This window comes from Oncorhynchus tshawytscha, linkage group LG03, assembly GCF_018296145.1.
Source record: "Oncorhynchus tshawytscha isolate Ot180627B linkage group LG03, Otsh_v2.0, whole genome shotgun sequence".
In the NCBI taxonomy this organism is placed as follows: domain Eukaryota; kingdom Metazoa; phylum Chordata; class Actinopteri; order Salmoniformes; family Salmonidae; genus Oncorhynchus; species Oncorhynchus tshawytscha.
Window position 1 is genome coordinate 16,383,190 of NC_056431.1, and position 72,089 is coordinate 16,455,278.

Below are 72,089 nucleotides of genomic sequence, written 5' to 3' on the forward strand. Positions count from 1 at the left end.
CTTAAACTTGCGGTGCTCCACCCCCTTCCAAACCCCCCCACTGCTCCACCAACCACAAGGATGCCCGCACCGGAACATTCCAGGCTGGCAGATAGCAGGTTGACTGGCATGTCAGAATATGGGGTACGGGTAAGTACAACACAACAAACAAACAGCATAACTCATAACACACAGCTGTCTGTGCGGGTCGCTACAATACGAAATGCTCTGAGACCATGTTGCAACATCTTTTCACATCACACCAGATCTTCCTGTCAGATTTGGGATTTGAACCCGACTCTCTACCCTATTGGCTACCTTTTGAGTGTTGTTGATTGTCAGCAAGCATAGCCTACCATCAGAGACACATTTGGCTACCTACCCAAATAAAAGGTGTTTGTTGGAAGTAACAAACTTTGTTCATGCTTGCGTTCAATCAACATTTTAGTATTAGAGATTGAGAGAACATTTTCTGTTAACACGTGTATGTTGGGTATAATGATTGGTTGACTCATTTTGGGGGACAAGATCTAGATGGATCTAACCCCTGAACCACGCCTATACATGCGATAGAGCTACTCTTCTTCGTTACTTTACCATGAGGTGTCCACGCGGTCTTTCTGTGTGCTGATTGGCAAGGAGGGGCACAAACAATATTTTTTTTTACCAATGAGAGCGCTGTACATGCAGCAGTTCAGACTGTGCATTCACCGACAGCATGCACAGTCCCGAAACGGGATAGTGAGTGTGCAGCGGGCGAGACTGGGTTGTGATGTCTATGGCATCCATATAAAACCAAAGCGGAGACTTGCTGTTTACAGTCAGCTCCCAATTGTACGGTTGATGACAATAAGTAGCTAACATTGTGACAGTATAGTTATTTGGATAGCAATCAAGACGTTGGACATTTGTTCATCGATAGGCTTAACTAGCTAATAATAGTGGTCGGCTATTTTCCATTTATATTTTCTTACTCACTGGCACACTAAACGAATATTAAAATGGTAATCATTACAAAGAAATTGAACATATTTGAGATCGTTTTCCATGATCCTACGAAGGCTTTCTACTCCAGTGGTGACAAGGTAGCCGGGAATATTGTGGTTGAGGTGTCCGAGGTGACCAAGGTGTCCTCTATGAGAGTGTTTGGAATTGGATGCGCAAAAGTAGAGTACGCGAAAGGAAAGCACAGATGCCGTGAAGACATTGAATATCTGAAATACGAAGATACCGTTTATCTGGACCAACAGACTAGAGGTAATATTATAAACTAAAATATAAACACAAGTAAATGTCTTTGTATCGAATGTGAATATAGACATTCACTGCAGTCGGCAGACTACACCCTGTGTCATTCAGGATTTATGCACTGCCACTAGTTGGCTACTGAATTCTGCGAGTTCAGTACTCAAAGATGGAGCATGAGAAATTCTGCTTTATAGACTCGCTATATGTTTTATTTGCATACGTTTATGTTTATGGGTGATCAAATGCACCAGTGGTGATTTTTATTGGCCCATTAGCACTATAAATGGACCAATGGTGGGTGCCCTGTGGTCTACAGTGAATTGCACAAATAGCCTAAAATATATGAACCTATTCATAGTTTAATGAATGGACCATAATGTATTTCTCTCATCCTCAGATTCCAATGGCTTGGTAACTCTCAGACCAGGGAACAGATATGAGTACATGTTTGGCTTCGAGCTGCCACATGCTGGGTAAGCATCAAGGACTGTAAAAACCTTGTTGTTTGTTACCTATAAAGGCATAGCATTATGTAATAATGACAGCATCCCACAATAAATATTCCTCCTGCTTTTGTCACAGGCAACTGGTGTCGTCTTACAAGGGGAAGTTTGGCTGTGTCCAGTATTATGTCAGGGCAGTGATGGAGAGGCCTTCCCAGCCTGCCTTGCAGTGCGAGAAACACTTTGAGGTGGAGGAGCCCTTGGACGTCAACACCCCTGACCTCCTGGTACATAACAGCTCATCACATCATCATAATTATCACCACAAGGAATATATGCCACTTGATAGTTATTACATTATACACCTTGTTCTCCTGAATGAGCCATGTAATGATGATGCAGGGCTTAATGCATGGCGGCAGGTAGCCTAGTGATTAGAGCGCAGGTAGCCTAGTGATTAGAGCGTTGGGCCATTAACTAAAATGTTGCTAGATTGAATCCCCCGAACTGACCAGGTAGAACTCTGTCGTTCTGCCCCTGAACAAGGCAGTTAACCCACTGTTCATAGGTCGTCATTGTAAATAAGAATTTGTTCTTAACTGACTTGCCTTGTTAAATAAAGGTTACATATTGTATAACTTTGCCATAACTAGCTATACATGAGAGATTTTGAGGTCTGGGTGGTTGGTGTTAGGCATGATGGTTGACTTGGAATCAACATACTTGGTGATTTATGTTTAACTCATGTTAATGTTTCTCATTGTTTCTCATCCAGGCTCCAGCTGCAGGTACGAAGGAGAAGAAGCTCACCTGCGTGTTCATCCCAGATGGACATGTGTCCATCAGTGCCAAGATCAACCGCAAGGGCTTCTGCGAGGGCGAGGACATCTGCATCAATGCCAAGTTTGAAAACACCTGCTCACGCATCGTGGTGCCCAAGGCAGCCATCATGGTCAAGCACACCTACCAGGCCAATGGCCGGACCAAGGTCCTAGGGCAAAAGCTGTCAGTCGTGAGGGGCAACCATATCATCTCGGGCATGTGTGACATTTGGCAGGGCAAGACCATCCGAGTGCCCAGGCTCAAGCCTTCACTCCTGGGGTGCGACATCATTCACGTGGAGTATGCCCTTAGGGTGAGTCACAAACTTGAGACAACTTGTTGCTTGATTTAATACCATAAACCTGACATTGAAAATGATTGAAAGGACTTGTGACCTAGGAATGACTTATATATATATCTATCCATCAGATCTATGTCCACATTCCCGGCAGTGACAAGGTGGTCCTAGAGTTGCCCCTGGTCATTGGGAACATCCCCTTCAATGGCTTTGGCAGCCGCACCAACAGCATGAGCAGTCAGGCAGAGTCCCTGAACACCCCCTCCAGTAGCTTTGGGTCACTGCGCCTCCCGTCACAACCCCCCAGCTACAGCAACATCTCCCGCGACTGCTGTATCGACTCTGCCCTCACACCGCTGCTGGTGGACTATGACGCAGATGAGGAGGAAGGACTGTTCATGCACGCCCCCGAGCTTTGGTACCCTCCTCCCCCTGCCTACTCCGAGGTAAGGAGATGGAGAATAGAAGATGGAGATTTAACAGATATAGTCAGTTACTAGTGAAAAGTGAAGCAGATAGCACTGAATTTGCACCGTTGCAAATGTAGTCTTAATTATTTTCTTTCCAACTGTTTCTCTTTCTTTCCAACTTTCTCTCAGGTCGACGAGGATCTCAAACAGCAAGGGCCATGTTCTTCAGGTCTGCTGAACCACGAGTAAGAGTTGCAATGAATCCCCGTTGTAGTCTAAGCATTGTCAGGGAACGGACTGGTGACTGGTTAAAGAGCAGCACTGCTGTGAAGCAGAAAGAGTGGGGGACCCTAGCTCTGAAGATTCTTTCAAGAAACAGAACTGAGATGTGGACTTGAGAGTCAAGTTTAAGTGAAATTATTCAGGCTGAATGAATATGGATTGTAGATGTTGGTGTCCACGGTCACTATCGCCATTGCAGTCTTCAGAAACTGATTGTTCCTATGTCTGTCTGTAACCCTCTTGCCATTCCACAGTAGTTCTGTACTTCAGTGTGTTCGAGCATTTTGACAGTTGCCATATTCTCTCAGAGGAATGAAACAATGTTAGAATTCACATCCATACATTGAGTGTGCACAGCTATCATTTTAGGTCAGACAGATACGATGCTATGACCATGCAAAAGTAATGAAGGGATAGAAAGTGTTTTAATGTTACATTCTATTCCACTTTATATTAATATAAATGGCTCTGTAATTAGATAATGAAAAATGACATATTTTTTTATTCATAATAGTCTTCCAGATTATACTAGGTCATTTTACATGAATTTTAACTCAGTGGTTTATGATAGAAGAGAGTGACTTCATGGTAACGACCAATCTTGTCGAATGGGAATGTCTAAATGAGAGATCTACATTATGTATTGAATTTGGGTATGTGAAAATGCGAGAAGTATTTTATATGAGGAGAACCTATGGGTTGGTTTTCTATGCAAAGAAAAAATATATATTACATTCTGAAGTGTTTCCCCCTCTCTTTGCCTTTATTATATTAGCTTCCTTTCAAGGAATGACAAATATTTGTCTGTTCTGTTTCTATTCCAGCAAGGTTGTCAATGCATTTGAACAGTAAGTAACCCTTGTCCAAGCCTGAACAGCAGGAGCCTATCTCTTGTTTCTGTTGCATGAGGCAGCTTGATGTAGAACTACATATTGGAGAGGACGCTAGTCTGTTAACAGGGCCTTACGCCAAATCCATCTCCTTAATGCTGAGTGCCAAGCAGGGAGGCATCAGGTCACATTTTTGGCGTCTTTAGTAAGACTCAAACCCCCAACCTTCCAATGTCAGGGTGGACACTAACCACGCTCACCCTGTCACTGCATTTTACCAATGGCCCTTCATAAATTACCTCTCAGCAGAGCGGCTGCATATTGACACTGTCATTGAAGCAATAGGGAGCGTAGAGCAACACTTTACTAATTAAGTCACTTATTCATCCTTACTAAACAGTAACTCATGGAACATTATATAATTATGGAGCTGACAGCAGACGACGGAATCAGATGATACTAACATGCCTGCTGTGAATGATCTTTTATAGTAGGTTAGGTGAACCACAGTTCATCAGCAGAATGAAATGTTGAGATGTTATTGTTGTAGTTCACTGACCATGAACTGTAACTCATGACCAAATTACAGACATTGATACCAATGAAATGTCATAAATTCAAACTGCTCAGCTGTTTTTCACATGGAAAACAAACATGGCTTTATTATTATTGACTACATAGAAAAACGTTCAAATGAGCGAACCCTTTTTATTCCCATAAAGTTGTTCACACAGTTTCTGTAAATATCAAAGAGCAAGAGAATATAAATTAGGCTTATTCAAATGCCCCAGAAAATATAAAGGAAGAAAAAGTGCACTACATGACCAAGGTACAGTGGGGCAAAAAAGTATTTAGTCAGCCACCAATTGTGCAAGTTCTCCCACTTAAAAAGATGAGAGAGGCCTGTAATTTTCATCATAGGTACACTTCAACTATGACAGAAAAAATTAGAAAAATTAATCCAGAAAATCACATTGTAGGATTTTTTATGAATTTATTTGCAAATTATGGTGGAAAATAAGTATTTGGTCACTTACAAACAAGCAAGATTTCTAGCTCTCACAGACCTGTAACTTCTTCTTTAAGACCTGCACCAGGCTGGGAAGACTGAATCTGCAATAGGTAAGCAGCTTGGTTTGAAGAAATCAACTGTGGGAGCAATTATTAGGAAATGGAAGACATACAAGACCACTGATAATCTCCCTCGATCTGGGGCTCCACGCAAGATCTCACCCCGTGGGGTCAAAATGATCACAAGAAAGGTGAGCAAAAATCCCAGAACCACACTGGGGGACCTAGTGAATGACCTGCAGAGAGCTGGGACCAAAGTAACAAAGCCTACCATCAGTAACACACTACGCCGCCAGGGACTCAAATCCTGCAGTGCCAGACGTGTCCCCCTGCTTAAGCCAGTACATGTCCAGGCCCGTCTGAAGTTTGCAATAGAGCATTTGGATGATCCAGAAGAAGATTGGGAGAATGTCATATGGTCAGATGAAACCAAAATATAACTTTTTGGTAAAAACTCAACTCGTCGTGTTTGGAGGTCAAAGAATGCTCAGTTGCATCCAAAGAACACCATACCTACTGTGAAGCATGGGGTGAAACATCATGCTTTGGGGCTGTTTTTCTGCAAAGGGACCAGGACGACTGATCCGTGTAAAGGAAAGAATGAATGGTGCCATGTATCATGAGATTTTGAGTGAAAACCTCCGTCCATCAGCAAAGGCATTGAAGATGAAACGTGGCTGGGTCCTTCAGCATGACAATGATCCCAAACACACCGCCCGGGCAACGAAGGAGTGGCTTCGTAAGAAGCATTTCAAGGTCCTGGAGTGGCCTAGCCAGTCTCCAGATCTCAACCCCATAGAAAATCTTTGGAGGGAGTTGAAAGTCCGTGTTGCCCAGCAACAGCCCCAAAACATCACTGCTCTAGAGGAGATCTGCATGGAGGAATGGGCCAAAATACCAGCAACAGTGTGTGAAAATCTTGTGAAGACTTACAGAAAGCATTTGACCTCTGTCATTGCCAACAAAGGGTATATAAAAAAGTATTGAGATAAACTTTTGTTATTGACCAAATACTTATTTTCCACCATAATTTGCAAATAAATTCATAAAAAATCCTACAGTGTGATTTTCTGGATTTTTTTTTTCATTTTGTCTGTCATAGTTGAAGTGTACCTATGATGAAAATTACAGGCCTCTCTCATCTTTTTAAGTGGGAGAACTTCCACAATTGGTGGCTGACTAAATACTTTTTTGCCCCACTGTATATGGACACCTGCTTGTCGAACATTTCATTCCAAAATCATGGGCATTAATATGGAGTTGGTCCCTCTTTTAATGCTATAACAGCCTCCACTCTTCTGGGAAGGCTTTCCACTAGATGTGGGAACATTACTGCAGTGACTTACATCCATTCAGCCACAGGGGCATTAGTGAGGTCGAGCACTGATGTTGGGCGATTAGGCCTGGTCGGCATTCCAATTCATCCAAAAGGTGTTCGATGGAGTTGAGGTCAGGGCTCTGTGCAGGCCAGTCAAGTTCTTCCACACCGATCTCGACAAACCATTTCTGTATGGACGTGGCTTTGTGTACGGGGGCATTGTCATGCTGAAACAGGAAAGGGCCTTCCCCAAACTGTTGCCACAAAGTTGTAAGCACAGAATCATCTAGAATGTCATTGTATGCTGTAGCATTAAGAATTCCCTTCACTGGAACAAAGGGGCCTGGCCGAACCATGAAAAACAGACCCACACCATCATTCTTCTTCCACCAAACTTTACAGTGGGCACTATGCATTGAGGCAGGTAGCATTCTCCCGGCATCCACCAAACCCAGATTTGTCCTTTGGACTGCCAGATGGTGAAGCGTGAATCATTTCTCCAGAGAACGCGTTTCCACTGCTCCAGAGTCCAATGACGGCGAGCTTTATACCACTCCAGCCGACACTTGGCATTGCGCATGGTGATCTTAGACTTGTGTGCGGCTGTTCGGCCATGGAAACCCATTTCATGAGGCTCCCGACGAACAGCTCTTGTGCTGACGTTGCTTCCAGAAGCAGTTTGGAACTTGGTAGTGAGTGTTGCAACCGAGGACAGATGACTTTTACACTCTGCACTTCAGCACTCGACGGTCCTGTTCTGTGAGCTTGTGTGGCTTACCACTTCACGGCTGAGCCGTTGTTGCTCCTAGACGTTTCCACTTGACATTAACAGCACTTACAGTTGACTAGGGCAGTTCTATCAGGTCAGAAATTTGACAAACTGACTTGTTGGAAAGGTGGCATCCTATGACGGTGCCACATTGAAAGTCACAGAGCTCTTCCGTAAGGCCATTCTACTGCCAATGTTTGTCTATGGAGATTACATGGCTGTGTGCTTGATTTTATACACCTATCAGCAACGGGTGTGGCTGAAATAGACAAATCCACTAATTTTAAGGAGTGTCCACATACTTTTGTATATATAGTGTTTGAAAATAAAGATCTCAAGAAGAATTAGGGGAAAGGTTAATCAGCATACACTATATATAAAGGAGAGTGATGGAAATGAACAGATAGGCTGACCAAAATAACCCAGTGCATCAATCTGTCTCTCTCACGCTCTTTCTCTCTCTCTCTCACACACACACACACACACGCACACGCGCACATGCACACGCACACACACACACACACACAAAGAGTTTCTGATTAGCTGGAAACAATTTGGGACCAACCCTATGTGAGTTGACTATATGTGGCACCGAAGATCCAGTGTTACCCTAACTGGGCAGGACAAACGTGACAACCAGACAGGCTCTGTACACTATAAGCCAAGGTTATGACAAGCAGGGAAAACATATGGATACATATGGGTCATCTAGAAACAACACTCAGTTGGCCTAAAATAAGATAAGATATAGTTTTTAGTCCACATGAGGTGGACATTTGTCTTTTGCTTTAATCCAACCCTCACCCCGATACAAACAAACACAAACACACACACACACACACAAACACACACACACACACACAAACAAACACACACACACACACACACACACACACACACACACACACACACACACACACACACACACACACACACACACACACACACACACACACACACACACACACACACACACACACACACACACACACACACACACTATGTTGGAGAGGCTGGAGCAGAAGATAGCCGCAGTGCAGTTCCCAATGAGCAGTTTAGGGGGTTAAGTTCCTTGCTCAAGGGAATATCAGCAGTAGGTTGCCGGCTCACTCCCCCCTCCCATCGAGGTTACCGCTGCTCCCATTACATACAGGATTGTAAAGTGGCACTCTCTATGCATGTGTTAGCCTACAGAGCAGAGGGCTGGGGTGGTGGTTAATGACAACCACACCAAGTTGGGTAGCCGGCAGCAAGCCACTAGAAACCCTATGCTGTTGTTTACTCACTTCTACAGCTGTTCGCAAAGAGCAACCCCTCTCAAAAAAGCCTCTCTCTCGCTCTCTCTTTCCTAGTTGCCCTGCTAGCTGTCTGTTGAGGACCCACCAACTCAATGCTATCCCAAAGGATCTTGCCAAGTAAGTCGTTGTCACTACACCCCATCTACCTCTAGAGTATGGCTGATGCCCACCTAAACCCTACCCAACTAGGAATCTCAAGGCATGATTTGGCACAAGCCACCTTTTGACCAAACATAGAACTACATTATTTTTGTTAACCTGTATGCATCAAAACAATTATATTACACACAGAGAGACACACACAAGCACTCAAAAATAACCCAATATTTGATATCCCTAGAACTGTTAGTATGTGTTGTAGTACAATGACACACTTTTCATATCAACGAGTATATCCCACTGTGATAACATTATAAGCTGACACCTCTCGATATAGCACAAGCATAGAAGATCAAACTTAGTTGGGGTCTAATAATATCGCGCTAAACTTTCATTCCCTGGTGAAAAAGTCCTCTGGGGTCCGTTGGACATTGTGTTTCAACAATGTGTGTTTTCATATAACCAGCTTTGAACTTTCCTGGAGATTGTGACTGAGGTCTCCCATCGCGTACATGTTGCTGAACACGTCGCGTACCACTGCTGAATCATAGCTGTACTGTGCAACACAATGAGAATCAGTTGCTCTGACAGAGAGAGTTTGTTGAAACACTTTCATTTATGTCCTTTTAATCTCACATATACAGTATATTGTATCATTGTCCTTCAGTACTGTTGCAGTCTATATGGCCTGTAATCAACCGTATTTTAAGTGGGATTGACTTATTCACTCACACTTCACACTTAGCATCTGCCCTATATGATTTAAAGGTTTTTGACTTGTTACAGTTATAGGACAGTGTGCATGCATTCTATCGTACTTCTGTTTCAGCTACTGTTATAAAGAAGGTAACGCATACACCCATCTATGCTCCTCACCTAAATGTGCTGGCCTAAAAGGGTAACCCATAGGTAACCCACCCCAAGATGTCCCAATAGCTATCTTGAAAGCAAATCCTGCAGCAAAGGAAATTAAGATAAGAAAGAGATGGTCAACAAACCCGCTAAATATGGGCTAATTGCTACAACTTCTTCCAAAGGTTAAACATGAACTTCGGGGGAAAAAGAAAAGGCTCTTCAAAGGCCAACCATTTCATTCAGGGTCCCTTTGTGAGAGTTGGGTTGATTTTGCTTTGACCTGACTTTGCCTTCGTACAATGCCCCTCACCCTCTTTTCAAGCACACGATTTACCCCTCACCCATGATATCACCTTTCTGTAATAATGAGCCATCCTCACTACCCTATTGGCCAATAATGCCAGTCATGTAGTCTGTGGTTGGTGGATGTCTAATTTACATGAATTCAGTGTGTGTTGATGATGACATGCCACGTGATTTAGAGATCAGGGCTTTTACTATTTTTTTATCGCTTTGGTACTATTTTCACAAGTATGTGGTAAAATTTCACAACTCTTAGTTGCATCCCGGAATCGCCTCTTCTCTGTTAACGTTGAGACTGGTGTTTTGCGGGTACTATTTAATGAAGCTGCCAGTTGAGGACATGTGAGGCGTCTGTTTGAGACACTAATGTACTTGTCCTCTTGCTCAGTTGTGCACTGCAGCCTCCCACTCCTCTTTCTATTCTGGTTAGAGACCGTTTGCGCTGTTCTGTGAAGGAAGTAGTACACAGTGTTGTACGAGAACTTCAGTTTCTTGGCAATTTCTCACATGGAATAGCCATCAATTCTCAGAACAAGAATAGACTGACGAGTTTCAGAAGAAAGGTCTTTGTTTCTGGCCGTTATGAGCCTGTAATCGATGCTCCAGATACTCAACTAGTCTAAAGAAGGACCGTTTTATTGGTTCTTTAATCAGAACAACAGTTTTCAGCTGTGCTAACATAATTGCAAGAGGGTTTTCTAATGATCAATTAGCCTTTTAAAATGATAAACTTGGCTTAGCTAACACAGCGTGCCATTGGAACACAGGAGTGATGGTTGCTGATAATGGTTCTCTGTACACCTACAGTATGTAGATATTCCATTCAAAATCAGACGTTTCCAGCTACAATAGTCATTTACAACATTAACAATATCTACACTGTATTTCTGATCAATTTACATTGTAGAATAATAGTGAAGACATCAAAACTATGAAATAACACACATGGAATCATGTAATAACCCAAAAAGTGTTAAACAAATCAAATTGTATTTTAGATTTTAGATTCTTCGAAGTAGCCACCCTTTGCCTTGACAGTTTTGCACAATAGTACAAATAATATTAAAAATAAAGAAAAAGCCTTGAATGAGTAGGTGTGTCCAAACTTTTGACTGGTACTGTATACTGTATATATGCATTTTCACATACATTACTGTAATAATGTACCTGGTCGCTTTTTTAGCATTCATTTTGATAAGAGCAAGATAGGTATGTACCATTAGCAAATATTACATAGCCCCTGGTTTCTCTTAGAAAATTTGACATCTGAGTAATTTAGCAGAATGGACAGTGAAACAACCACTTACCACAATCATTACAAGTCACAACATAATCAATGGAGCTATATACTGTAGATGAATAAAAGATACTGTCAACTATAATAGATTTGTAATATCACTTATAATGAAGTGATGCAATCCTCCCTGAATGACATATTACCGAATTGCAAAGCACATCTGTATTTGGTTGTTGATACATTACATTGTTCAGCTATGACATAATCCTCATTTAGTCATTTAGGACAAAAGGTTATACGAAGGTTGTTTCTCATAGCCATCCAGTTAGCGACTGATTGATGTAGTTGTTTGTTTAAAGTCACTAATATCTTGGGCTGGTAACATTTGAGAGTGACTATCTACCTATCCATGTTGGGGGTTGCCGACTATCCTGCACCAACCAGTCCTTCCTGAGCCCAGATTTACTCAGCTTGAATTCAACACCAGAGGAAAAACATGTCGTATGATGAATGGTGGTACATCAGAATGGCTATGACCTATGTGATATTTGTGAACAGCACTGAAAGATTTCATAATTCTGAGTTTAGTAAAGCAATAACTACAATGCAGTAATAGTGATATCAAGGATACAAAGCTACTCAACTGGGGATAAACACCCCCCACCCCCTCCTGTCTTCAAGTTGGCACACTTTTCATTTTCACCCATGAACTGAACATGCACTCATCTCATGTTTTCAGGAATATTACAACCACTCACAGCCAATATTCTTCAAAAGTTGACCTCTAATGCCATTGGATGTGGCATAGTGAGTGTTCATGAGTACAGTCACTAGGACGTGTTCATTTTTGTGTGGGTGAGGGTGTATTCCCTACATCCTGGCTACTCTTCACACTGTTGCTGCATGCTGTACACATTTGGCAGTGACAGATGGCAGTGACCCTGTCGATGTTGCATACTCCTTTTATAACATCATTTTATGAGACAAAGTTTATAACTAACTCACCCCCTCCCCCCTGAAATTACAGCACTTTGCAAGAAACTACATTTGAATAATACAATCTCAGTCAAAACAGGATATCAAGAATGGCACACACAACACACACATACCGAGGACATCAGGGAAGCCTTGAAGTCTGGAATAAACACTGAATTGTGAGTGCCAAAACCAGAAACAATAGCAGACATGCATGGTCAGGATAGACCCAATTCAAGATGTGCTCAGTCTACGTACGATGTTGTTACTTGACTATGTGAACATTTAATGCAATTTACACCACAACATGATGTCCTCATAAAGTTAGTCTAGTTTAATTCACAATAAAACCTAATTGTTAAACATACTCTTCAGCTTACCCTGTTGTACATGGTCTTTCTATTATCCTGATAATGTCAACAGGGTTATTATATCAACAGCAGTTGTACTGATAGTGGTGAAATGATATTGGGCAGTTGGTAAGTCAGAGATATCAGGAAATAGTGGAGTGTTTGTCCTTTGTTGAGAAGTGACTGTCTGGAAAACCCAAACGGTGAAAACAATACTTATACTGACCTTATATGAGTGTTTTGTTTTTTCGATTCTGTGACCTTGAGTGTATGAGAACATTCAAATAGCTCAAATCAACCTCATAAGAACCACCACAGGCTGACAGGGTTTGCCGTGACGTACCAACCTGTGGGTATTGGCTACAAATACTGCCATAGCTTGCCAGGGTCCACTCTAAATGTATTGTAGTTGATCATCAGATGCCTGTGAATTTTCTTTATTTCTTGACAAGGACAATCTCACTCTACTCAAGCAAGCAAGAACTGCATGCTGATGAGATTGAATAACCGCACCTATCATTCAAATGTTATGAGCGGAATACTTTATTTGTCACTATCATTCTGTACCAATGTTGTGTTGTAATTACTAAGCTACAGCATTTGGGGCAGAGTCATGACCCCAAGCAGTGAAACTGAGACACTCAGTATATATGCCATATTTAACAGGTCAGTGAAGTCCCAATGTACTAGTCATGAGCTCATATAACACAGTTTGTGCCACGGAACTGTGGCTCTAGCGTCTGTCTCATATGGGCAACACATTCTTTACACGGCACATTCACCATCACCACTAAGCATTTAAAGAATATGTTGAATGTACAATAGACAAGTGGGGTGTTTGATAATAGCACCGGAGGAGATGGCTGGCATTTTACGGTCCGCTATCCAATTGTGCTATTGTGTGTGTTTTTCTTGTGTTATTTGTAACTTATTTTGTACATAATGTTTCTGCCACCGTGTGTAATGATGTAAAAGAGCTTCTAGATATCAGGAAAGTGATTACTCACCCCGTACCGGAAGAAGATGTTTTGTTTAACGAGTAGGACGCAAAGGATTTACTTCAGACACCCGACAAGGCCCTCATCCCCGTCATTCGGCAGGAGAAAGAGACAGAGATATCGGGGACGTAGGTCTGGGTGCCTTGTAAGGATCCGACTGCGAGTGGGTAATCTGCCTTTACCATCGGTCCTATTAGCCAATGTACAATCATTGGATAATAAAATAGACAAACTACAAGCAGGTACAGTACTGTGCAAAAGTTTTAGGCCAATGTGAAAAAATGCTGTAAAGTAAGAATGCTTTAAAAATAAAATAGACATGTTAATAGATTATATTCATCAATGAATGAAATGCAAAGTGAGTGAACAGAAGAAATATCTAAATCAAATCCATATTTGTTGTGACCACCCATTGCTTTCAAAACAGCATAAATGATTCTAGGTATATTTGCACAAAGTCAGGGATTTTGTAGGTATATAGTCAGGTGTATGATTAAACAATTATACCAAACAGGTGCTAATAATCATCAATTCAATATATAGGTTGAAACACAATCATTAACTGAAACGGAAACAGCTTAGTGGGAGGAAAGAAATTGAGTGAGGAACAGCCAAACTCAGCTCCCAAGGTTGCTGAAGACAGTTTACTGTCAAAAGTCATGCACCATGGCAAGACTGAGCACAGCAACAAGACACAAGGTTGTTATACTGCATCAGCAAGGTCTCTCCCAGACAGAAATGTCAAGGCAGACAGGGGTTTCCAGATGTGCTGTCCAAGTTCTTTTGAAGAAGCACAAAGAAACGGGCAACGTTGAGGACCGTAGTGGTCGGCCAAGGAAATTTACTGCAGCAGATGAGAGACACATCATGCTTACTTCCCTTCGCAATCGGAAGTCCAGCAGTGCCATCAGCTCAGAATTAGCAGAAAGCAGTGGGACCCTGGTACACCCATCTATTGTCCGGAGAAGTCTGGTCAGAAGTTGCCTTCATGGAAGACTTGCGCCCAAAAAGCCATACCTCCGACGTGAAACAAGGCCAAGCGACTCAACTATGTACGAAAACACAGGATCTAGGGTGCAGAAAAATGACAGCAGGTGCTCTGGACTGATGAGTCAAAATTAGAAATATTTGGCTGTAGCAGAAGGCAGTTTGTTCACCGAAGGGCTGGAGAGCGGTACACGATTGAGCGTCTGCAGGCAACAGTGAACCATAGTGAAGGTTCCTTGCAAGTTTGGGGCTGCATTTCAGCAAATGGAGTTGTGGTGATGGTATGGCCCCCACATCTGATCTCAACATCATTGCGCCTGTCTGGGATTACATGAAGCGAGAGAAGCAACTGAGGCTTCCTAAATCCACAGATGAACTGTGGTTAGTTCTCCAAGATGTTTGGGCCAACCTACCTGCCGAGTTCCTTCAAAAACCGAGTTGTGGCTGAACAACGACATGAATAACATACAGCTGGCGGGTTTTACCATTTTTGGGCAGGATAGAACAGCTGCCTCTGGTAAAACAAGGGGTGGCGGTCTATGTATATTTATAAACAACAGCTGGTGCACGAAATCTAAGGAAGTCTCAAGGTTTTGCTCTCCTGAGATAGAGTATCTCATGATAAGCTGTAGACCACACTGTTTACCACCACAAACTGATGCTGGAACTAAGACCACACTCAATGAGCTGCATACGGCCATAAGCTGTGAGACCCCTAATACAACGCTACAGGGAGACAGGACGGACAGCTGATCGTCCTCACAGTGGCAGACCACGTGTAACAACACCTGTACAGGATCGGTACATCCAAACATCACACCTGCGGGACAGGTACAGGATGGCAACAACAACTGCCCGAGTTACACCAGGAACACACAATCCCTCCATCATTACTTAGACTGTCCGCAATAGGCTGAGAGAGACTGGACAGAGGGCTTGTAGGCCTGTTGTAAGGCAGGTCCTCACCAGACATCACCGGCAACAACGTCGCCTATGGGCACAAACCCACCGTCGCTGGACTAGACAGGACTGGCAAAAAGTGCTCTTCACTGATGAGTCGTAGTTTTGTCTCACCAGGGGTGATGGTCGGATTCGCGTTTATCGTCAAGGCCTGTACTCTGGAGCGGGATCGATTTGGAGGTGGAGGGTCCGTCATGGTCTGGGGCGGTGTGTCACAGCATCATCGGACTGAGCTTGTTGTCATTGCAGGTAATCTCAACGCTGTGCGTTACGGGGAAGACATCCTCCTCCGTCATGTGGTACCCTTCCTGCAGGCTCATCCTGACATGACCCTCCAGCATGACAATGCCACCAGCCATACTGCTCGTTCTGTGAGTGATTTCCTGCAATGGTTCTGCCATGGCCAGCAAAGAGCCCGCATTTCAATCCCATTGAGCACGCCTGGGATCTGTTGGATCGGAGGGTGAGGACTGGGGCCATTCCTCACAGAAATGTCTCAGAACTTGCAGGTTCCTTGGTGGAAGAGTGGGGTAAAATCTCACAGCAAGAACTGGCAAATCTGGTGCAGTCCATGAGGAGATGCACTGCAGTACTTAATGATTTTGACCCCCCATTTGTTCAAGGACACAATATTCCATTTCTGTTAGTCACATTTGTGGAACTTGTTCAGTTTATGTCTCAGTTGTTGAATCTTATGTTCATGCAAATATTTACACATGTTAAGTTTGCTGAAAATAAATGCAGTTGACAGTGAGAGGACGTTTCTTTTTTATCTGAGTTTATGTTAAATGGACTAGGCATCACCTATCATCTAGTTTGACTTGACTCATGATGATACTATGGTCAGGTAAAAAAATCTGAGAATGATTGAGTAAAATCCAGGAAGAGCCACAGAGAACCTTTGAAATGGCTTCTGGAAAGTCCTGATAAGTGTCTAAAAGTCAAGGGTACTGTCAACCACCCCAGATGCATTTATACTGTAACCTTTTTATCCCCCCTCTTCCCTGGACTCTCCTTCTCATCAGCTCTGGTTTCAGCCCATGTTCAGTGGCAGTGAGTAATCTGCCACAGTACTTAGCCTCAGCTCGGTTTCTTGGAATGAAATGCGCAGACTATCTATTCCAGGCAGACCTCTCAGAAATAAGTAGCTTTGACAACAGGGTTTTCTGTAACCATCATTTGGGAGGTTTTACTTCACACTCCTCCTGCACTCCATTTCTGTTGACCTACTTGGAACTTGTTTTTTGTAACGGTCCTCAAATCGCCCTCCCTCAGGCGTTAGTGATGTAAACCCATTCAAGCCATAACTTGATCTGAACACCCCTGTCTGAATGGCATTGTGCTGTCACAATAGCGCTTTCATCAGAAGCATCCTTCAGCCTTCACATCAAAGCAACAGTCCTTTCTCAGAACCCACTCCTATGGCAGAGTGATCGCACAGTTGCTGCCGAGTGCTGACTCCTTAAGCCCAGTCAAGTAGGTTACAACATGTCCCAAACTCCTTTGAGGAAGCAGTCTGCAGGACAAAGGCCTCTTTGAGTAGGGTATCATGACTGTCATTTACCAAGTAGCTCCTGTCAGATTTCAAGAACGTGAATCATAAAAGCATGCTAAAGGCCAAATGGCACGACCCAAATTACATATCCTTTGCTCAGATGGGAATAAACCAACACAACTCTCAATTATATTTAATTGGATAGACAGCTTGTCTCAGTCACAATCATATGGATTTGTGCTTCGGAGAAGCATAGTGAAGCAAGTTCATGACGGTCCAAAGCTTAAATAGTGCAGTAACCAATCTGAAAACAGACATTTGACTTTTAGAAAGCGGAGCACAGTACACAGAATCATAGTGTGTGTGTGTGTGAGAGAGATTTACTGCACAGGGACAACAACGTGCTTCAGGCTTCTCTACAGCAGGGAGACTCCATACTAAGTATTTACACAACAAAAAGTCACATATGCCATCATCAGAAGCACAACATTTCTATGCCCCCCAAGAAACGATGTACAACCCAACTAACAGTAGCACAGCAAAGAAGTATCTACCCCAAACTCCAAGTATAGCGACCCAGACCAACAAAGTTTAAAATAGACTTACAAGCAGATGCTAAGTTATACACTCACCGGACAGTTTATTAGGTTGACCACCCCGTTCATGAAAATGGATCGCTCCTACAGACAGTGAGTTAAGTGGCCGTGGCCTGTCATATAAAACAGGCATCGAGGCATTCAGTTACTGTTCGATTGAACGTTAGAAAGGGCAAAAAGACTTACCTATGTGACTTTCAACGTGGAATGATCGTCGGTGGCAGGCGCGCCGAACCCAGTATCTATGAAAACGGCCACTCTCCTGGGCTTTTCACGCACGACAGTGTCTAGGGTTTACCGAGAATGTTACGACAAACAAAAAAACATCCAGTCAGCAGCAGTGCTGTGGGTGAAAACAGCTTGTTGATGAGAGAGGTCGGAGGAGAATCATACAAGCTAACAGGCAGGCCAGACAAATAACGGCACAGTACAACAGTGGTGTGCAGAACGGCATCTCGGAACTCACAACTCATCGATCCTCGTCATGGACGGGCTATTGCAGCAGACGACCACACCGGGTTCCACAGCTAAAAACAAGAAGCGGTTCCAGTGGGCACGCGATCACCAACACTGGACAATTGAAGAGTGGTAAAACATCTGCTGGAACTTGACAGCGAGTTCAGTTTACTTGAGTGGCCTGCACAGTCCCCATTGTCAATCCAATAGAGCATCTTTGGGACGAGATGGAACGGACTTGTTGCCAGCATGAATGTACCGCAGTCCAAACTGTAGCAACTGTGTGATGCCATTGCATCAGAATGGACCAAGATCCCTGTAGAACGTTTCCAACACCTTGTAGAATTCCCCAAAGAATTCAGTCTGTTTTGGAGGTGAAGAGGGGTCCGACCCAGTACTAGATGGGTGTACCTAATAAACAGTGAGTATATAACTACAGTACCGCTTACAGTAAGGATAGCTGTAGCTATAAAGTGAAACCCTTAGAAACTGCTGGATCAGTGCAAACCTTAGCAGTGTGTGTGTGTGTGTGTCCTCTTCACTTCCACGTCTTCTAAATGACTTGTATTGAATTAATAAACTGCACCATTTTTTGAGCATTTACAGCCTACTGCTTCTACCTTTTAGTGCATCACCCTGCACAGTGATACATGAAAATGTGTCTGAACAAATCAGATTAGCAAGGTGCTCTCTTGAAGCAGACACTGCTGCATTAATTTGTCTGTGTTTCCAAGTCTGCTGACATGAAATCCAAAGCTTTCTCATACCATAACAATCCATCACATGCATCTGCCTCTGCCCACCTGCCATTCCTGAATAAAAGAACACTGCATATCTGTTGGAACACCAAGGTGGGGGAATGTACAGTATATTTTGTGTACTATAAGTATATATATCAAAACTCAGGAGAGAATGTGCTCACTGTACATATACAAGCTTTGATTCTTGTCAGTTTTGATTACCGGTCAGCAAATAGCATTCAGAAAATAGAAAATTAAGGTCAGAAAATATCAGTTGTTATGTAAATATGTGTATTGACTGAGCATGGCATATTGCTGATAACTTTGTGTGTGCTGCTTCAACTTTCAGCACTACGCCACCTATTGGTGTGAAATAAGTATTATCATGCGGCATCTGGTGAACCAGTACAGCTTCTAGTTGGAAAACAGTTTGTGCAGCATAGAAAATAAAACTGCCTGGTTTACAAATTAGCTGCCATTTATTCTTTCAGAATTTCAAGTTAAGTAAAATCCTCTTTCATAACAAACAACATTGGGATATTACATGGATATAAAAGTTTTACAAAGCACAACTTTTTAAAACTACATATAAACTACATTAAACAACATAACATTAAAATAGGTGTTAAACACCTTCATTTTATATCTTCAAAGTTCTTTAACATTTCTATAATTGGATAAAAACCTAAGAAATTATACAATAATTGGTGAAACGGAGAAAAGATGTCTGCTTATGAAGAATGACGTACTTCTCTCTCCATAACACCACCACACTTAAGAGCCATTTAAAACTATTGCAGGTTTGAACTGTGCAATCTGCTTCTTCTGCGGAAATTATTTTTTAAGCCAGGAACTGACTGAATCCTGGGTTATTTTGAAGATTCATGTGTCGAGTTAAGATAATTTCAGGCCATGTATACAAGATGGACCTAAGAACAACAGCACATTCTCTCAGCTTTGGAGTGTCTCTCAGTTCTGGAGTGTCACATATATTTTCCCAGGACTCTTGGGTCCTGGGCATGCTCAATTCTCTGTCGTTGTTGTTTTTCAAAGTATCAGTAAACGGCCTCATCCATGTTGTCATCACTGTCCCCTCCGAACTCCTCTCCATTGTCAAAGTACGACATGATATAGTCGGTCTCCTGAGGGAACACAATCAAGAGTGGGAAAAAAATGCTACGTATGAGCTCATTCCGACCTTGTGAAATGTGTTTGCAACGCTGACTTTCTGTTAAATCAGGCATTAGTGTCACTGGAAAATGTATCAGGGAAATTGTCTTTAGTAAGTATATTCTCTCACTGAGGTTGTGGGGGGCATTGGACCATATTAAAAAAGTAAGAAAGAGCTTGGATATATAACAGCTTTGCATCCGTCCCTCTCCTTGCTCTAACCTGGGACCATCTGAACGAAGCGACAACGGTCACCCAGGAAGCATCGTTACCTGTCACTACGGAGCAATGGAAACAACTACTTCAGGTCTCAGAGTGGGTGACGTCACTGATTGAACGCTACTAGCGCACAACGCTTACTAGTGAGCCATTTAACATTGGCTACAGATGCTTACCTCTTCAAACTCTTCTTCATCATATTCCTCCTCCCCATCTTGCTGCTCTTCCTCCTGCTTCTTCTTCTCCCCTTCCTCTTCATCTGAGGTCACTTCCTCCTCTAATGTCTAAAATATGACACAAATTAATACAAAATAAACTAAAAGAAAAGGAACACTGATAGTAAAATAACACACCAGGCTTACATTACGTTTGAGGTTTAACAGCAAGAAACATTTCCCTTCATCTAGTGTGCTGAGATTGAGTTGTGTTACATGCCTATAGATGTGGTGAAGAGGTCAATAGAATCCAGACTTTGGAGTTAATGTCTGATGTACTGGCTGAGTACCTACTATTCCCACCTCTAGATTATGGATGATCTCCTCTTTGTCCACCCGGGTCTTTTTTCTGGGTTTGGGGTCCACAGTTGTCTCCACACTAAGAGAGGTGTCTGTAACAGACAAAAAGGGACACAAAGCCAATCATTAGTGAAAACCAACTCCCTCTATCTATTTCCCCCTCCTCTCCTTTCATTTAAAAGGCCATTCAACCAAAAGCTATATTTATCCCATAATAGAAAAGGGCAGATCATTTATGTATAAGTCAGGCAGTATTGTCATTGTCAGTAAGCAGCAGTGACTTTATCTTATCCTTCTGTTCAAAAGATGGGCAAATTGATGCATTCATGTCTCTAGGGAGACACAAGCAGTCAGACACAGTGTTCTTCAGAAGACACCTCTGTCTTCAGTACTCCGCCCAGCCAGTAGGAAGGAGAAAAATCATGTGGGAGCAATATGCTATGAAAGAGACTGGTGATTCGCCAGCAACGTACATGTCAACAAGTCCTGCAGTAAGTAAACTAAACAGAACTCCAAAACGAATGGATTTATTTTAAAAAATGTATTACAATAGTCTTCTGTGATTACATGGTGGGTGGGTTTTCATAGTGAATTACTCACAAAAATGTCCAGTCAGTCAATGTGAGGTATAAAACAACACTGTATCATCCACTTACTCTCTTTTAGGGCCTTCTTGACACAAATTCGAAGCTCTTTTGGTAGCCTTTTCCAGTCTGTGGATAAAAAAAATAAATAATAATAAAATCAATCAGTAGACACACAGGTGCTACAATACTGTTTTTACGCAGCAATTACCTTGTCAAAATGATGGAATGTTGGTTCACATCCTGTTTTCCCAATCAGCCTCTATTCAGCAGACTAATTGTGAGTGACAGCTCAATTTCTCCCATTTGACACACTTTGGGTCACCAGACAGTTTCAATCAGGACCATTCACACTCCATTGTGGCTGACATCTCTGGGGTGGCGTAGCGAGTGATTTCATATTGCTTCAGGATTAGATCCTTGATTCTATTAATCCCTGTTTAACAGTGTTATGCTGGTAATCAGATCGTACAATGCACTCCTTCCAATACATGTTCTGTAGTTTCTATCACCTTTCAGTTACATTTTTTGAACAGGAGGTATGATGCAGCTGACCCACCTGGATTCCACTCAATGGTGTTGTCTGACGGCTCACTGTTCTGATATTTATCAGAATACCGCTCCACATCTGGAAGTCAGACAAGAAGCTCATTCATTTCTTAAACATGGTACAAAAACAAACATGTTTTTGAATAGAAAGCCTCTGTATTATCACATCTGCCTCGTTTGCTGCTCCCAAATGTTCTTATCGAAGCATAATTGAATGCTTGATTGAATAATTGAACAATATTTCCACCCCTGATTTAGGTAATGTCAGCCAAACCTTGTATCACCTAAAACTTTGTATCATTTTAATAAAATAACACCATTGGGAGCTGCTGACAGTGACAAGACATTGACTGTCTAATTTGTGCTACGTTTGGATGTCTGTAATTACTATTTTCATCGCTAACACACAGAAATGGTGTGTTCCCAGGCTTAGGCACCTTTCTTGGAGACGGCTGGACGGACATAAAATGGTAGGTTCTTCATGTTTCCCCTGAACTCCTGCTTCAGTGCCAACATGTACTCTGCTTCCTCTCCCATCACCAAAGGGACAGGCTTGTGTTCCACGGGCTACATGTGCACAAAAAACATCATACATATTAGTCCTTAAAACAACAACAAAAGGCTTCTTTGCTCCCAACCAAACACATACCTTACGGCCTCAATACATTTAAACATACAAATGTGTAGGCCCTGGATGTTGCTTAGACAAATAGAAAAATCTGGGAAAAAGACTGTGAATAGCCTCTAAACAAAGCCAATATTTGACAACAATGAGATGCATCCAAAATGAAGAGAGACAGTTACAGGGTCAGTCACATCGCCCCATACTCACAGGGAACAGAGGTGTAGGCTGGAGAATTGAAGGGGGCAGGTTCTCCCCTTTCCCAATCCCGACTGCCTCGATACTGAAGCTCATGTACCCCTTTCCGCGACCTCGGCTGTGGCCCAGGCCAGCCATGGAGTGAGCACACAGTGGGGGGGTTCACAGGTAAATCTGTCAAGGGAGGAAGAATGCAATGGGCAATGAGTAATAGCACTTCTATTTTCCCAAACTATTTGTGTAAAGCTATATAAGCTTACTTTTACTCCTGGCCCATATATGATCACCTATATGATTGCTGTTCACTGTAATTTGACAATAACCCTAACCCTATTAGCTCTAGGTAACGAGCAGTGAATAACAAAGGTCATCTAGCCAGGGCTAAACAAGAACGGGTATAGCTACAACACAACAAGAGGACAAAAACGTTGTGAAGGGGAGCAATGGCTAACGCGTTAGGGAAAGAGGATACCTAGTCAGTTGCACAACTGAATGCATTCAACTGAAATGTGTCTTCCACATTTAACCCAACCTCCCTGAATCAGAGAGGTGTGAGGGGAGTTAAAGAGACAATCTGTGATTGCTACATCCATTTCAGACGGTTAAATTAGTGATATACATTACCGTTCAAAGGTTTGGGGTCACTTAGAAATGTCCTTGTTTTTGAAAGAAATGCAATACTTACATAGGTGTACAGAGGCCCATTATCAGCAACTATCACTCATGTGTTCCAATGGCACGTTGTGTTAGCTAATCCAAGTTTATCATTTTAAAAGGCCAATTGATCATTAGAAAACCCTTTTGCAATTATGTTAGCACAGCTAAAAACTGTAGTTCTGATTAAATAAGCAACACAACTGGCCTTCCTTAGACTAGTTGAGTATTTGTAGCATCAGCATTTGTGGGTTCGATTACAGGCTCAAAATGCCCAGAAACAAAGTACTTTCTTCTGAAACTCATCAGTCTATTCTTGTTCTGCGAAAAATTGCCAAGAAACTGAAGATCTCGCACAACGCTGTGTACTACTCCCTTCACAGAACAGCACAAACTGTCCCTAACCCGAATAGAAAGAGGATTGGGAGGCCCTGGTGCACAACTGAGCAAGAGGACAAGTACATTAGAGTGTCTAGTTTGAGAAACAGACGCCTCACAAGTCCTCAACAGGCAGCTTCATTAAATAGTACCCGCAAAACACCAGTCTCAATGTCAACAGTGCAGAGGCAACTCCAGGATGCTGGCCTTCTAGGCAGAGTTCCTCTGTCCAGTGTCTGTGTTCTTTTGCCCATCTTAATCTTAAATTTTTATTGGCCAGTCTGAGATATAGCTTTTTCTTTGCAACTCTGCCTAGAAGGCCAGCATCCCGGAGTTGCCTCTTCACTGTTGATGAATGTTATTTTAATGGACAAAAAAATTTGCTTTTCTTTTAAAAAAAACAGGGACATTTCTAAGTGACCCCAAACTTTTGAACGGTAGTGTATACCCACTGATTCTTGAAGAATGTAACTTATAAATGCCTCTTGAGCTAAGGTCAACTGTCATACCCTATCACAATCCAAATGATACACTTTTTTACTCCATTGTTTGTAAACAATGTAATAGTTGTCTACAGAGTGGAACTGTGGGCTGTCAACTACAGCCTATTCCTCTCTTCGGATTTGGAGGATACATCTTGTTATTTGAATATTTTTTTTTTATATATTTGATGAAGGGTGTTGACCTCAACCACCTATATTCAATGGAGCGTGAGATGCTATGCTAGCTTCATGAATATGCATAGACCATCTCGAATTTCAACAGGGATGTGCATCACACTTTTATCAGTACAAAACTTCTATTAGATTAAACAAGCCTCACGTATCAAAATATCAATTCATATTTATCTTGACTAAATTCAATATCTCATTTCCGCCCATTCAAAAACTCCTCACCTGCTTAATAATTAAGGATATGCTTAAGTGGACAGATTTTGAGCAGAAATAGGGCTCTCTGGTAACCAGGCTACCATCCTCCAGCTGCGTACCAAATCAACGCCAGGTGTTGCAGGAAGGCCAAGAAGATCATCAGGGACCCCGTAGCCACGCCATGTTCTCCTCGCTTCAATCACTCAGACTCGGGCAGTACAGGAGCATCATGGCAAGAACTGGATGACTGGCCAATAGTTTCTACCCTCAGGCTGCTGAATAGCCACTACTAGTCAGCTACCTGCTATTTCACCACTAGTCAGCTATATATTTCTATTAATATTTTTGTTTTTTAATTTCAATTTTATTGTTGTTTTTTTCACTTAGTCCTGCATGTTGGAGCTCAGAGCCTAAGATTTCCACTGTACCCTGCAATCACACCTGCAACCCTGTACATGTGACTATTAAACATCTCTGGATGGCGGGGACTCCGCTTTGTTGTTGTTTGAATCGCAGATTGCCCCTTTAACAGCTACCAGCAAGTTACCTATCTAGTTGTGTGCGGCTTACAAAGACTTGTTCCATCTTCTAGTGACGTCAGTGATATTAACTTGCTTGCACAGTAGCTACATGAGAGCTGTAGCTAGTAAGAACTTGCTAGAAAACGACTAGCGCCTAACGTTACATTAGCTAGATAACGACGTTAGCTAGAGCTGTCAGATTTCATGACAAAATATCGTTCACCCAGACAACGTGCTTACTAACTAACCATATCAACTTATTCATGACCTCCCACCTTCTGAGCCATAGCTAGCTACTAATCTTCAAATATAAAATAAAATTTTAAAACATGATCAAGCTAGCTGGTTTACAAATCCGCGGGCGACGTTATTGTTTACCAAACACTACGTTGTTTACATCTTACAGAACTCTGGCGACTTGGGGTCGACTACCCTGCGCTACACTGCCCCCTGCTGTATTGGAGTTGAACACATTCCAGAACCTCGAAAAAGAGATGCAGTATCTCCCCGAAAATTATGGTCACATACTTTTGTTTGCCATCTGAGAGATCAATATCGTGTGTGTGTGTGTGTGTGTGTGTGTGTGTGTGTGTGTGTGTGTGTGTGTGTGTGTGTGTGTGTGTGTGTGTGTGTGTGTGTGTGTGTGTGTGTGTGTGTGTGTGTGTGTGTGTGTGTGTGTGTGTGTGTGTGTGTGTGTGTGCTGTACTATACTTTCATTTCGATGAGATGAATGTCATGGCTAAATTTCCTGGCTAAAATGTTATAATCCAATTAACATTATGGTTTGAGCCGCCAAGTAGGAACCTCCAAGGGGAGTGAGTGTGATACAACATAAAGTAGCCACATTTGTTCCCTGGTATGGGAGCTGGTTTGGCATGCATTAGCTCAAAATACTTAATTTTGCTGACATTGTAAAGGTGGTTTATCTTGGTCTGCCTAGTGGTGTTTATTATTAATCATTGTTCTTGTTTCTATCTATTTAAGGAGGACAAATAAGCGTTTGACCAAGTCACGCTAAGCCAACTACAATCTCAAAGCACTTGGTGATGTTTCCCCTCCCATTTGGGGGATCAGTGGATAGGAGCACCATCACTCTGATAGAACCTTACAGCTTTCTGTGTGTGTGTGTGTGTGTGTGTGTGTGTGTGTGTGTGTGTGTGTGTGTGTGTGTGTGTGTGTGTGTGTGTGTGTGTGTGTGTGTGTGTGTGTGTGTCTGTCTGTCTGTCTGTCTGTCTGTCTGTCTGTCTGTCTGTCTGTCTGTCTGTCTGTCTGTCTGTCTGTCTGTCTGTCTGTCTGTCTGTCTGTCTGTCTGTCTGTCTGTCTGTCTGTCTGTCTGTATCTGTGTGCCTGCGTGCATGCAGCGTGTGTCTGTGAATTTGCCTGCAAGGATGTGTGCGTGCCTGCCTCTGTGAGTGTGTCACCGTGGGAACGTTTCTGTAGGAATCCAGCAAATCAGTTGCCATAGCAACTGTGTTCCATAATAGCAACAGTCGCTGAATAACTATTTTATGCACTCAGGGAGTACACATATTTCTTCTTCTCCATCTTTAATAATGCAAGCTTCTTATTTATTTTGAGCTTTAAAGATGTCCTACCCTTGTCTTTTTCAGATAAACCTTAATGTGTGTTTCAGTTTAATATACTATTTATAACACCAACTTGGTGTTTGCATTGACTTTGCATTGAAACAATATCTAATCTATATAGCAGGTCACTAATTATGGGCTACCACCAAGGATAGGTTGGCCACTTCCTTCCTCTGCAAATGTGCAATGACTGAACTCTTATGACCTTATTAAAGAACCAGGAACTCATATGGCAACAAGATGGGGCCCTGGTGCAGATTAGTTTTAGCTGTGATCACAAGTGGAAATAATAGATGTGCTTACTGCAGAGGTGCAAAATCCCTTACTACAGAAGTGTGAAAAGACATTGAGTTCTACAGAATTAGTCTATATAAATCTAAATTAAATCACATTTTATTGGTCACATACATATATTTAACAGATGTTATTGCGGGTGTAGCGAAATCTATGCCAACCAAGCCATTGAGCCTTGTATAAATTCTTTATTTTCCCTTGATGTTACAGGAATAGTGTCAGAAGCACAAAACAGACAATATTGAGTCCATACTTACAGCTCAATCAGGTTTAACTATAGTCTATCCTTTGTTGATATTTCTTATAACAGGCTGTGTGGAAACTTGTAGGCCTATCAAGACACCAACGACATTGTATAGGCTACTGTTTGAGTGAACAACAGTCATATCGTTCCTGCACATGATGTCTATATACAGCAGCTCTCCCTCTCTCGTGTTTCTTTACCTGTCTGTCAAGCGCAGGGATCATCATAGCGCATCGTTTGGGCGCAACATATCCACCGCGTTCCTATTCACTCCCACCACGCGACCCACTCCCCACCCCTGCTGCGACGCTCGGCGTCTTCTAAACTAGTGGTCGCGGGAGAGATACGGGGGAAGAGGGGGAGGGGGAGAGAGGCTCGACGTTAACACAATATCTGAGGGATATTACAGAGACTAAAGTCTGGCTTTTATATCAGAAAAAACATATGCCAAATGGATCTGAATTAAACGCGTTTCATCCATGGTAAGGATTTATGTTTCCTCCTTAAATCGTGTTTGCAGCGCATGGTGATAGAAGGCTACATTTGCATATTGTAGATTACATAAATATTTGTTTCCATTAAATAATTTCCTATGAGTGGTTAATGCAATGACCAAATGGCTTGACAAAGCAATATCGACATTAACTGAGAACAGTGTTTAGGTAGTCCATGTGAAAAAAATAAACAAGTTGAATTTGATGAAAGACCAACAATTTTTTTTAAATGCAATTTAACTGAACTTATTCAGATTTTCCAGTTCATTGTTTCTTACCATATTTGAGTAAGAGGTAAGAGATGCTCTATAGCCTAAAATCCCGCAAAGCAACGAACACGATTCGTTTGGCAGTTGTAATCAGATGTGTTGAGCCTCACTATATGCAAAGACTAATCAATAAACTGCTACAAAAAGCAAATAGATTCAGCTGATTCAGAATGGCTGTCACTATTTTTTCCATATTATAAGCAGCACATTTCTTGCCTGAGAGGCAACCCCTGTAACCTAAATCATGAACCAATCTGCATTGTCATGAAATTCTGTCACTTGGCTTATTGTGGTCCTATAAGATCAGATGCAGCCGTATGATGGAATGTGGCAAAAAGAGAAGCAGACCTTCATGTTATGTGTGTGAGAAAGGCAATAGATGCAGCGATGTAACTTAGGTCGTATTTTATTATCTCTGCTGTACTAATGCATAGGCTAGGCTACATTCAGTGTGGAGAAACATGTTTTATATCAACCGACTGTTGAAAGGGCTGTTTCTTTTTACTGGCGCAGTTACTGTTTTTGGCCAATTGCCTGGAATAGTATAACTTCCCTGCTGGTTTAATATTAGAAGCAATACGTCAGAAAACCAATTGACGTAGTGATTGGTCACCGAAACAGGTTTTGAATTAGATTTTCTTGGAGCCGATATGATAACATAGGATGCTGTCTCGGTTTCATTCAATATTACCAACAACATCACTAACTTGAATTCAACAACATCACTAAGCATGAATTCCTTTACATTACTTTTCTCAGTTCTAGGAAGGTTGGCGTCCGGCAGAACGACCGAATCAGCACCATGGACAGCGACCGTAGTTTGGAAAGGATTTAAGTCAGTTTCATGCAACATTTCACCGAAGAGTTTCGCTGAATCTTTTGCTATTAGGCTTGTATGATATTGTAGAATTGTATACATATACACTTGATTAAGGTTCTTGGAAACAATAATATGAAACGTTTGGAAACGATGTTTGCTTTTATTACGAATTTACATTCTATGCAGAAACTTCCCTTGTAATTCATGTTCCACAGAATAATCATTATACTGCTGAATTATATATATATCTTTAAATGTATTTCACATAGAGATATTGATTAATAGCATATGTACTGTAGTAATTACATGTATAGCTACAGAACTATGGGGTTTGAAAATGTTACAGAGAGCACTGCAGTATCTATTCAGAAACAGTAGGTTCACTAAGGGACAAGGGCATGAGACAACTATGACACGATGATGGCTTCTTACAGGCGTCCTATGAAGGAAAGGTTAGGTGTAGGTCACATTCACCCCCACAAACCTGGAATTATGAATAATCTGTCTAGAGGGCCAATTGAGGGCACTGCCAGTGCTGTATGCCATCGCATCCATGTTTCTAACAGGAAGTGTGGCACATTCTGACATGCACAACTCACCCGAGATGGGATACCAGAATGGCAGATCAGGGGGTACAATGGTGCCAATTATAATAATGGGTGTTGGGGTGATGTCAGTTCTTGACACGGTGCAGATGCACACCAGGGGACAGACATGTCATAGGAGGAATATTCTATTCTACTCTAGAGTAATCAGTCCTGACAGTCTCCGCCATGAGACTGTGTGTCTTCTGAGAGCAGATGGAAATGCATGACTAGCTGATAATGAGTCAGTGAGCTGATAGTGAAGGAGAGAAAGAAAGAGAGAGAAAGAGAGCGAGAAAGAGAGCGAGAGAGACAGAGAAAGAGAAAGAGAGAGAATGAGAGAGAGTGTGTGAGAAAGAGGTCTGAGGATGAACAACAAGCTCTGGGATGGGGTGGGGGGGGTTTTAATAATGTTGCCCACCTACATGTACAAACACACACACACACACACACACACACAGATTGATGTACATATACTCACCCATAAGCTTTTACACACTAACTAAGACACGCATACAGTGCCTTCGGAAAGTATTCAGACCCCTGGACTTTTTCCACATTTTGTTATGTTACAGCCTTATTCTAAAATGGATGGAAAAACAACATTTTCAGCAATCTACACACAGTACCCCATAATTACAAAGTGAAAACAGGTTGTTAGAAATCTGAAATACCTTATTTACATAAGTATTCAGACCCTTTGCTATGAGACTCGAAGTTGAGCTCAGGTGCATCCTGTTTCCATTGATCATCCTTGAGATGTTTCTACAACCTTGATTGGACATGATTTGGAAAGGAAAACATCTGTTCATATAAGGTCCCACAGTTGACAGTGCATGTCAGATAAGAAACCAAGGCATGAGGTCGAAGGAATTGTCCGGAAAAGCTCAGAGACAGGATTGTGTCGAGGCACAAATCTGGGGAAGGGTACGAAAACATTTCTGCAGCATTGAAGGTCCCCAAGAACACAGCGTCCTCCATCATTCTTAAATGGAAGAAGTTGGCCGCCCATCCAAACTGAGCAATCGGAGGAGAAAGGCCTTGGTCAGGGAGGTGACCAAGAACCTGATGGTCACTCTGACAGTGCTCTAGAGTTCCCCTGTGGAGATGGGAGAACCTTCAAGAAGGACAAACATCTCTGCTGCACTCCACCATTCAGGCCTTTATGGTAGAGTGGCCAGACGGAAGCCACTCTTCAGTAAAAGGCACATGACAGCCTACTTGGAGTTTGCCAAAAGGCACTTGAAGACTGCCAGACCATGAGAAACAAGATTCTCTTGTCTGCTGAAACCAAGATTGAACTCTTTGGCCTGAATGCCAAGCGTCACACCTGGAGGAAACCTAGCACCATCCCTACGGGGAAGCATGGTGGTGGCAGCATCATGCTATGGGGTTGTTTTTCAGCGGCAGGCACTGGGAGACTAGTCAGGATCAAGGGAATGATGAACAGAGCGAAGTGCAGAGAGAGATCCTTGATGGAAACCTGCTCCAGAGCGCTCAGGACCTCAGACTGGGGCGAAGGTTCACTTCCCAACAGGACAACGACCCTAAGCACACATCCAAGACAACGCAGGAGTGGCTTCGGGGCAAGTCTTTGAATGTCCTTGAGTGGCACCGCCAGAGCCCGGACTTGAACACAATCAAACATCTCTGGAGAGACTTGGAAATAGCTGTGCAGCGACGCTCCCCATCCAACCTAACAGAAATTGAGAGAATCTGCAGAGAAGAATGTGAGAAACTCCCCAAATACAGGTGTGGCAAGCTTGTAGCGTCATACCCAAGAAGAATCAATGCTGTAATCACTGCCAAAGGTGATTCAACAAAGTACTGAGTAAAGGGTCTGAATACTTATGTAAATTGTTTTTGCTTTGTCATTATGGAGTATTGCATGTAGATTGATGAGGGGGAAAAACAATTTAATACATTTTAGAATAAGGCTGTAACATGACAAAACGTGGAAAAAGTCAAATGGTCTGAATACTTTCCAAAAGCACGGCATGCAGTCAGATGCACACTCTGTTTTAGAAACCCAGACAGAACCAGCCTTGAGAAGTTACATTTGCTCCAGAGTCACACAGATAAATGTGTGTAAACCAAACAACAGAGAGGATATAAACTGAAGGTCAGAGAGGAAGAGCAATAATGAAGAGACCTGTTGAGAGATGGGGAAAGAAATGGGTAGGAAAGCACAGACTCTGATATATTAGGGACTAAAGACTAGTCCTTGGATAAAAAGGATAGCAATCTACTCAACAGACTGAGTAGCCTAAGCCTATCCCTAAGAGGGATATTAATAAATTATTATTATTATTATAAAAAAATTAATCAACTGCTTATCAATTACCTTTTGCTCTTGTGCTGTGCATGAAAGATGTTGTTTATGACAATAGATTATCAAGATGTAATGCGCAAACAATAGAAGGTTTTAGTGGATTAGTGGATGCGCTATCTACCTAGATTAAGGCAATACGTCAGTTGAAGCTGCAGTGATAGATAGCAGCTAGGATGATAAATGTCATTCTATAGCTGAAACTACCCAGCCAGAAATAGCTTCTACTGCCTGCCTCCCTTATCAGAGTGGGAGTGCGAAGTGAGGAGTCTGGTTGGCAAATTGCGGGTGGATCGATGTCAACCCCCTGTCGCTCCTCTCCTTTCCACAGCCCAGAGCTAGGGGTCAAACTGGGACGCTCGGAGGGGGCGACAATCATGACACCACTGTGTGAGTTGGCGTGTGTGTGTTTGCAGCTGCAGCAGGTCCGACCTGAATATTTTTTTACAACCAAATCTCTATTTTTTATGTTAAAGGCATGTTATAGAAGGGTCCATGCAATTTGTTTGTTTTTTATTTCACATGTTTTAGAGGAATTTACCCCAAACTGCAAATCACTTCCTCACCCTCGTGTATTATGGGAGCCCTGAAAAATGATCAAAACACCCAAATACATCATTTTAGAAACAGCAAAGCTCTCATCATAGTAATGTATGTATTTAGATGTTGTACACCTGAAGTTGTGTCATTCCGAAATGTATCCGCAATGTTATATTCCCTTTTTTGCGACTCAAGCCTTCTCAAGCAGTTCCAATAAATACTGTACCAACATATAGTGTCTTAATAGGGTTTTGGGCGACAACACCATGCTTTCAATATACATTGTATCCCTAATTTACTCAAGTGTTTACTATATTTAGGCAGTTAGGCCTATCTGGAAATGGACTTTGGAGGTATCGTTCGAGTCGCAACAAAATGGAGTAACCCCTAGCCTAACGTTGTGGATGAAGTTCGAAATTACACAATTTCATGTGTAAGACATCTGAAGACCTGCGTCACTAGACTGATCACTTTGCAGTTTCTATATTACGTATTTGGGTGTTTTTGGATGTCTTTTTTCGGGGCCCAAAACTACACATCAAGGATGAGGAAGTGATTTGCTGTTTGGGGTAAGTTTCTCTAAAACGTGAAATCACAAAAAAATTGTCTGGACCCTACCATTTACATATTGTTTTTATATATTTGGTTGTAAAAAATTCAAACTTCTCATTTGACATGCCTAGATAAACACAGTATGACAGGAAAAGAAAACAGAAAATAGCTATCTTTTCAAGACAACTTTTGGTGTGAATCATTGAGAGATCTCAGGGAAGGAATCTGTGTCGGGGACTCGTATGCTGCAACTATATTGGATTAACAGCTCCATGAAACCCGCTGAGCATCGTTATCTGACTGGAGCGCACACGCTGTGCCTGTTTTCCTGGTCCATCTTGGCAGAAATGACTAGTGCCTCTGAGCTGGAGTCCATAGATCTTAAACAAGACAGCTCTCTCTTCCTCGTCTACTGTGGGAAAAAACCTGCCCAGACCCACACAATACACCTGTGGCCAGTTTACCGACAGCGATGGCATTTAGGTTTATGAGTGTTTTAATGATGCAGCCGAATATGTAACATGCGTTCCCCAAAACACCAAGCAGAGTGCGTCGTTGGAGCATGTGTCGATACTGATTGGATCAAAAGAAAGGGAACTCTACTCTCGAGTCAGCTTTCTCTATTAAGCTCTTACCTTAATAACATTAGAATTATTTCACAATACCGACGACGGATCAGCTATTATAAAGATACCACCTATGACTGCAAATATTGAGGCGGCTTATTCTAATGCCTACCCAATAAAAATGCACTAAATCACCAATTTGGCACATCATTGCGCACATGTTAGAGTACACATCATGAAATATATTGAGATACATTACAGATGGTAGCCTACAAGTAACAAAATATGATTCAATTGATTGAACATGACATTTATTAGAAAATCATTGACTACTCCCTTCACAGAACAGCGCAAACTGGCTCTAACCAGAATAGAAAGAGGAGTGGGAGGCCCCGGTGCACAACTGAGCAAGAGGACAAGTACATTAGAGTGTCTAGTTTGAGAAACAGACGCCTTACAAGTCCTCAACTGGCAGCTTCATTAAATAGTGCCCACAAAAAATACCAGTCTCAACGTCAAGAGTGAAGAGGCGACTCTGGGATGCTGGCCTTCTCGGCAGAGTTGTAAAGAAAAAGCCATATCTCAGACTGGGCAATAAAAATAAAATATTAAGATGGAAAAATAACACAGACACTGGACAGAGGAACTCTGCCTAGATGGCCAGCATCCTGGAATTGCCTCTTCACTGTTAACATTGAGACTGGTGTTTTGTGGGTTCGATTCCAAGCTGTATCACATCCAGCTGTGATTGGGAGTCCCATAGGGCGGTGCAGAATTGGCCCAGCATTGTCCAGGTTTGAATGGAGTAGGCTGTCTTTGTAAATAAGAATTTGCTCTTAACTGACTTGCCTACTTAAATAAAGGTTACATTAATAATAAAATAACCCCAAGCCATAATACTCCTGAACAGCTAATCAAATGTCTACCCAAACTATTTGCATTGTCCACCCCCCACCCCCTCTTTTACACTACTGCTATTCTATGTGTATTATCTATGCATAGTCACTTTAACTCTACCTACATGCACATATTACCTCAATTACCTCAACCAACCTGTGACCCCCGCACATTGACTCTGTACCGGTCACAATTCCAGTGGGTCAAAAGTTTACATACACTAAGTTGACTGTGCCTTTAAACAGCTTGGAAAATTCCAGAAAATTATGTCATGGCTTTAGAAGCATCTGATAGGCTAATTGACATGGAGGTGTACCTGTGGATGTATTTCAAGGCCAACCTTCAAACTCAGTGCCTCTTTGCTTGACATCGTGGGAAAATCAAAAGAAATCAGCCAAGACCTCAAGTCTGGTTCATCCTTGGGAGCAATTTCCAAACGCATGAAGGTACCACGTTCATCTGTACAAACAAGTATGCAAGTATAAACACCATGGGACCACACAGCCGTCATACCGCTCAGGAAGGAGATGTGTTCTGTCTCCTAGAGATGAACGTACTTTGGTGTGAAAAGTGCAAATCAATCCCAGAACAACAGCAGGACGTTGTCAAGATGCTGGAGGAAACAGGTACAAAAGTATCTATATCTACAGTAAAACTAGTCCTATATCGGCTGCTCAGCAAGGAAGAAGCCACTGCTCCAAAACCACCATAAAAAAGTCAGACTACGGTTTACAACTGCACATGGGGACAAAGATCGTACTTTTTGGATAAATGTCCTCTGGTCTGATGAAACAAAAATAGAACTGTTTGGCCATAATGACCATCGTTATGTTTGGAGGAAAAAGGGTGAGGCTTGCATGCCGAAGAACACCATCCCAACCGTGAAGCACGGGGATGGCAGCATCATGTTGTGGGGTGCTTTGCTGCACGAGGGACTGGTGCACTTCACAAAATAGATGGCATCATAAGGGAGGAAAATTATGTGGATATATTGAAGCAACATCTCAAGACATCAGTCAGGAAGTGAAAGCTTGGTCGCAAATGGATCTTCCAAATGGACATTGACCCCAAGCATACTTCTAAAGTTGTGGCAAAATGGCTTAAGGACAACAAAGTCAAGATATTGGAGTGGCCATCACAAAGCCCTGACCTCAGTCCTATAGAAAATTTGTGGGCAGAACTGAAAAGGCATGTGCGAGCAAGGAGGCCTACAAACCTGATTCAGTTACGCCAGCTCTGTCAGGAGGAATGGGCCAAAATTCATCCAACTTATTGTGGGAATCTTGTGGAAGGCTACCCAAAATGTTTGACCCAAGTTAATCAATTTAAAGGCATTGCTGCCAAATACTTGAGTGTATGTAAACTTCTGACCCACTGGGATTGTGATGCAATAAATAAAATCTGAAATAAATCATTCTCTCTACTATTATTCTGACATTTCACATTGTTAAAATAAAGTGGTGATCCTAACTGACCTAAGATAGGGAATGTTTACTAGGATTAAATTTCAGGAATTTTGAAAAACTGAGTTTAAATGTATTTGGCTAAGGTTTATGTAAACCTCCGACTTCAACTACATGTTTGTGTAGAGTGCATGTGTTAGCATGTGTTTGTGAATGCTGTGTGTGTGTCTCTGCACAGTCCACACTGTTCCATAAGGTGTAGTTGTATCTGTTTTTTAAATCTGATTTTACTGCTTGACTGAGTTACATGATGTGGAATAGAGTTTAATGTAGTAATGGCTCTATGTAGTACTGCGCATTTCCTGTAGTCTGTTCTGGACTTGGGGACAGTGAAGAGACCCCTGGTGGCATATCTTGTGGGGTATGCATAGGTGTCTGAGCTGTGCGTTAGTTGCTTAAACAGACAGCTCGGTGATTTCAACATGTCAATACCTCTCACAAAGACAAGCAGTGATGCATTCAATCTATCCTCCACCCTGAGCTAGGAGAGATTGACATGATGGCCCTCCGTGTGCATCTAAGGGTCAGCTGTGCTGCTCCGTTCTGGGCCAATTGTAATTTTCCTATGTCCCTCTTTGTGGCACTTGACCATATGACTGGACAGTAGTCCAGGTGCGACAACACTAGGGCCAGTAGTAGATGTTTTGTTGATAGCGATGTCAAGAAAGCGTAGTAGTGCTTTATTATGGACACCTCTTCCCATTTTCGCTACCGTTGCATCAATACGTTTTGACCATGACAGTTTACAATCCATGGGCACACCAAACATTTTAGTCTCCTTAACTTGCTCATTTTCCACATTATTCATTACAAGATTTAGTTGAGGTTTAGGATTTAGTGAATGATTTGTCCTAAATACAATGCTTTTAGGACCAGATTATTTCTTGCCACCCATTCTGAAACTGAGTGCAGCTCTTTGTTAAGCATTGCAGTGATTTCACCTGCTGTGGTAGCTGACATGTTCAATGTTGATTCATCAGCATACATAGACACACAGGCTTTACTCAGTGCCAGTGGCAGGACATTGGTAAAGATCGAAAAAAGTAAAGCTGACAGCTGCTCTGGGGAATGCCTGACTCTACCTGGATTATGTTGGAGAGGCTTCCATTAAAGAACAACACCCTCTGTGTTCTGTTAGACAGGTAACTCTCGATCCACAATATAGCAGGGGATGTAAAGCCATAACACATACTTTTTTCCAGCAGCAGATTTTTATTAACAATTTCTCTCAGCCAATCATCAGTCATTTGTGTAAGTGCCATCCGTATATGTTGAATGCCCTTCCTTTTAAGTGTGCTTAAAGTCCGTCGTTAATTTGTTTACTGTGAAATAATATTGTATCTGGTCAAACACATTTTTTCCCAAAAGGTTTTACTGTGGGTTGGTAACAGACTTACTCTGGTCGGCTGTTTGAGGAAGTAAATGGTGCTTTGCGCTTCTTAGGTAGTGGAATGAATTTTGCTTCCCTCCAGGTCTGAGTGCACATACTTTCCTGCAGGCTTAGATTGAAGAGATGGCAAATAGGAGTGGCAATATAGTCCACTATCATCCTCAGTAATTTTCCATCCAAGTTGTCAGACCCAGGTGGCTTGTCATTGTTGATAGAAAACAAACAAAAAATCACCTCTTCCACACTTTACAGAATTCAAAATTACAATGGTTGCCTTACCTAATTTGGTCAGTTATGTTTGGATGTGTAGGTTCATAATGTGTTGTTGTTATGTCATGCCTAAATTTGAAATGATAAAGTAGTTGGCAATATCAATGGGTTTTGTGACGAATGAGCCATTTGATTCAATGAATGATGGAGCCGAGTTTGCCTTTTTACCCAGAATTTAATTTAAGGTGCTTTTTACTATCAATCTTTATATCATTTATTTTTAGTTCATAGTCCAATTTCATCTTCTTTTTGTTAAGTTTAGTCACATCAATCCTAATTTACAGTACGTTTGCCACTCGGCTGTGCAGCCAGACATTTTGCCATTTCTTTTGCCTCATCCCCCTCAACCAACATTTTTTTTAAATTCCTCATCGATCCACAGGTATTTAACAGTTTTTACAGACATTTTCTTAATGGGTGCATGCTTATTAGTAACAGAAATAAGCAATTTCATAAATTATTTAAGTGCAGCGTAAGGACACATCAGACCAACAAATATTTTTCACATCTCTTCAACATAGGAATCATTGCAAAACCTCTTGTATGATCAGATCACTTATATACTATTTTAAGTCGTCTTTGAAACTATGTTTTTCCTACATATGGCTATTATATTATGATCACCACATCCCATGGGTGTGGATACTGCTTAAGAGTGGATTTCTGCAGCATTAGGAAAGATGTAATCAATACAAGTGGATGATTTAGTTCCTATTTTGTTTGTAAATACTCGGGTAGGTTGACTGATAACCTGAACCAGGTTGCAGGCACTGGTTACAGTTTGAAGCATTTTCTTGAGTGGACGGCCACTCAATATTTAGATTACCCAGAAAATATGCAAACTTGTAGTGTATTTGAGTTTTAAAAAGGCTTCTAAAGTTTGTCATTTCCACTTTGAAATTTCAAACGTGATTTATCCCAAACGAAAAATGAATCAGCCCCCATAAAAATATACATTAATTATAATCTTAATAATAATGAAAATGTCCTGTTGCCGCAGGATTATTTTACTACGGTAGCAAACTGGCTCAAATTAAGATCCCTCATCTGTATGTATAGTATCAAATCAAATCACATATTATTTGTCACATGCTTTGTGAACAAAATGTATGGAGTAACAGTAAAATGCTTACTTATGGGCCCTTCCCAACAATGCAGAAAGAAAGAAAATAGAGAAATAATAGAAAAGGTAAACACATAATAATACAAGTAATAATAGATACACAATAAGTAATGATAACTTGACTATATACAAGGACTACCAGTACCTAGTGGATGTGCAGGGGTACGAGGTAAATGAGGTAGATATGTACATATAATTAGGAATAAAGTGACAGATAGTAAACAGTAGCAGCAGTGTATGTGATAGACTAACTATTCATCAGTATTGTGGCTAGGGGGTAGAAGCTGTTCAGGGTCCTGTTGGTTCCTGACTTGGTGCATCGGTACCGCTTGCTGTGCAGTAGCAGAGAGAACAGTCTATGACCTGGGTGGTTGGAGTCTACAACAATGTTTTATTTAGTATTGTAGAGGAACAATAGATAGAGAAAGGAGAGTCTCTCTCTTTCTGTAATTCTGGAACGCTAAAGATCTATAATGGTGGTCAATCCAGCAACCGTAATAATACTTTACTACATTGTTTCAAAGGCATCAATCCCCTTTATGCAGATCATTGTGGATCGTCATCCACTTTGATGCAGATCATTGTGGATTGTCAAGTTGCCTTCAGCCCCAGTCAACAGATTGGGTCTTTAGCATGGGCAGACTAGTGTCAGACCCACAGATGCCCACGCACGCACACACACATACACACACACATGCACGCACGCACGCATGCACACACACACACACACACACACACACACACACACACACACACACACACACACACACACACACACACACACACACACACACACACACACACACACACACACACACACACACACACACACACACACACACACAAGAGCTGCAGGTGGCAGCCTCGTAGCCACATTCTCAGGATGGAGAGCCTCTCCCTCAGCCCATCTCAACTCCGCACCTGTCAACTGCTTCCCACTCCACCCACGGAGTCCCCTGGCAGCGAGCCAGTAATGACAAAGTAACAACTGTTATTAAACTGCCATTGATTCCCAACAGAATTATTTAGGCAGATAGGCCATAATAAAAAGGGGTGGATGGATGAAATGTAATTGAATATATTGAGCACAGTCTGAATGAAAGAAAGACCGAACCCTAGCCATTGTAAGGACTGACTCCGACTCACTCAAATTAAGCTGTGTTTGTGAATGTTGCACTGTTAAAATTAAGTTCTTTGTAACACCAAAACTAGTGGCAACTGAGCTGCCACCAACTTGAAGGAGACAGAACCTTAACTTTGCAAGAGTATTGAAAGACATCATCCTGAGATGTTTTGAAACAAAGCCCGGTGTGTTGTAACACCACTTAATCAAGTGTTGTGCAACACCTTGCCAGGTGTTTTCCCAACAGAAAATATTGAAAACACTATTTTGTTGTTTCGAGTCCTGTTTAGTGCAGAATAGATACCTTCTCTTTTGGTGCCGTTTCCTCTCTCTAAAACACGTGTCAAACTAATTCTGTGTATTTAAACACTTACATTTGGTTAACACCCTCCAACCACCAGATCTCAGTTTAGGTGCACTACTTTTCATTGTTTCATTACACAATCATGGTGTTTTGAGACATTCTATTTTTACAGTGTGTATTATAATATGCGTGCTTAAGGATGGTTAGTTAGACGTCTCAATATGTGTTGCAACACAGCCAAAGAAAGACTCTGGCTTATAATAATGCTGTAACAGAAGTCATGAGTCTCTCAAGGTATTTCATGTGAGGTTGTTGGTTATATTGCTACTCTCAGGGGGAATGAAGAACAGAAATAAACCAATAATATCTTCGCTCTTCATTCTGGCTCCCCCCACTCCCTTCCCCACAACCACCACTAACTACTTCTCTATTATGCCCAGATGATTACACTCTGTGTTTCGGTTTGTATAGCCACTGTCTGTCCCTGTGCTCGCTGTTCACCTGGATTATGAAATAGAGTTGTTTATTAACATGAACAGGGCATGTTGAATCACCTTGGAATAGAACTACATATCCCAGCTGACATACGGGGGGACGCTCATTCATAGCTAGGCAGCTGTCTATTTCTCTCTACACATGATGCATCTCCTTCTCTCCATCCAAATAGATCACTAGATCCCATAGGGTGGGTCGGGACTCACTGGTGAGCCATAGGCAGCCAGTCCAACCTCCTCTTGGGTCACGGTGAAAGCTGTGGCTGGATTTTTTGTTGTTGTCTATTTGGTGGATAATAATCAATCGTTTGAGATCATTCAAATAGATTACTTAGAGGAAGGTTTGGTAGAATTAATATTCCAAGAACATCATTATGTTGATTTTCAGTCACAGAAAATACAATTTTTAAAAAATTAAATCAGTATTAGTAGTCATGTAAAAGTCTAGACAAGTCAATTCACCTTATCACATCCTGTTGGAATTCAGAATTTAAAAAAAATGTTTGAGTCATTGCCTCATCTTTCTGTATCTCACACTTGCAGATCTTTGGATAATCTCACTTTCAAGCACCAAATTATTAATTAGTTAATGTGTTTTACATATTACCATATTTCTGCAGGGGGAAGTTGCTCGTTTGCTGATGGGAAGGCAAAAAGTCCAAGTCATGCATAGTTAATTCTCTGCAAAGTTAAACTTTATTCAACTCTGCATAGTTATAGTTTAGGAATACCAGGAAAGTTAGTCAAATAAGCCAATCTTAACACAGTGCAGTCAAGGGCCAGTATCATGCATACACCCATCATGGCAGAAATGTTGTCAATCTTAAAGGAGAAAAAGTGCTTTCCTTTTGAAAAAGACTGTCTAAAATGTTTTTGTTACACCAGATGGGTGCTGCATCTTTTTGTCATTTCAACTCATGAGATGGCTATCCAGACACTCCCTGTCTTGCTCTTACAGACACGTGTCATATCAAAAGCTTCAATTGCAGTCACTCTGAGATTGCATTGGTAATGCAGTCTGACTGTTGTACCGCTGCATACTAGACATTAGGTAGATGCGCAGACCAACCAAACTAACCATCTTAACCACCTTTCAGCCTGTCTGTATTGTACTTTTAGTCTTCTATGACAACTCTTTGTTTTTTGTCACAGGTTCACCAGCTCCCTCTTCAGGATGGCCAGTCAGCGCTAAGCTAAATAGTCGGGTGTAGCAGGCTTGACTGGAGGAAGAGGTGCCAGAGGCACCATGGGAGATGGAGGAGCCCTCCATACGGAGGGGAACGCCCTTCTCAAAGCCGTCTTCCAGGGCAAGCTGCGACTGACCCGGCTCCTCCTGGAAGGGGGAGCCTACATCAACGAAGGCAACGAGCGGGGCGAGACCCCCATCTCTGCTGCCTGCCTGGCTGGCTACGAGGACCCCCAGAGCCGCCAGAGGATGGTGCGCTACCTCCTGGAGAAAGGAGCCGATCCCAACATCCCAGACAAGTCTGGGCGGACCGCCCTGATGCATGCCTGTGTCGAGCAGGCGGGCAAAGAGGTGGTGTCCCTGCTCCTAGAGAATGGAGCTGACCCCAGCCTCAAGGACTACACAGGCTTCTCCGCCCTGGTCCATGCCATCAACAGAGGTGACCGAGATACCCTCCAGGTCCTGCTGGACGCCTGTAAGGCAAAGGGCAAGGAGGTGATCATAATCACCACCGACACGTCACCCTCGGGCACCAAGAAGACCAAGCAGTACCTCAACTCCCCCCCATCACCAGGGGTGGTGGACAAGCTCTCGCCCATGGCCTGCATGTCGCCCTCAGAGGTGGCAATCCAGACCTCCAATTCCCCAGCAGCAGAGAAGGCTGAGGAGGAGGACAGTATCTTCAGCTTTGCGTTGACATCAGCTTTACCGCTACCCTCCACTAGAACCCTAGGGGAGAAAAGGCCACCCCCCCGCAAACTCCTGAAGAGGCTCAACTCGGAGCCTTGGGGGCTGGTAGCACCCTCAGTGCTCAGCAGGGTCCCACAGGAGGAGGTTGATGGTGGACTGGAGGAGGAAGGTGGGGGTAGGATCATCACTGAGATGAATGGTCTGTCAATCTCGGGTCCTGGCAGGCCTCTCCTGTCTCGTCGGCACAGCATCGAAACACACGACCCCTGCTCACCCAAACTCATTGACCGATCCTGCTCAGAGGACTGTGCAGCCCTTTGTAGCTCCTCCTGGGCCGACAAGGTCCAACAGCACCAGATCCTGTACCGCAGGAACACCGCGCCTGAGTCTCAGGAAAATACAGGCGGACCAGGGGTGGTGGCTTTACGCGCCCTGGCTCACCCCAAACTTACCCGTATGGAGCACTATGAGTCAGACACACACCTGTGTCCTGAGTCCATCCCTGGATCTCCAGACTCAGGGCGCGTGTCGGTGGAGCGGAGGAAGTACAACGCCTCGCCCCTCTCTCTGCTCACCACCTCCTCCCGGGAGTCCCTTGAGAGCATCCCCAATTCTGTCTCCCCCATCACCATGCGCAGACGGCCCCCCGGCCTCCTGGAGCGCAGAGGCTCAGGCACCCTCCTCTTGGACCACATCTCCCACACCCGCCACGGGTTCTTGCCCCCACTCAATGTCAACCCCCACCGGCCCATCCCAGACATCCGGGCCAATGGCAAGCCCACTTCCCCCATCCACTCTGGTCCCAAGATCCTGGTTCCAGTTGCCCCTGCCTCACCCAAGAGAGGCCCAGACTTCAAGATGAAGAAGAAACTGATGAGGAGGCACTCCATGCAGACGGACCAGATGAAGCAGCTCTCCACCTTCCAGGAGATCCTGACAGAGAAGGTCATTGAGTCCAACGGGGACTGAGACTTAAAAGGACATGTGAGGGCAAGTTGGGGGGTACAGTGGTGGATCTATCTAGTTAGTCCACCATTTTCCTCAACCAGTGCATAAACCAGGACTACTAACATGAATTTGGCTCATTCAGAGTGAGGCCTCAGTCCCATCCTTGTTCTGTGTCAAGTGCAGATAGTTATTTTTATTTTTAGGTGACCTATTTTATTTTGTTGTGTTTCCTTTCTATGCTGTCACATAAAGCTGGTTGATTGAGTAATACGGTTTACAGAAGATGTTCTTCTCATTTCTCCTCAAATTATTTATTAATATACCCATTTGCAGTCAACAGACATAGAAACATATTTCTGTTTTTAGATGTTTACACACTGCAAAATGTGTACCAATGTTTTGCCTATTGTTCCGTGTGCTGAAGACATTTTCATCCCCTCTGAAATCAGTCACCTTATCTATATATGACACTTTAGGTCGAAAGAACAAATCAACAGTAGAGATGCTAGCAACAGCTTACCTTGAATTGTTATTCTGAATGTGCTGTCTTCCCGATTTTCAATTCTTGCATTAGCTGCTTTAAAACGTCAAACTTCAACCCTAAAATACTCTTATGTTGATGGGTTTGTTTCGGGGAGAATGATGCTGCATTCCATGAAATAGTTTTCAAGACATATTGCCTGAAGATTTCACTGTCATTGTATTATTGCTGTTATCTACTTTCACTGTATTTATTTGCCTTCACCTTTTAATCCCCTGATATTTTGTGTTTTAGAGAGCAATTTTGACTATATGGTCGAACCACACGCCTGACTTACCCTGACGACTACAGTGGGATCAACATGTGGGACCCTTTATGAGTATCACACTGTAATAATGTTATTATCAATTGATTTTAAAAACAAAAGTCAATTGAATGGCAATTTCATACAAACTTCCAAAGAAATCCCATGAATGCATGTTTGTTTACATTGGAGTGTGTGAATAAGTAAGATGGCTTTTAGAAGAATTAACCTCAAATAATTGCACATTGGTGCTATGCGTTTCCATATGGAAAGAGCTCCTAGCACATATTAACTGTAAATAATGTAAAGATAAGACAAACCTAATTTGCTTCTGAAATATGTCCATGTGCAATATGCTGTACTGTAATGTCAATGGATTTACTTCATCTATGGTGGACGTGAAGTTGTCTTTACAAATTTACATTGAAAGCAATCTGAAGCCCTTCTTAACATTTACTGTACACTGATTTGCCAAAAGGGAGAGTGTGAGGCTCACAGAACTAACATTTACAGTTACTTACACATTTAGATTGTCACTTTTAAATAATTAAATTTGTATAGGGTGAGATTTAAGAGAAAAAAAGTTTGAAAATGTTTACCAAGCTTACAATGTGACCGCTTGTCCCGCTTCCATTTGAAATATTTGTCTTTAATGAAATAATGTTTATATGCTACAAGGTTTAGTATTGACCTCCTGTTGATTGAACTGTATGTTGGTTACTTGAAGTTTAAGAGAAATACAAACAAAAAAGACATATTTTTGTATGCCTGTTAGGAAATAGAAAAGTCAATTCTTATATGTAATCTATTTTCACGTTTGAACTTGATTGTAATTTGATTGTGGAATAAATATTTGTTAAATGTTCATAAGTGAATTAAAACAACCTTTAGTTGTCATGTCTCTTTAATATGAGATTTGTCATGTCAATTTGATAGAAGAAATGTATTCATAAAATTGATAATACTGTACTTTCAGTATCAAGAATCAACCAATCTCCACTAATTTGGATATTTCTTCAAAAAAATGATGTGGTTCATTTTCTGTTATGGCAAGAATCACAGGGTGCAAAATATTTTCCATACTAGTCTTAGGTATTGGGTATTCAGTACCGGTTTGAGACTATCAGCCAGCATGAATGACTCTGCTGCACATGGCGGGAAGACTAAGTATTTATTTTAGCCAGAAGTGACCTCCACACATCCATCTGTTAAACAAGATGCACTCCAGCACAGGTGGAAGTTGTCTTCTTTGGCAAAGGCCTGGAGGAGGGACTTTAGATAGATGAGATAACGTACACTAACACTGCAATGGATAAAAGGAGTCATTTGGTGAGGTAGACTTCCTCTCCATAAAAGCATAACTTTGGACATGGTTAATAAATTAATACAGTATGTTTTGTGAAAGTGACAAACTTTCTAATACAGTGGGGTTGAAAGTCAATGGATCCCTTGATAAAGATGGGCAAAAAAACAAAATAATAATAATACATACAATATAACTACAACAGTAGTTATATTGTATGCTCAAATAATAGAAAAACGTATTTCCTAATACAATTGCTCAGAGAAAGAAAGCGATTTTGTTTAACATGTAACAACAAAAATCTAAAAAGATAGTGGTCAACATTTTTGGATCCCCTGTTTTGGCCACCTCTGTCTCTGGACAGAGATGGCCAAAAATCCTGTGGTTTGAATTTAAGAGGTTAGTCCATATGTGCAGACAAAGGATATCAAGTATCGGGAAGGATTCTTTATGAAGGAATGGTCTAAGATCCCTCCCAATGTGTTCACCAAGACTTATATGCTAATCTTTATCAAGGGATCCAAATATTTTGGACACCACAGTATATGGCGAGACTAGCCCACATACACATAGATCAGGGATGTGAGTTTGATATAAATAACCATTTTTTGGGGACTTATTCAAACAATATCACTATTTATCCGGTTGCATCTTTAAGGACATGGCCAGATTAAGAAATCATAGTTTATTTGGCGCACATGCTGCCCAAATTGCAGCCTTCCCGACTGTAGGAAACCAGCACCTGGTTGCAGTTGAGTAAATGAGGGGTACAAAGTTGATGTTATGGTGTGGGGTGCATTTTCCTGACATGGTTTAGGTCCACTTGTAGAATCTATGCCAAGGCACATTGTTCTGGCAGCTCGTGGTGGCCCATCGCCCTATTAAGACTTAAGACACTTCATGTTGGTGTTTCCTTAATTTTGGAAGTTACCTGTATGCGCTTGTGATAAAAAAAATGTTTTTTACTATTGATCCTTTGTGGTTAATTATGCTCTCTGGTGTATTTTGAACACTGAGAGTGGGCTCCTTTGGTAGGATTTATTTTATTTTATAAAATACAAAAAATAGTTTATTTTATTTTATTATTCAATTGTGTGACTCAGGGGCCCAGCCCACAATTGACCGGCCACATGTATTAATTATGCAGTTTATTTTATTAATCAGTTACCCAATCCCAACCTCCTCTCCTCCCCCCATCTGATGATTAAGCAGAGCGGCAGCAGGCTGTCTACACTCATTGAGAGTGGGCTCCTGAATCCTCCTGTGGTTTGTGATTGCAGTAAAACATTTTTTAAAAAAAACATGTAATACATATTTAATATACAGTTGCAAGAGAAAAAATGTGAACCCTTTGGGATTACCTGGATTTCTGCATAAATGGTCATAAAATTTGATCTGATCTTCATCTAAGTCACAACAGTAGACAAACAGTCTACTTAATCTAATAACACACAAACAATTACACGTTTTTATGTCTTTATTGAACACACCATGTAAACATTCACAATGCAGGATGGGAAAAGTATGTGAACCCTTGGATTTAATAACTGGTTGACCCTCCTTTGGCGGCAGCAACAACCTCAACCAAACATTTTCTGTAGTTGCGGATCAGACCTGTACAGCGGTCAGGAGGAATTTTAGGCCATTTCTCTTTACAAAACTGTTTCAGTTCAGCAATATTCGTGGGATGTCTGGTGTGAACCGTTCTCGAGGTCATGCCACAGCATCTCAATCAGGTTGAGTTCAGGACTCTGACTTGGCCACTCCAGAAGGTGTATTTTCTTCTGTTGAAGCCATTCTGCTGTTGATTTTACTACTGTGCTTTGAGCTTCAATTGATAGTCTTACATTCTCCTGCAAAATGTCTTGATAAACATTGGAATCTAATTTTCCGTCGATGATAGCAAGCTGTCCAGGCCCTGAGGTAGCAAAACAGCCCAAACCATGATTCTCCCTCCACCATACTTTACAGTTGGGATGAGGTTTTGATGTTGGTGTGCTGTGCCTTTTTTCTCCACACATAGCGTTGTGTGTTCCTTCCAATCAACTCAACTGTAGTTAATCCGTCCACAGAATAGGTGCACTTTTGTGAACTTCAGACGTGCAGCAATGTTTTTTTGGACAGCAGTGGCTTCTTCCGTGGTGTCCTCCCATGAACACCATTCTTGTTACATATCGTAGACTCATCAACAGAGATGTTAGCATGTTTCAGAGATTTAGCTGACACTCTAGGATTCTTTAGCTGACACTCTAGGATTCTTTAGCTGACACTCTAGGATTCTTCTTAACCTCATTGAGCATTCTGCGCTGTGCTCTTACAGTCATCTTTGCAGGACGGCCACTCCTAGGGAGAGTAGCAACAGTGCTGAACTTTCTCCATTTATAGACAGTTTATCTTACCGTGGACTGATGAACATCAAGGCTTTTAGAGATACTTTTGTAACCCTTTCCAGCTTTATGCAAGTCAACAATTCTTAATCTTAGGTCTTCTAAGATCTCTTTTATTCGAGGCATGGTTCACATCAGGCAATGCTTCTTGTGAATAGCAAACTCATATTTTGTGAGTGTTTTTTATATTGCAGGGCAGCTCTAACGAACATATCCAATCTCGTCTCATTGATTGGACTCCAGGTGAGCTGACTCCTGACTCCAATTATCTTTTTGGAGAAGTCATTAGCCTAGGGGTTCACATACTTTTTCCAACCTACACTGTTTGAGTTTGAGTTTATTTTTATTTTTACAGGGACAGTGCACATTAATCAACGTTTCAGTAAAAGTGCCGGTTTTAGCCAGCCGGCTAATTTTCAACCGCAGTCCCTGGGCAGGTTATTAAAAACAATTACAATATAGACAATTGCAACATAGAACAAGCAAGACATAGCAACATAGGACAAGCAAGACATAGCATACAGACAGAGCAACATAGGACAAGCAAGACGTAGCATACAGACAGAGCAACATAGAACAAAAAGCAGCAAGACAAAATTCATAAAAGCAACAAAGTGTTTCCACACCTCACAAGCTACAGACAACAGACAACATGGAGAGCGGCAACACACAGCTAGGGACCATGTTCACAAATCTGATTGACCTTTAGCCATGTCTTCAAGCATTTTGTGAAAGTGTGATATGTGGTGCAGTTATGTGTGTCTGATGGCAGTGTATTCCAGACATGGGAAGCCCTCACAGAGAATGCAGATTTACTAAAGGTGCTTTTCCTTAGGGGAACTATACAGTCACCTCTCATGGCAGACCTTGTGGATCTGCTGCCATATGTCTGGGTTTTCTGTTTAACAAAAATATTGAGTGGAGGGGAGCCAGGCCATTAAGGATCTTGAATACAAGACATGCGTCGGTGTATTGCACAAGATTTTCCCAACTCAAGAGCTCATGCTTTCTAAGGATGTGACAATGATGATGGCTATTGGGCTTCCTATCAAGCACTTTGAGAGCCTGTTTGTAGACAGACTGAATAGGTTTTAATGTTGTACAGCAAGCTTGGGCCCAACTAGTCAAGCAGTATGTTAAGTGGGGAGTATCATAGATTTGAAGTACAGTTTTGCTACCTCTGTAGTCAAACAATTTCGTATAAATCGGAAATTAGCTAGGTTGAATTTGGTTATTTGAATGACCTTTTGACATGCTTTTTAAAAGAGAGGTTGGAATCAAGTATGATGCCAAGGTACTTAAAATCGGATACCACCTGGAGCTTCTCCCCTGACACATAGACATCTGGCTCAGTAGCATCTGTTGCCCTCTTTGTGAAGAACATGCAAACAGTTTTTTCACATTGAGATGCAGACACGAGTCACTGAGCCACTTTGTAACCTGGACCATTATAGTAGTGAGTTCTTGTGCAGCTTGTTGTTTGCTCTTTGCATGCACATATATCACTGTATCATCTGCATACATTTGAACTTCAGACCCAGTACAGACAGAAGGCAGATCATTAATGTACAGGCTGAACAGGAGGGGCCCCAGTATTGACCCTTGGGGCACGCCCACATCATAGCTACGAGTGGGCGACAGCTCATTGCTCACTCTGACACACTGAGTTCTGACTTCAAGGTATGATTTCATCCATCTCAAGGCATCAGGGGAAAAGTTGAACTTGGACAATTTTGTGATGAGAATCTCATGGTTAACAGTATCAAAAGCCTTCCTTAGGTCCAGAAACACAGCCCCAACAGCACCCCCTTTGTCCATCTTGGACTTCGCATTTTCCAGAAGAAAGCAGTTGGCAGTTTCTGTGGAGTGTTTCGCTCTGAAGCCAAACTGCATGGAGTGTAATGTGAAGGTTGCTGTTGTTGAGGTGGGCAATCAGTTGTTCTGCTACACACTTTTCAACAACCTTTGACACCACAGGTAGTATACTAATGGGCCTGTAGTTACTCACGTTAGCAGGGTCGCCTGATTTAAAGATGGCCGTTATTATGGCCAACTTCCATACCCTTGGAAACACACCGAGACCAATAGATGTGTTGGTGACCTTAGTAATGGGGCCAATGAGTGACTCTTTGTAGTTTTTAAGAAAGGTAGAGTCCATCCCAAACACATCTTTGGCTTTAGAGTGTTGTTTAAATGATCTGTGAATGTTTAAATGATCTATTCAATACAGACAAGAAAAATACAATAATATGTGTGTTATTAGTTTAAGCACACTGTGTTTGTCTATTGTTGTGACTTAGAGGAAGATCAGATCACATTTGTTGACCAATTTATGTAGAAATCCAGGTAATTCCAAAGGGTTCACATACTTTTTCTTGCAACTGTATATTTGATATATGTTTTATTATGCAGCCCCTGTAAGCCCCTACATTACTCCCACCCTGTTTAAGGATCTGCTGTTTATATGCCTATATAGCCAACATGAAAATATGTATCCCATCATGGTAGTATAAGTGTTCCCTGGCATTGCAGTGTAACACTCATTTACACTCTACTCCATGCGTTGCCTTTGGGACTGAGAATACTCCCTGCAGCCCTGATGAATAAGTGGTATGATGAAAATCAATTGGGCAGCAATTTGTACTGTGACACCACAGAATGCAATAATATGCCAAAGGAGACAGACGAGGGAATAGGACTTTCCCGTTGGTTATTATTTCTAGATTTGCACTGACAGTGCAAAGCTGCAATGCTTTTTTGAATCATGATTTTTTTCACTGTTACAAACCTCTATGTATGTAAATCAGGGTGACATAAACCGCATTTCTGTTGTTTTTAGTGACATTCAAACAACAAAGACAGAGAAATTGTAGTAATTTAAGTTTTTCCACTGTACAACTGACCATGTGGCATGTGTCCATGGAATGCATTCCTCTCAGGAAAATCCCATTAGGAATTCTATCAGTGTCGAGGCCAGCTCATCCCAGTTTCATTTGAAACCAGACGGTGTGACCCCTGCATTTATTTGATTGTGGTGTGAGCTCCAGGGAGCGACCCTGCTGCTGAATGCTGATACAAATGGGCCGTGTACTGCAGCCAAAGTACATTTACTGCTTTTGTATACAGAAAATACTATAGCAAGCTGAGGCTCCCATAGGGCTGTTCAATAGCTGTGGATCTCACCTAATACGGTTTGTAGTCTATTTGAGTGCACTTCTTGTTGTGTGTCACAGAGCACATACAGAACAGGCCTTTGCCATATTGATATTAAAAACAAAAAACTATCTTTTCAGAAGTAGGCATTGGTCTGAAGCCCCCCAAAATAAAGGACATTTACATGAGCACCACAGTGCATACTTTACCCATGCTCTACCAAGGTTTTCCAGCGCACAGCTTTGATCTACTACAACATCTATGTTGGTTTATTGTACCTACAACAATGTCTATGGCAGGATGCTCAGGATTCAAACACAGGAGGTTGGTGGCACCTTAATTGGGGAGGATGAGCTCGTGGTAATGGCTGGAGCCGAATCAGTGGAATGGTATCAAATACATTGTTTCCAGGTGTGAATGCCATTCCATTTGCTTCGTTCCAGCCATTATTATGAGCCGTCCTAACCACAGCAGCCTGCACTGGATTCAAACTATCACAAACAGCCTAATTCATACTCTTAGAGGAGGTGCTCCCACAATAATGTGATTTGTACCGCATGCAAGGTAATGTATTGTATTCTTCCCACCCCACACTAAGACATTACCGCATTCCAATACTGTTTCAAGCTTTTCTTTTATTATATGAAAGCAAGCTTTTCTTTTATACTTACAACACAATTAGGCTTGATTGAATGAGCTGTTTTGTCTTGTAGTAATATGCCGCCTGCCTGTATTTCCTTAAACTACACACGTCATTGAAAAATCTATATATTTCTGAACATATTTTTTGTTGAGTAGATACCAACATAACGGGAGGTGGTGTTCGACTCAGTCACTCATATACAGTGGCAAGAAAAAGTATGTGAACCCTTTAGAAATACCTGGATTTCTGCATAAATTGGACATAAAATTTGGTCACAACAATAGACAAGCACAGTCTGCTTAAACTAATCACACAAACAATTATACGTTTTCATGTCTTTATTGAACACACTGTGTAAACATTCACAGTGCAGGTTGGAAAAAGTATGTGAACCCTTGGATTTAATAACTGGTTGATCCTACTTTGGCAGCAATAACCTTAATCAAACGTTTTCTGTAGTTGCGGATCAGACCTGCACAACGGTCAGGAGGAATTTTGGACCATTCCTCTTTACAAAACGGTTTCAGTTCAGCAATATTATTGGGATATCTGGTGTGAACTGCTCTCTTGAGATCATGCCACAGCATCTCAATCGGGTTGATGTCAGGACTCTGACTGGGCCACTCCAGAAGGTGTATTTTCTTCTGTTGAAGCCATTCTGTTGTTGATTTACTTCTGTGTTTTGGGTCGTTGTCCTGTTGCATCACCCAACTTCTGTTGAGCTTCAATTGGCGGACAGATAGCTTAACATTCTCCTGCAAAATGTCTTGATAATGTCATAACTCTCCTGTGATGATCTGAAGAATCAGTTTACAGTGGGACCGATCTACAGCGTGCTCTCTCTCGTAGAGGGGGAGAGCGGGAAGTCTGCTATTTTATGGTCAGTCATAAAATTTACTGCCCCTATGCTCTGTAGTGTTCGAGTTGGAATGTAAACTGTGGAACACAGAGAGACCATTGGACATCAAATATTTGGATAATTAAACAATATTTCTATTTTTGAGAATGTGGGAGTGGTCCGTGGACACTTAAGGGACAGTCATGATGAGTGTGTTTCATTTGGTGATCTCATGAAGGACAGGAAACACACATAACGGTATCTCTCAAAGTGTACATTTCCCAGCTGACAGGTTTGGATAAAATTAATGACTAAATATAAAACTATTTGTGAGAAGATGTAATGTGATGTTGGCATTCTAAACAAAATACTTGTTAAGATGTAAAGTTTTAACTAGTCAGTGGCCACGCCCCCATGAGGCCAGACATTATATCAGGCGTCATGGAATCGCCCCCTATTTCCAGAGTATAAAACCCACTTCCTACAAAATGTACATTAAGTCAGAGAATGCCGGGACGAAGTCCCCACGTTGGAATGGCTACAATTCTATAGGCCATTAGACCAGAAAATGTTGAAATGGTTAAGAACTACAACTCTACCAAAGGACAAGACCATACAGCGTGGAGCATTGGATACACAGCTGGAAATGGAAAACTCTGAGACTATCGATTCACTACAGAAGTAAGAAATCCTGGGCCGTCGAACTACCAGTCTGCAGCCAGAAATGTACGAAGCCTAGGACAATAATACCGACAACCGCTGAAACATCTATTCTATGCGACAACCATGGGTACGCCTGATGTATTCATTAGGAACATAACCAGAGACTTCCTGTCGATTTACTCTCCAGTAGACGGACCGGCTATCACAGAGAGAGACAACAAGACATGCACTCCTAAATATGTATATTGCAATTTATTTTTGAATGAACGGTCGATCGTGTAAAGTATTAGCAATTTCTATGAATGTAGTTATCAGCTATGAGTTTCCCACTCTTGAGCAGTCCTCACCCCATTTCCTTTGTCTACTAAGCCGTCATACCAGTTTAACCCACCAGGGACTTATCAATGTATTGTGTTAGTAACCAACATTACTGTTTATTTGTTATGTATTTCTGTGATTATTTAGTTAGTTAGTAAATAAATAATTAAGCCAATTTGTATATCGTTGATTCATCATTTAGGCTAGGGTTTGTGCAGATATCCAAGGATTTGCGGTGTTCAGTAATGAGAACTGATGGGGTAATAATGACACATTAATAGAAGACTAATCGATAAGAGTTGATTCGGGAAATAGAGACTCTATAAACATTTTTGCATGATGCCCCAACTTCCTAGTTAACTAAAGTTGACATGTTTTGTTTAATAATGTAATAATAACTACACAGAATATTGATTTGATAAAATAAGTCTTCACATTTAATGATAGTCCAGACACAACAATAAACTTGGGAATACAGTGCCTTGCGAAAGTATTCGGCCCCCTTGAACTTTGCGACCTTTTGCCACATTTCAGGCTTCAAACATAAAGATTTAAAACTGTATTTTTTTGTGAAGAATCAACAACAAGTGGGACACAATCATGAAGTGGAATGACATTTATTGGATATTTCAAACTTTTTAACAAATCAAAAACTGAAAAATTGGGAGTGCAAAATTATTCAGCCCCTTTACTTTCAGTGCAGCAAACTCTCTCCAGAAGTTCAGTGAGGATCTCTGAATGATCCAATGTTGACCTAATGATGATAAATACAATCCACCTGTGTGTAATCAAGTCTCCGTATAAATGCACCTGCACTGTGATAGTCTCAGAGGTCCGTTAAAAGCGCAGAGAGCATCATGAAGAACAAGGAACACACCAGGCAGGTCCGAGATACTGTTGTGAAGAAGTTTAAAGCCGGATTTGGATACAAAAAGATTTCCCAAGCTTTAAACATCCCAAGGAGCACTGTGCAAGCGATAATATTGAAATGGAAGGAGTATCAGACCACTGCAAATCTACCAAGACCTGGCCGTCCCTCTAAACTTTCAGCTCATACAAGGAGAAGACTGATCAGAGATGCAGCCAAGAGGCCCATGATCACTCTGGATGAACTGCAGAGATCTACAGCTGAGGTGGGAGACTCTGTCCATAGGACAACAATCAGTCGTATATTGCACAAATCTGGCCTTTATGGAAGAGTGGCAAGAAGAAAGCCATTTCTTAAAGATATCCATAAAAAGTGTTGTTTAAAGTTTGCGACAAGCCACCAGGGAGACACACCAAACATGTGGAAGAAGGTGCTCTGGTCAGATGAAACCAAAATTGAACTTTTTGGCAACAATGCAAAACGTTATGTTTGGCGTAAAAGCAACACAGCTCATCACCCTGAACGCACCATCCCCACTGTCAAACATGGTGGTGGCAGCATCACGGTTTGGGCCTGCTTTTCTTCAGCAGGGACAGGGAAGATGGTTAAAATTGATGGGAAGATGGATGGAGCCAAATACAGGACCATTCTGGAAGAAAACCTGATGGAGTCTGCAAAAGACCTGAGACTGGGACGGAGATTTGTCTTCCAACAAGACAATGATCCAAAACATAAAGCAAAATCTACAATGGAATGGTTCAAAAATAAACATATCCAGGTGTTAGAATGGCCAAGTCAAAGTCCAGACCTGAATCCAATCGAGAATCTGTGGAGAGAACTGAAAACTGCTGTTCACAAATGCTCTCCATCCAACCTCACTGAGCTCGAGCTGTTTTGCAAGGAGGAATGGGAAAAAAATTCAGTCTCTCGATGTGCAAAACTGATAGAGACATACCCCAAGCGACTTACAGCTGTAATCACAGCAAAAGGTGGCGCTACAAAGTATTAACTTAAGGGGGCTGAATAATTTTGCACGCCCAATTTTTCAGTTTTTATTTGTTAAAAAAGTTTGAAATATCCAATAAATGTCGTTCCACTTCATGATTGTGTCCCACTTGTTGTTGATTCTTCAGAAAAAAATACAGTTTTATATCTTTATGTTTGAAGCCTGAAATGTGGCAAAAGGTCGCAAAGTTCAAGGGGGCCGAATACTTTCGCAAGGCACTGTATAGAGGTCTATAGAGCTTGTCTGCATTCCTGATTTCTATAACCGTTAGCTTGCCTGTGTAATATTGACATAAGTTCAGAAACACTTGTTTTTCAGACATGTTCCTGTTTTATACATTTCTGTGCTGAATAATGTACAGTTCATTACCTCTGTCAAATTACTATGTAGTTTAAAGTTGAGTTTATTTGTATTCGTTTTTGCAATAAAGATGATGATGCTACAATAATACACATTTACAATATGTCTATGTCTAAAAATGTTCTTGGTAAAACTGTACACAGCTGTCCATAAATGGCGGTATAAATTTGAAAACAGGAGGGAGTAGAGTTTGAGAGCTGGTCTCTCCACCGTTCTCTCTTCCGTAGTATCAAGACGCGCGTACTAGTAGACGTCACACTCCCTGTACCTTGCCACTCAATGATGCCCAATGAACCAAAAGGCTCTTTTAAGAGACACTTAATAAATGAAAAATAAGCAAACACTGTGCGTGTGTGTCGGTGTGTGTGTCAGGAAAGGGAGGGGGATGTTAAAAACTGGTCAAAATATCCCCTCTGATACGCGAACCAAGGACCTTCAAATGCCAGAGCAGTGAGGCTAGCTGTTACACTACAAACCCTGCTATATACAGTGGGGCAAAAAAGTATTTAGTCAGCCACCAATTGTGCAAGTTCTCCCACTTAAAAAGATGAGAGAGGCAAGTAATTTTCATCATAGGTACACTTCAACTATGACAGACAAAATGAGAAAAAGAAATCCAGAAAATCACATTGTAGGATTTTTAATGAATTTATTTGCAAATTATGGTGGAAAATAAGTATTTGATCAATAACAAAAGTTTATCTCAATAATTTGTTATATACCCTTTGTTGGCAATGACAGAGGTCAAACGTTTTCTGTAAGTCTTCACAAGGTTTTCACACACTGTTGCTGGTATTTTGGCCCATTCCTCCATGCAGATCTCCTCTAGAGCAGTGATGTTTTGGGGCTGTTGCTGGGCAACACAGACTTTCAACTCCCTCCAAAGACTTCCTATGTGGTTGAGATCTGGAGACTGGCTAGGCCACTCCAGGACCTTGAAATGCTTCTTACGAAGCCACTCCTTCATTGCCCGGGCGGTGTGTTTGGGATCACTGTCATGCTGAAAGACCCAGCCACGTTTCATCTTCAATGCCCTTGCTGATGGAAGGAGGTTTTCACTCAAAATCTCACGATACATGGCCCCATTCATACTTTCCTTTACACGGATCAGTCGTCCTGGTCCCTTTGCAGAAAAACAGCCCCAAAGCATGATGTTTCCACCCCCATGCTACACAGTAGGTATGGTGTTCTTTAGATGCAACTCAGCATTCTTTGTCCTCCAAACACGACGAGTTTAGTTTTTACCAAAAAGTTATATTTTGGTTTCATCTGACCATATGACATTCTCCCAATCTTCTTCTGGATCATCCAAATGCTCTCTAGCAAACTTCAGACGGGCCTGGACATGTACTGGCTTAAGCAGGGGGACACATCTGGCACTGCAGGATTTGAGTCCCTGGCGGCGTAGTGTGTTACTGATGGTAGGCTTTGTTACTTTGGTCCCAGCTCTCTGCAGGTCATTCACTAGGTCCCCCCGTGTGGTTCTGGGATTTTTGCTCACCGTTCTTGTCATCGTTTTGACCCCACGGGGTGAGATCTTGCGTGGAGCCCCAGATCGAGGGAGATTATCAGGGTCCGTCAATGTCTGGGGCGGTGTGTCACAGCATCATCGGACTGAACTTGTTGTCATTGCAGGCAATCTCAACGCTGTGCGTTACAGGGAAGACATCCTCCTGCCTCATGTGGTACCATTCCTGCAGGCTCCTGACATGGCCCTCCAGCATGACAATGCCACCAGCCATACTGCTCGTTCTGTGTGTGATTTCCTGCAAGACAGGAATGTCAGTGTTCTGCCATGGCCAGCGAAGAGCCCGGATCTCAATCCCATTGAGCACGTCTGGGACCTGTTGGATCGGAGGGTGAGGGCTAGGACCATTCCCCCCAGAAATGTCCAGGAATTTTCAGGTGCCTTGGTGGAAGAGTGGGGTAACATCTCACAGCAAGGACTGGCAAATCTGGTGCAGTCCATGAGGAGGAGATGCACTGCATCACTTAATGCAGCTGATACCAGATACTGACACCAGATACTGACAGCTACTTTTGATTTTGACCCCCCTTTTGTTCAGGGACACATTATTCAATTTCTGTTTGTCACATGTCTGTGGAACTTGTTCATTTTATGTCTCAGTTGTTGAATCTTGTTATGTCCTTACAAATATTTACACATGTTAAGTTTGCTGAAAATAAACGCAGTTGACAGTAAGAGGACGTTTCTTTTTTTGCTGAGTTTATCTACTGCTTGTTAGATTTGCTTTCAATGAGAATGACAGATCTATAACTCACATTTTTGGGGCAGCAGGTAGCCTAGTGGTTAGAGCATTGGGCCAGTTGATAGGTTGCTGGATCGAATCCCCAAGTTGACAAGATAAAAATCTGTCCTTCTACCCCTGAACAAGGCCACTGTTGGCCGTCATTACAAATGAGATTTTGTTCTTAATAACCGACTTTCCTAGTTAAAAAATGTTTTGTGAATTTGCTGAGTCGCCCAAAAAGTTACATATTGCAGCATTAATTGATTGTTTATGCAAAGCTTGAAGTGTAAATCAGAGAAAAGCTTAGTTCTTGGTGAAGAGGGGATGGTGTGGGTGACTGGTGTCTGTTGGGAGTGGGTATTGTGTGTGAAGGTTAGTATGCATGATCTATTGACACAAGGGTGAAGAGTGGATGTAGTACCTTGTCAGAGTGTGTATTCATGGGGACAAAGTAGTAAAATGTTGCCTAATCACTGACTAGTGTATGTCCTACAGACTAATCCTGGTGCTGCTGCTTTAGAAGTACAGATCCTGTAGACCCATTGGATGAAATCTTTAATCCGGGAAAAAACTCAAGCTCAACATCATCTGACTCGGAAGAGGAAAAGACTGCATGGGGCTGGCAAGAGCCGAAATCTATGAGTCGATGAGTCCAAGGTCATTGAGCTCATGAACTTCTGCCAGACCAGCTGCCATTGCACAACACAAGACAAGGTTCACCAGCAGAAGAACATTCTGGATTGTGCCTGGAACATTCAGGCAACACAACATCCACATTCAGTTAGACCAGTGCTTGACTTGGACTGAAGTAGGTGCCGGAAATGTTTTCAGGGAATTCAGTGTTCTGTGCCTAGCTTCTCCGACACCGATAACCATCTCCAAATATAATCTTTCACCAAGCAGTATTGTCTGTAAGAGAATGACAAAACACTATTAGACTTTAATGGCCAATCATTGTGTACTGTCTGTATTCCTACTGTAGCATCATGATGCAGAATATTACAAATCTCACAGACACACAGGTAGACCAATATGAGTCATAAATCCAAAGTCATTTCTTTACTCTTCGTCATCATCATCAAAACATTTATCCATTTTTGCTACTAATAAGATGCACTGAGGCTAGCATTGCTAGCTAGCTTACAATAGCTAGATAATGATAACATTAGGCTACGGGACATTTTGGGTATAGCAAACAAAGCTAGCTAGTTCAACTTGTAGTGGTACTAGCAAGCCCCGATATGGCCGAATCAATCACAAAATTATACTGTACTGAACAACACTGCCTCATGTGAAAAGAGAGCTTATATTACTAGCTAGCTAGTAGCTACCAACAGCAAAACAACGTACTACCCCGCTGGTCTAGGCTGCCGCCGCCATTTGATCTTGGAGGTTCTGAAAAATGTCTCCAGCACACTTCTATCCATATCTGCGTCAAAACTTTGATGGTCTGTATCAGACACACAATCCATGGGGTCTGCAGTGACCATCTCCAGTATGAACCGTCCACAATCTAATTAGTTGCAGCACAGACATTTCTCTTCTGTCGGCGTGGCTGGACAGCACCCACATAGGCACCGCTGGTCAAAGTCTGCCCGTGGCTCCCCATCGCTGCTTGCTGGCCTCGCAATTCTTGTTCTCGCCGTCTCAACTCCTCTTCACTGTATTTCGGCTCAAATTAATAGGGCAGTATGTCCCTATGTTAGTATGTAAAAGAACATTAAAAAAAGCCAGAGAACATGAGTCAACCTAGATATCCTGCAATGTTGTGTCAGATAGGAACATCGTTGAGACAAGTCCAATGGCTCTATTGAACAAGGACAACCATATCTACTCACTGCTAGTGTGATTGTACAATCGGCGTAACACAAAGGCCGTTGCGAAAATTCAAAAATACCTCTATGCTGCATAATTATGTCAGGAACACCCTCTCATCACTTAAAATGATGTAGGGAGATAGTGGCTAGCAGTGAAGTTTCCCTTTAATTGAGGACCCAGGTGAGGAGGGACACAATCTTGTTGGATTGAGGTTCATGTTGTGTGTGTTCTTGCTGCCCATCCTGTACTGATCGTACATGAAGTCATTCCATGAGCACTCCAGGTTCATCAGCTTGTGGTGGCCCTTCAACAGCTCGGCTTGCTCTATCATTAATGGAGTGTCCTGCCACCAACTCAGGCACTGCACAGGAATGTAGGAGAAATATTACAACACAAATACTGTAGTGTCACATCAAATGCAATGCAAACCAACAGTAATAGTTCCCAATCACATGTAATGTTACAGCTGAATATACCTGAAAATATATTCTTCAGGTTCTCCACAGCTGAGGCTAGCTGACTGTGTTCAGTGGCGGTAGGTGCCGTTTTTTTTATGAGCATGGCTTTACTTCTATTACAGAATATTGGATGACTGTTATTCATATTCCATTCACCCAGCTTAATGTAACATCAGTAGGTTTAGGCTACTATATGATACACAACTTTCCCTATACCCATCATAAGGTTGCTACAACCTACGAATTAAAGTTTACAACGTTGGTGCACAGGTCGAGAGAAACATTTGAGTAATCAAGGTTACAGACAGTGACACATTCAATACCGCCTTGCACACTGTTGTCTGCATCTGGTTACTCTAGGGTGTAATCATTAGTCCAAAACGAGAGTTTCTATTGGACAAATTTAGGTAGATCCATCCCTGTTGAGTTCCATTTGCTTCTGTTTAAGAAACAGCTGTCGGTGACCAGGCAAAAAAAACGTTCAAAGTCAAACCATGGAGCTGAAGGGTGGGACTAAAAATAACAAGATAACTCATGTAAAATATACTGTGTCTGTAAAATATAACTTTTGTGAAACAGCACAGTTGAAAAATATTAGTATATTGATGTCATTGTATTCATGTGTATTATTATTTCCAGACCACATCTTGTATGGATAAAAGGACAGTTCATTGAATAATCACCGCTGAGTGACATGGCACAGAATTGCAAACATTGTTCATCTCCAATCAACATCAAATAACCCTAAACTGAGGAACTGTCTCTCTCACCATTTCTCTAATAAGAGCACAATCTCCATAACTTCACCTACTCAATCAGTGCATAAATTCCAGAGGCATCACCCTCGAATACAGTCATAATTACTCTAAGTCTATGGAAGGGGGTGAGAACCATGAGCCTCTTAGGTTTTGTAATGAAGTTAATGTACCCAGAGGAGGACGGAAACTATCTGTTCTCCAGCTACACCATTGTGCTACCCCAGAGAGTGCTGTTGAGGGTACTGTAGACCTTCATTGCAAAACAGTGTGTTCTAATGAATTATTTAGTGATGTGAATATATGTATGCTAAATATATTCACTGAGGAGAATGGTCCTCACTTTCCTCCTCTGAGGAGCCACCGCTGATGTTGCGTCCCAGCATATTTGACGTACTTCAGGTTCTCAATGGTGTTAATGTTTTGCCTCCAGTTATTGCTGACTTCTACCAGAAAGAAAGTTCTGGATGTCCATCACATCCCCCAGGGCATTTTGGAGCTGACGGAGGCCTGACCGGACCCCGCTTAACTGGGAGTGGATTGCAGCCTGGAGAGTGGGGAGACAATTGTAAATGATTTAGATATGGTTTTTAATCAAAGAGCAGTACAGATTCACAGTTTGCAGCAAATGTCAAAGCTAAACAAATCATTTTCTAACTTCAGTCGTGTTTCTACTAAAACTCCAGATCTAACTGGGTGATCAATAAATCATGGGATTAATATCAGTTGCTAGGTCTTCGCAGGTGAATGATTAATTTTCAAATGATTATGCTAGCTATCTATGACTCCATACAGAATCAAGTTAGCTTAAAAATAGCTTGCAAAATAACTTTATCTGACTGATTTCGGGATCTACCATCATCTATCAATGAAGCCTCGTTTTACTCCAACGTGTAGAATTTGAGCTAGGTTTAGCCCACAAATTGTCTGACAACCCTAAAGCCCCTAAAGTTTTCATTACCCATAAGCACTCTGTTACATTGCGCCAGATGTACTGCATTTCAATGGATGTCCACAACAGATTGGAAACACAACGCCCCCTTGCTGTTGACCGCTCCGTTGTTAGATGGACGCTGCATACTTAGATTTAAAAAAAACTTTGCATCGTCTTCAGAGGAAGATGAAAATATGTGGTTTTCGGTGGTGGCTTTATGGGATACCTAGCAATTTATAAACAATAACCCATTCCTATAAGCGAGTACAATTTTAATAGTAATGTTAAATAATACACATTGACTGTTAAGCCAATTAATTTATATGACTGTTGCCTCCCGTTTAAGTTTATTGTGATGGTAAATGACGCTTGTTTTTGATGATAATTATTAGGTGGAGGTCACTAGCTTCAACCTAGCCTAGCTTTTAGCTAGCTGCTCTGCAGTGCAATCTAGCTTGACTCGCTATAAAGTTAGAGAAACAAGTTGAATAAAAAAATAAACATGTATTATTATAACCAGAACCAATATATTTATCCTGTCTTGAACGAAAAGGTAATATTTTACAATCTCCCAAAATAAATGTGATCTTTGACAAGAGAGAAGCTCTCCTCCATCTTGTGTTACAAACACTACACTTGTCCATTCAGTAGCGGGGCAAGAATTCATGAAGATGAAATAACAGTTCACGATGTAAATGGGGCATCATGCCAACACCTGTCAAAAATCCGGTATAGTAGCCTGTTTGAAAGACTAGACGTAGCATAGTAAACGTATATCCGGAACACTCAAATTAATATGATATACTTTTGGTATGGTTACATAAGACAGAAGGTTACTCAAGGTAAAAACCGAAGAAGGGTGGTTGGTCCAGTTGGATGGGTGGGCGTATAACGGTACATAGGAACATCTAGCAACCCCTAGCCTAGCTAACATTAACCACCCAGCTAACATTAGCCACAACAAATTGGCATTCGTAACATATCATACGTTTAACAAATTCGTAACATTTTATACGAATGACAATTTGTAAAATATTGAACGAATTGCAATTCGTAATATATCATACAAAATGGATGATGGACATCCTCAAATTCATACATACCATACAAAATGTAACATATCATAAGTATCCTGGATTTACATTTTACTATGTTATGTCTACCCCAGAGACCGGGTTGACAAGAGGCTAGCAGTGGGCTGTGTACCTCCAATCAAGTTGATTTGCAAATTGCACGACTATAATATAGTCAGTGTTAAAAGACCAAAGCCCTTATTGCAAGGAATAAGACCCTCTGACACGACCTTTACACTGGCGAAAAATCAACAAAATCCCTTTCACACCCCAGCTGTCAAGGTTCTTATATATACAAGTGAATGCTATTTATTGTGTAGTGGCCCCAATTTGATGTGTGCTAAACAGTACTGTCCTCTAGTGCACATTTATATGAAGTACATGGATGACAAACCTGCCACTATAGAGTTGAGGGTGGGCAACATGTATTATATAGGCCATTACTGTCCTGATTCTCAACGTAATGCCAACCATATAAACTTGTGAACAATTGGATATTTGTGCGTAGTCTGTTTCGCTTCAGAGTAGATTGTTTGATGACGATATAAGCCACTGTAGCCAAAAGCATCAAGCTTGTTCAAACACTTTCATTCAGTTGTTGGATATGGTATTTGACGTTGCTGTAAAATTAACTTGGTGAAGTGAATGAATGTTCCAGTTACTGACCAGATATAGGCCAAAAAACAACAATACAAACAGTATATTTCAGTTTCTTACTTCCTTCTTACTCAATTCAGAATGTTGCCTATATTTGTTGCCTATATTTGTTTTGCTATACCACACCTTAATTATACCACACCTTTATTGTGCCACACCTTTATTATACAACATATTTATTATACCACACCTTTATTAAGCCACACCTTTATTATATCACACCCAATGTGTGACGGTACACAGTTGGGATATGGGTCGGGTTGTACTCACAGTTGGGAGATGGGTTGGGTTGTACTCACAGTTGGGATATGGGTTGGGAGGGACTCACAGTTGGGATATGTGTTGGGTTGTACTCGTAGTTGGGAGATGGGTTGGGTTGTGCTCACAGTTGGAATATGGGTTGGGCTGTACTCACAGTTGGGATATGGGTTGGGCTGTACTCACAGTTGGGATATGGGTTGGGCTGTGCTCACAGTTGGGATATGGGTTGGGCTGTACTCACAGTTGGGATATGTTACATCATATGAACCTTGATACACATGCGTTTTGAGATACATTTTTCCATCTCATGCATTTGCCCATATAAGAAACTGATCACACAGTTGTTCATGTAAACCACAAGAGGAGATAAGACGAGACACAATAGTCTTGGGGGAATAAAATGGTAGAGAATGAATGAAGGACCGGAATGTACAGGTCACTCTGCCAAACCATGTCAGTTGGTTCCATCCATTACTAGCCTGCTGTTTTAAAGGCACAGTGCAGTCAAAAACGTGATTTCCTATGTTTTATATACACTCAGTGGCCAGTTTATTAGGTACAACCATCTAGTACTGGGTCGGACCCCCTGTAGCCATGAAGGGATACACCTGGTCAGCAACAATGTTCAGATACGCTGTGGTGTTGAAACGTTGCTCAATTGGTATCAAGGGACCTAACGTGTGCCAGGAAAACATTCCCCACACCATTACACCACCACCACCAGCCTGTACCGTTGACACCAGGCAGGATGGACTCATGCTGCTTAGGCCAAATCCTGACTCTACCATCAGCATGACCCAACTGGAACCGGGATTCGTCGGACCAGGCAATGTTTTTACACTCCTCAGTTGTCCAGTGTCCGTGATTACATGCCCACTGCAGCCGCTTCTTGTTGTTTTCAGCTGATAGGAGTGGAACCTGGTGTGGTCTACTGCAATAACACATCAGTGTCAAAGACCGACGAGTTGTGCTTTCCGAGGTGCCACTCAGCACACCACTGTTGTACGGAACTGTTATTTGCTTGTTTGTGGCCTGACTGTTAGCTTGCATGATTTTTGCCATTCAAATTCACCTCTCATCAACACAAGCTGTTTTCACCCACAGGACGAATTTTCTACAGATATTTTTTGTTTGTCCTTCCATTCTCGGTAAAGACACGGTCGTATGTAAAAAGCCCAGGAGGCCGGGACGTTTTTGGCACGACGATCAATCCACACTCAAATGCTTAGTTCACTTATTTTGCACTTTCTAGAGTTCAATCGAACAGTAACTGAATGCCTCGATGCCTGCATTCATGATAATGCCCTTTTAGTGTAAGAGCTGTTTGAAACAACTGCCTGAAAAATCAGACAGTTTTGGTGGGATTGAGTTTTGGCCTGCCTGGTGACATTACCAGACGGTAAATTAGTTAAAAGACCAATAAGAAAGACATTTCCAGTCCTTCTGCCAATAACTGATAGTTTTTAGTTTTCCCTTCCCCACTCAGACCACTACCAGACAGTCCTAGCAACATTTTTGCTTCAGAAATGGCTCTTTGCTAAGAACCATTTTTGAACATTTTAATTGAAAACAATCACAGTAAGGTACTTAATTGTTACCCAGAAATGATTTGATATTGAGATAAAAAAAATATATAAATTAAATACTGTGGCTTGTATCTCTTGTTTGTTAACATCTCTATTGTAGCATGTACAGTGTATTCGGAAAGTATTCAGACCCCTTGACTTTTTCCACATTCTGTCACATTACAGCCTTATTCTAAAATTGATTAAATTAAAATTGTCCTCATCAATCTACACACAGTACCCCACAATGACAAAGCAAAAACAGGTTTTTCTAAGATTTTTGCTAATTTATAAAAAATAAAAAACTGAAATACCTTATTTCCATAAGTATTCAGACACTTTCCTATGAGACTCGAAATTGAGCTCAGGTGCATCCTGTTTCCATTGATCATCCTTGAGATGTTTCTAAAACTTGATTGGGGTCCATCTGTGGTAAATTCAATTGATTGGACATGATTTAGAAAAGGCACACACCTGTCTATATAAGGTCCCACAGTTGACAGTGCATGTCAGAGAAAATCCAAGCCATGAGGTCAAAGGAATTGGCTGTAGAGCTCTGAGACAGGATTGAGTCGAGGCACAGATCTAGGGAAGGGTACTAAAACATTTCTGCAGCATTGAAGGTCTCCAAAAACCCAGTGGCTTCCATCATTCTTAAATCGAAGAGGTTTGGAACCATCAAGACTCTTCCTAGACCTGGCCGCCCATCAAACTGAGCAATCGGGGGAGAAGGGACTTAGTCAGGGAGGTGGCAGAGTTCCTCTGTGGAGATGGGAGAACTTTCCAGAAGGACAACCATGTCTGCAGCACTCCACCGATCAGGCCTTTATGGTAGAGTGGCCAGACGGAAGCCACTCCTCAGTAAAAGGCACATGACAGCCCACATGACTCTCAGACCATGAGAAACAAGATTCTCTGGTCTGATGAAACCAAGATTGAACTATTTGGCCTGAATGCCAACCATCACGTCTGAAGGAAACCTGGCACCATCCCTACAGTGAAGCATGGTAATGGCAGCATCATGTTGTGGGGATGTTTTTCAGCAGCAGGGACTGGGGGGACTAGTCAAGATCGAGGGAAAGATGAACGGAGCAAAGTACAGAGAGCTCCTTGATGAAAAGCGCTCTGGAGCAGGTTAGGACCTCAGACTGGGGCAAGGGTTCACCTTCCAACAGGACAATGACTCTAAGCACACAGCCAAGACAATGCAGGAGAGGCTCCGGGACAAGTCTCAATGTTCTTGAGTGGCCCAGCCAGAGCCCGGACATGAACCTGATCGAACGTCTCTGGAGAGACCTGAAAATAGCTGTGCAGCGACGCTCCCCATACAACCTGACAGAGTTTGAGGATCTGCAGAGAAGAATGGTGTGCCAAGCTTGTAGCCAAATACAGGTGTGCCAAGCTTGTAGCATCATACCCAAGAAGACTCAAGTCTGTAATTGCTGCCAAAGGTGCTTCAGAAAAGTACTGAGTAAAGGGTCTGAATACTTACACTACCGTTCAAAAGTTTGGAGTCACATAGAAATGTCCTTGTTTTCCATGAAAACATACATGACATGAGTTGCAAAATGAATAGGAAATATAGTCAAGATGTTGACAAGGTTATAAATAATTATTTCTTATTGAAATTACAATTGTGTCCTTCAAACTTTGCTTTCGTCAAATAATCCTCCTTTTGCAGCAATTACAGCCTTGCCGACCTTTGGCATTCTAGTTGTCAATTTGCTGAGGTAATCTGAAGAGATTTCACCCCATGCTTAATGAAGCACCTCCCACAAGCTGGATTGGCTTGATGGGCACCTCTTAAGTACCATACGGTCAAGCTGCTCCCACAACAGCTCAATAGGGTTGAGATCCGGTGACTGTGCTGTCCACTCCATTATAGAACAGAATACCAGCTGACCGCTTCTTCCCTAAATAGTTATTGCATAGTCTGGAGCTGTGCTTAGGGTCATTGTCCTGTTGTAGGAGGAAATTGGCTCCAATTAAGCGCTGTCCACAGGGTATGGCATGACTTTGCAAAATGGAGTGATAGAATTCCTTCTTAAAGATCCCTTTTACCCTGAACAAATCTCCCACTTTACCACCATCAAAGCACCCCCAGACCATCACATTGCCTCCACCAGACTTGACAGATGGCGTCAAGCACTCCTTCAGCATCTTTTAATTTTTTTCTGCTTCTCACGAATGTTCTTCTTTGTCATCCGAACACCTCAAACCTTTCCAATCTTCCTCTCTCCAGTGTTTGTGTTTTTTTGCCCATCTTAATCTTTTTTTTTATTGGCCAGTCTGAGATTTTTCTTTGCAAATGTGCCTAGAAGGCCAGCCTCCCGGATTCGCCTCTTTACTGTTGACGTTGAAACTGGTATTTGGCGGGTAGTATTTAATGAAGCTGTCAGTTGAGGACTTGTGAGGCATCTGTTTCTCAAACTAGATGCTAATGTACTTGTCCTCTTGCTCAGTTGTGCACCGGAGCCTCCCACTCCTCTTTCTATTCTGACTATAGACAGTTTGCGCTGTTCTGTGAAGGGAGTAGTACACAACGTTGTACGAAATCTTCAGTTTCTTGGCAATTTCTAACATGGAATCGACTTTATTTCTCAGAACAATAGACTGACGAGTTTCAGAAGAAAGTACTTTGTTTCTGGCCATTATGAGCCTGTAATCGAACCCACAAATGCTGATGCTCCAGATACTCAACTAGTCTAAAAACAAAAGCCTGTTTTTATTGCTTCTTTAATCAGTACAGCAGTTTTCAGCTGTGCTAACATAATTGCAAAAGGGTTTTCTAATGATCAATTAGCCTTTTAAAATGATAAACTTGGATTAGCTAACACAACGTGCCATTGGAACACAGGAGTGATGTATGGGCCTCTGTACGCATATGTAGATTTTCCATAAATAATCTGCCGTTTCCAGCTACAATACATTCACAACATTAATAATGTCTACACTGTATTTCTGATCAATTTTATGTTATTTTAATGGACAATTTTTTTTGCTTTTCTTTCATTAACAAGGACATTTCTAAGTGACCCCAAACTTTTGAACGATGGTGTACGTAATATTTCAATTTAATATTTTTTATTTATTTGCAAAAATGTCTAAAAACCTCTTTTTGCTTTATCAGGTATTGTGGTAGATTGATGAGGGGAAAAAACAATTTAATACATTGTAGAATAAGTCTGTAATGTAACAAAATGTGGAAAAAAGTCAAGGGGTCTGAATACTTTCCAAAAGCACTGTATGTCATAGTCAAAGTAATAAATCTCCTATGATGTCCTGTGTTGTTTCTGCAGACGGAACTACCCAAAGGGTCCAGTGGGAGCAGGTATGGGTACTGGGGTTCAACAGAACCACCTGCCCCTGCAATACACTGCAGTCATCCCCTGAAAAATGGACCTCCGTAAATTATTTTTCTTGTTGAAATTATTTTACTATCTATGTTTCCGTTGAAAGCCGGGGCAATTGGCTAGCACATCACTGTGACCACACAATTATATTGATAGTGTCTAGCTTATCTAATTATGTTAACTAGAAATATGGTTAATAATATCATAGCATTATTTTTAAATGTATTTGTAATTGATTTATATGTGTTCTATAACTGTCAGAATTGTCTGAAAATATTACATTTATCAAAGAAAAGGAACCAGTTTAGTCATGTTAGTTTTGTCAATGATTGTTATAAGACTAAATACTTTGTTGAAAGTTGATTTGGCATCACTTTTTAGAATTGAATATTAAAACACAACCCAAACGAATGTGGTTGAATGTCCTGAAAAGGATCCTTACTTCAAATGTCCACACAATAACATTTCCAGAGGAAATACTCAGGTGTTCTAGAGTCACTGAAGGGGCTGAAAACATTGTTATAAGGAGAGATCTTTGATGCAATTTCTCTTTAGGTTGAGAGGTGGATGGAATATATAGCAGCCTGTCCTGGAGAGTTTTATGATATAATTTGGGTTTCTTGTTTACAAACAAGTGATGTAGATCATGTCGACCATAATGACGGGATGTGACTAGAAGGAGCACAGCTATGACCCGTAGGGACATTTTAATAGCAGGTTAGGAGAGCAAAAACCCTAACCCTTTTCCTAACCTTAACTTAAGTCTCCCAACCTGCCACAATCATTTTCCTAACCTGCTACGAAAGTCTCTTCTGGTCATAGCTATACTCCTTTTCGTCAGAACCATAATGACCCTGACACACAGGCAAGGGGAGGTGTGTCTGTGTCACATACGACCACAGCACAAAAAAACACTTTATTCCACTTATTTATTGAAATATCTGTGTGTGTATTCTTTCAGATGTTTTATGTTTCCATTACATAAAAGGTCCACATAGACCATATCATCATTTGACCACATCAAATACTTGAAAACATCGCTTAAACTTTATTGACAGAATATGATGCAAGCCATTGGAGTCATATTGTGACAGTATTGCGTTGTGTTGTTGAGAGTATTCCAAGTTCTGTTTGACACAACATCTAGTACTCCTTCATCTTTTAAAACGTGTATTTGAAGACTCGCTTCATGACCATGGCTAGGTTAGCACATAGCTTATCCATTAGGACTGTATTTTAAACACACAGCGGGTAGTTCATCTCATGAGTCTCTTTCTTACTTATATGTGGACCATGCACTGCCTTTCCCTGGAAAATATATACTAGGAGAAAAAAAGATAATGAAATGTCCCATTCCAGTTGTCTGATCTACGCCAAGCCTTACAATAATTTTTACGAGGAGAAATTTTTAAAAGTGTACGATAATGATAATAATATGAACTAATCGCTAACTGAACATCAATGCTGCTGAAAGTAAAGCATGTAATAACAGCGGAGCACGTCATACAATGTATAGACAAAGTGGTCCTGGGATAGATCAAACAACTCTCCATAAAAGATGATCTTACTGCCTCTAAGTACTAGAAAACAAGATATAGAAAGAGAATGCTTTTGATAGTAAATAGAAAACCCCACACATTTTTGCACATTTGTGGCACAGGAATGATCAATAAACAAAATGACAAGCTTCACAATATCCATGGCTTTTTGTTAGTTTTTCTATACAATGTATACCCAAACTTGAATTCAATGTGTCTTATTCCACAAAGGAGGAACGCTTATGTACAATAAATAGATCATTATTATAACTACAGCCATTTGAGATAATATTACCTGACAATTTCAATTTCTTCAGTTAATTATATTTCTTGATTTTTCCTTTTACCCATTTTTTTGTAAAAAATGGACAGAAATGAAATCGAAAGACAGATCAGCAAAATGTAGTTTTTTTTAAATGTTTGAAACCTTATACAAAAATTACATTTGAAAATGATATTTTTCCTGTTTTTCTTTAGTTTCTTTAAAACAAACATTTTGAAATGGTGCATCTGGCATAGTTTGAGAAAGCGAGAAAGATTGATGATGAAGTCTATAACGCATACATACAACAAAAGAGGACAAAGAAAACTATCAAAAACAGTGAGTGTCACTATTGTTCATCCCAAACAGTGATCTAGCTGTGGAGTGTCCTGTGTTATTGGACTACGGCAAACCCTGGGTCGTGTTCATTGGGCACAAACAGTAGGAAAGGTTTTCAAACAAACGGACAACAGAAATGAAATCCCCTATAGGACAAGTGCAGGTAGTACTACCTCTGTTTAAAATATTTGCTTCAGTTTGGTGCTTACTGAACACGGCCAATACAACATCTGTTCCATCTGGGTGCAACAGAAATAGTGCTTATATTACTGTATATGGGAGTAAGGCTACCTAACTGTAGTTGGGATACTAAATGGGATACTAAATGGATAAAATAGTAACATTCAGCACAAATACTCAAATTAACTTTATCTTCCCTGTGTCTCAAAATATTGCACCTGCTTTTGAAGTTTATCAAAAAGGGCAAGGAGTAAGCCACTGCTCTCTGGCAATATGTTTATTTTACATTTTAAACTGCAGGGTATAAGAGGCAATAACCAGGCAACTCCTGCTTGCAAGAAAAAATTTAAATTAGAATGAATATTTCCTGCTGCTTAAAATGGATGCACCAGTATTAGTTACTTCCAAATTTGATCCTGAAATAATTAAACATCATGCATTGCTGAAATAGAGCCACAATTATCATGAGATGGAACAATAATCAATTCAATAATAATCTATCAATTCATCCTGGATTCCTGGTGGACAAAAACAATATCCTTACTCTCTGTACCTAAGTGCTTATGTACAGTACCAGTCAAACGTTTGGACACACCTACTCATTCAAGGGTTTTTCTTTATTTTTACTATTTTCTACATTATAGAATAATAGTGAAGACATAAAAACTATGAAATCATGTAGTAAGCAGTGTATTTGAGATTCTTCAAAGTAGCCACCCTTTGCCTTAATGATAGCTTTGCACACTCTTGGCATTCTCTCAAACAGCTTCATGAGGTAGTCACCTGGAATGCATTTCAATTAACAAGTTAATTTGTGGAATTTCTTTCCTTCTTAATGCGTTTGAGCTAATCAGTTGTATTCTGACAAGGTAGGGGTGGTATACAGAAGATAGCCCTATTTGGAAAAAGACCAAGTCCATATTATGGCAAGAACAGCTCAAATAAGCAAAGAGACACGACAGTCTATCATTACTTTAAGACGTGATGGTCAGTCAATCCAGAACATTTCAAGAACTTTAAAGTTTCTTCAAGTGCAGTTGCAAAAACCATCAAGCA

The 72,089-nt window shown here is 41.5% G+C and overlaps 3 protein-coding genes and 1 long non-coding RNA gene across 9 annotated transcripts; 2 read left to right on the forward strand and 2 right to left on the reverse strand.

The window, feature by feature from the left end:
- The first annotated feature begins 769 nt into the window (after positions 1-769).
- LOC112228584 (thioredoxin-interacting protein) lies at positions 770-4,228 on the forward strand. The gene is made up of 6 exons (XM_024394031.2): positions 770-1,236; positions 1,625-1,700; positions 1,810-1,957; positions 2,446-2,805; positions 2,922-3,236; positions 3,390-4,228. The coding sequence occupies exons 1-6, from the start codon at positions 981-983 to the stop codon at positions 3,447-3,449; spliced, it is 1,215 nt and encodes a 404-aa protein (XP_024249799.1). The 5' UTR covers positions 770-980; the 3' UTR covers positions 3,450-4,228.
- Positions 4,229-19,279: 15,051 nt separating this feature from the next.
- LOC112228602 (DNA-directed RNA polymerase III subunit RPC7-like) lies at positions 19,280-27,483 on the reverse strand. 5 transcript variants are annotated; one of them, XR_006080607.1, is made up of 9 exons: positions 24,697-25,515; positions 22,689-22,850; positions 22,294-22,423; positions 21,867-21,935; positions 21,380-21,436; positions 20,718-20,815; positions 20,385-20,492; positions 20,212-20,267; positions 19,280-19,961 (listed from the first exon to the last, which is right to left on the reverse strand). XR_006080607.1 is itself a non-coding variant. In XM_024394077.2 (8 exons), the coding sequence occupies exons 2-8, from the start codon at positions 22,812-22,814 to the stop codon at positions 19,875-19,877; spliced, it is 675 nt and encodes a 224-aa protein (XP_024249845.1). In that variant the 5' UTR covers positions 22,815-22,850; positions 27,423-27,483; the 3' UTR covers positions 19,280-19,874. The 5 variants fall into 5 exon arrangements, 4 of the variants coding, with proteins under 4 accessions (XP_024249845.1, XP_024249853.1, XP_024249831.1 ...); XM_024394077.2 differs by lacking the exons at positions 20,212-20,267; positions 24,697-25,515 and adding an exon at positions 27,423-27,483; XM_024394085.2 differs by lacking the exon at positions 20,212-20,267 and having other exon boundaries at positions 20,727-20,815.
- On the forward strand, positions 27,389-44,925 carry LOC112228589 (ankyrin repeat domain-containing protein 34A-like). Of its 2 annotated transcripts, XM_024394043.2 has the most exons (3): positions 27,389-27,704; positions 28,745-28,820; positions 41,593-44,925. In XM_024394043.2, the coding sequence occupies exon 3, from the start codon at positions 41,687-41,689 to the stop codon at positions 43,283-43,285; it is 1,599 nt and encodes a 532-aa protein (XP_024249811.2). In that variant the 5' UTR covers positions 27,389-27,704; positions 28,745-28,820; positions 41,593-41,686; the 3' UTR covers positions 43,286-44,925. The 2 variants fall into 2 exon arrangements, with proteins under 2 accessions (XP_024249811.2, XP_024249818.2); XM_024394050.2 differs by lacking the exon at positions 28,745-28,820.
- A 12,993-nt stretch (positions 44,926-57,918) lies between these two features.
- Positions 57,919-62,059, reverse strand: LOC121841581. The gene is made up of 3 exons (XR_006080610.1): positions 61,833-62,059; positions 61,269-61,418; positions 57,919-60,019 (listed from the first exon to the last, which is right to left on the reverse strand). It is a non-coding gene; the product is annotated as an uncharacterized LOC121841581 (long non-coding RNA).
- Positions 62,060-72,089: the final 10,030 nt, after the last annotated feature.

Excerpts from the sequence above, each read along its gene's own strand:
- LOC112228584 (XM_024394031.2), top strand. The coding sequence starts at position 981 with ATGGTAATCATTACAAAGAAATTGAACATATTTGAGATCGTTTTCCAT. Across the intron at positions 1,701-1,809 it reads TTCGAGCTGCCACATGCTGG|GCAACTGGTGTCGTCTTACA; the intron begins GTAAGCATCAAG and ends CTTTTGTCACAG. Across the intron at positions 1,958-2,445 it reads TCAACACCCCTGACCTCCTG|GCTCCAGCTGCAGGTACGAA; the intron begins GTACATAACAGC and ends TTTCTCATCCAG.
- LOC112228602 (XM_024394077.2), bottom strand. The coding sequence starts at position 22,814 with ATGGCTGGCCTGGGCCACAGCCGAGGTCGCGGAAAGGGGTACATGAGC. Across the intron at positions 22,424-22,688 it reads AGCCTACACCTCTGTTCCCT|CCCGTGGAACACAAGCCTGT; the intron begins GTGAGTATGGGG and ends GTGCACATGTAG. Across the intron at positions 20,493-20,717 it reads ATAATCTAGAGGTGGGAATA|ACATTAGAGGAGGAAGTGAC; the intron begins GTAGGTACTCAG and ends GTCATATTTTAG.
- LOC112228589 (XM_024394043.2), top strand. The coding sequence starts at position 41,687 with ATGGGAGATGGAGGAGCCCTCCATACGGAGGGGAACGCCCTTCTCAAA.